Here is a 65,696-nt window from a genome sequence, read left to right on the forward strand (position 1 = left end):
AAAATAGATATGGAAGAGGAAGTGAAGAATCGAAGGAATGATCCACACATGGTCGTTCCCAAGCCTTGGGAATCCCTTCCGCAGCTCCTAGAGGCGCCCCTGCGTGAATGAGGGAGAAAGCCCTCGAAATTTTCCATTTATACGAGCTTGGGGAGTCAGATTAGGGTTGCCCCGCCCGGCGCACAACACTTCGCGCCCGGCGCAGGTTTTCCCTGATGCTCAATTTTCTCGTGGCCTCTCAATTGTGCCTGGCGCAATTCCTTCTGCGCCTGGCGCGTTGTTATCCAGAGTGTGAGATGCCTCTGTTTTATGCCTGCCCGGCGCGTTTAACACTGCGCCCGGCGCGGTTGCCTTCTCTGCTCCTTAATTCTTTGATTTTCCACTCCTATGACCCTTTTATCCTTAATTCTCTATTTGAATACCTGCATATACAAATTAAAACAAATAGAGAACAATTATAATGCAATGGTACCAAGAATGGAAGAAATTAATTATTAAATCTTGTATGAAAACAAGTATAATTAAGGCTTAACAAATACCCGAGTTCGTGGACTACCAGGTCGAATACTCGAGCCCACCGACCACTCACAAACTGAACAGAACGTGTCGGTGTGCTCGGCCAAGTCACGAATTTACGCCAGGATAATTATGGAGAGGTTAATTTATGTAATGCACCGGATTAGCCCCCTAATTTCCCGGGGCCCAGTCCTCAATTGCGGCCTAATAAGAATCACTATAAATAGGACCCCAGCGAGGTACGTAACTAACTTTCACTTACCGCATTTACTACGCCGAGCACTTACTTGAGCGTTGGAGTGTCTTTGCAGGCACACCCCCTCACTTCGGACTACCCGGATAGGAACGAGAAGACCGAGACCCAGGACCAGACCCGCTACAACAAAGATAATTGAAGTGTGTATCCTAGCACTTGAACATTTGGCGCCCACCGTGGAGCCGAACCGACGTTTTCAGCCCCATTGAACTCTACGACTGAGACTGAGACATGGTAGTAACACGCAAAGGACCATCAACATCGACTCAACCGATCCCTAACCCCGAGAACAATCTCGTCATGAGCGGCCAAGAATGATACCCATATGGAATGCCTCAAACACAACCAAAGCCTGTGATACAAGAGGTTCGACCGAACGCCGATGGAGCCCAGCCTGACCTCCACGATGACTTGTGCGCATTGCGTGAGGAAATGGTAGCCATCCGAAGATAGAGAGAAGTCGATGCCAAGGAGTTGGCCGAACTGCGTCGGCAAAACACCGAGCTCCGAAGTCTGAACCAAACCTATGTGCCGTCAACTCCCACACTCCCAGAGGAGTCGGCCTATCATGCCCCCACCGACCATGTAACCCGAACACCGGTTAGTTCTTTGATTGGTGGCAAGATCGACACCACCACCCACTGGTTGAGACACCCCTTCTCCCGAAGGATAATGGTGACAACCCTGTTAGACCATTGGAAGAGCATGCCGATCGGGAACTATGACGGGTCCACCGACCCCGAGGAGCACTCGAACATTTTCCTAACACAAGCGACCCTCTCTACTTAAGATGACTCGGCCTTGTGCCGGATATTCCCCACATCGTTGAAAGGGAGGGCTCTAAGCTGGTTCACGCGATTACCGAGCGCTTCCATTGACTCATTTAGCGAGCTGTCATCCGAATTCGCTCTTCAGTTTGCAACGAGCAAACTGTATAGGACGACCTCACTAGCACTGGCGGGGGTTCATCAAGAGAAGAAAGAAAGTTTGAGAAGCTTCATGGACCAATTCAACAAGATTGCCATGGAGATCGACGACCTTAACCCAGCCATGGTAATGGATCGGCTGAGCACTGCCCTCAAGCCGGGGCCATTTGTGAATAGCTTGTGTAAGAAACCGCCCGGTGATATGAACGATTTCTGACGCCGAGCCAAGAAGTACATGCAAATAGAAGAATTGGCGGAGACTAGAAATCAGGCTAGAGCCGAGGAGGGATATGGACGAAAAGAACCGGGTCGAGACCTGAAGAGAAAGGTGAATGTCGAGCCCTCGAATGCTCGTCCCCTGAGAGGACCACGTTACACAATGTACACAAGACATTTTTAAATATTTGTCATGTCGTTCCTTATTTTACTATATATATACGTTTAGGTCGCGCTCATGCAGGTCCAATCTCGAATAACGCACACGTTGACACCGAGCAATCCTCGGCTGATCACTCAAAAAGTGCGCTCGAGCACGACAGGTTTCCCTCCCGAGTAACCTCCTCGGCTAAGGATGTACCTAGGCCGAGCATTACGCACATACGCCGCCGCCAAGCAATCCTCGGTTGATCCCTCAAAAAGTGAACTCGAGCCCGACAGGTTTCCCTCCCGAGTACCCTCCTCGACTAAGGATGTACCTAGGCCGAGCAGTACGCACATATGCCGATGCCGAGCAATACTCCGTCGATCACTCAAAAAGTGCGCTCGAGCCAGACAGGTTTCCTTCCCGAGTACCCTCCTCGGCTAAGGATGTACCTAGGCCGAGCACTACGCATGAACATGCGCTGACGCCGAGCAATCCTCGGCCGATCACTCAAAACGTACATTCGAGCTCGACAGGTTTCCCTCCCGAGTGAGGATGTACCTAGGCCGAGCACTACGACACGCGCCAACGCCGAGAACCCTCAGCCGACCATTCAATCTACACTCGCGCCACACAGGTTTCCCTCCCGAGTACCCTCCTCGGCTAAGGATGTACCTATGCCGAGCACTACGAAACGCGCCGATGCCGAGAACCCTTAACCGACCACTCAAACTGCACTCGCACCACACAAGTTTCCCTCCTGAGTACCCTCCTCGGCTAAGGATGTACCTAGGCCGAGCACTATGCACGAACATGCGTTGACGCTGAGCAATCCTCGGCCGATCACTCAACGTACATTCGAGCCCGATAGGTTTCCCTCCCAAGTACCCTCCTCGGTTAAGGATGTACTTAGGTCGAGCACTACGACATGCGCTGACGTTGAGAACCCTCGGCCGACTACTCAAACCGCACTCGCGCAACACAGTTTCCCTCCCGAGTGCCCTCCTCGGCTAAGGATGTACCTAGGCCGAGCACTACGCATGAACATGCGCTGACGCTGAGCAATCCTTGGCCGATCACTCAAAACGTACATTCGAGCCCGACAAGTTTCCCTCCAAAGTAAGGATGTACCTAGGCCGAGCACTACGACACGCGCCAACGCCGAGAACCCTCGGCCGACCACTCAATCTTCACTCGCGCCACAGGTTTCCCTCCCGAGTACCCTCCTCGGCTAAGGATGTACCTAGGCCGAGCACTACAACACGCTCCAACGCTGAGAACCCTCGGTCGACTACTCAAACTGCACTCGCGCCACAGATTTCCTTCCCGAGTACCCTCCTCGGCTAAGGATGTACCTAGGCCGAGCACTACAACACGCGCCGAGACTGAGCACGCTTAGACCAAATACTCTTAAGTCGAGCACTCTCGCGTGCTCTAACACATTTCACGCATCAAATTGCGTGACCCAATATTTCGAGACCGACCACACTTCGGCCGAACACTCTCGAGCCGAGCACTCTCGCGTGCTCCAACACACTTCGTGCATCAAATCTCGTGATCCAACATTCCGGGGCCGATCACGCTTTGGCCGAACATGCTCAAGCCGAGCACTCTCGCATGCTCCAACACACTTCGCGCATCAAATCGCATGACCCAACATTCTGAGGCCGAGCACACTTCGACTGAACACTCTCAAGCCGAGCACTCTCATGTGCTCTAACATACTTCGCGCATCAAATTGCGTGACCCAACATTCCGGGGCCGACCACGCTTCGGCCGAACACTCCCATGTCGAGCACTCTCGCGTGCTCCAACTCACTTGGCGCATCAAATCGCGTGATCCGACTTCGAGGCCAAGCACGCTTCGGTCGAACCCGAGCACTCTCGCGTGCTCCAACACACTTCGTGCATCAAATTGCGTGACCCAACATTCCAGGGCCGATCACCTCTCGGCCGAACACTCTCAAGCCAAGCACTCTCACGTGCTCTAACATACTTCGTGCATCAAATTGCGTGACCCAACATTCCGGGGGCCGATCACGCTTTGGCCGAACACTCCCATGCCGAGCACTCTCGCGTGCTCCAACTCACTTGGCGCATCAAATAGCGTGATCCGACTTTGAGGCCGAGCACGCTTCGGCCGAACACTCTCAAGCCGAGCACTCTTGCATGCTCCAACACGTGCATCAAATCGCGTGACCCAACATTCCAAGGCGATCACGTTTCGGCCGAACACGCTCAAGCCGAGCACTCTCGCATGCTCCAACATTCTTCGCGCATCAAATCGCATGACCCAACATTCCGAGGTCGAGCACACTTCGGCTGAGCACTCTCAAGCCAAGCACTCTCGCGTGCTCTAACGCTTCACGCATCAAATTGCGTGACCTAACATTCCGGGGTCGACCACGCTTTGGCCGAACACTCCCATGCCGAGCACTCTCGCGTGCTCCAACTCACTTGGCTCATCAAATCTAGTGATCCGACTCCGAGGCCGAGCACACTTCGGCCGAACACTCTCAAGCCGAGCACTCTCGCGTGCTCCAATACACTTCGTGCATCAAATTGCGTGACCCAACATTCCGGGGCTGATCACGCTTCGGCCGAACAAGCTCAAGCCGAGCACTCTCGCATGCTCCAACACACTTCGCGCATCAAATCGCATGACCCAACATTCCGAGGCCGAGCACACTTTGGCTGAACACTCTCAAGCCGAGCACTCTCGCGTGCTCTAACATACTTTGCGCATCAAATTGCGTAACCCAACATTTCAGGGCCGACCACGCTTCGGTCGAACACAATCAAGTCAAGCACGGTCGCGTGCTCCAGCAAACTTCGCGCATCAAATTGCATGACCCCACATCCCGAGGCCGAGCACACTTCGACCGAGTACTCTCAAGCCGAGCACTCTCGCGTGCTCCAACCCTAACCTACTACCACCAGAGTCAACCTCTTACACTGCGGTCGAGTCCTCCGGATTCCCATCGCCGACACCCCGAAACAGTAACCGTTCGATATAGACCATCCAACGGTCCAGATTTAATAGCCATGGGGCTTTTAACCGCCAAGGCCAACGTGGCAGGCTACGCCCACTGAGGTCTCGGCATAGGCTTCATCCGTTTAAGTAGTAGTCAGTAGATACTAATCCTAGACATCGGAACCGACGATCCTCCTCTTGTCAAGGGATCAACTTTACCGACTTAGCCTTACACTTTAGGGCTCGGCCACTATTACCATTCCTACCTGAGGACCTTATTATCAGCTAGTGGTCGGCAATGCACGATAGTCGACGACCATAAATATGTAACACGTCCAGTACAACCACCGAGGTTAGCAAAATCGACTACACTAGGAACATGCACACTACTACTAGCGGTCAGAAGCAACATCTGCCATTCCACGCTGAGAACCACAACCCTATACAATTAAATCGTCTTCGTCTTTCCCATCCTCGACGTTGCGGGGGTTGTATACCGTATGGTAGCTGACTAGGCCGAATACCCGAGTTTGTGGCCGACTAGGCCGAATACCCGAGTTCGTGGCCGACTAGGTTGAATACCCAAGTTCGTGGCCGACTGGGCTGAATACCCGAGTTCGTGGCCGACTAGGCCGAATACCCGAGTTCGTGGCCGACTAGTTCGAATGCCCGAGTTCGTGGACGACCAGGTCGAATACCCGAGCCCACCGACCACTCACAAACTGAACGGAACGTGTCGGTGTGCTCGGCCAAGTCACGAATTTACGCCAGGATAATTATGGAGAGGTTAATTTATGTAATGCACCGGATTAGCCCCCTAATTTCCCGAGGCCCAGTCCTCAATCGCGGCCCAATAAGAATCACTATAAATAGGACCCCAGCGAGGTACGTAACTAACTTTCACTTACCGCATTTACTACGCCGAGCACTTTCTTGAGCGTTGGAGTGTCTTTGCAGGCACACCCCCTCACTTCGGACTACCCGGATAGGAACGAGAAGACCGAGACCCTGGACCAGACCCGCTACAACAAAGATAATTGAAGTGTGTATACTAGTACAGGAACAGTTTGGATTTGTAATCTGTGTTTCATCGACTGCTGGCAAGGCATTTAAATCATTGCTTCAAGATATTTGGTTGTCCTCAAAGGGGTAATGAATCTAACTGCCTTGTCCTTGTTGTAGCAACATGATTGAAATAAGGAATCATAGTTTCTGAATGGCACCAAGTGCTACCGTACTCTACTTCACTCATAAACCAGCATAAAATAACATCGATGTTGTTCAGGGAAAAGTTTATTCTATGAACCTGCTGCTTTATATGGCACCTATAGCTATGATGGTCTTACTTCCTGCAACACTGTTGATGGAGAGAAACGTGATTCGAATCACAATAGGCCAATAGCTCTTGCAAGAAAGGATATCAGAAATTTTTGGTATTTGCTTCTAAGTTCTTCTCGCATATTTTGTGAACCTGACTAATTTTTTGGTAACCAAACATACAAGTGCACTTACCCTTCAGGTATGTCCTAATACCATAGAACCAATTCTTGTTTAATAAGGCATACCACATACATTTGTCATTTTTCTTTTTCATATGGCCATGTGGGAATAACTTGACAGAATAAGGACTCATTTTAACAAATTTCCTTCATTTCCCATACTAAATTCTAAGGGGAGCAAACTTAAATGAAGATAACAACACTTGTTGAGCATTCACAAACCCCATTTCAATGATAGGAATGCTTGGCTATGCACTCACTGTTATTGGAGTTATATTATACAGTGAAACCAAAAAGAGGTATATATAGCAGAAATTAGAAAAATTATTATCTAGATTACCAATCAGGGCAGAGTGTGATTTACCACAAGCGAGAGGACCAACAAGTTATTCATATAAAATTATGAGCTTGCAGCAACAACTTTGTTACACGTGAACAGTGAACACGAATATTTTTTCCCCTCCTTTTTCATTCATTGCAATTTGCAAGCGGTGTGGAAGTAGTCACACTTTCATGCTCATTCACTTTTTTCAGTCATTTTTAATTGCTTTGCTGTTCCTTCAATCACTGCAACTTCTTTTTCATAGCATTTAAAAAAGAACTCCAATAATTTAGTGAGAGGACCTGTCACGTACATGATAATGCAAGTTTTGTTTTATATTTATCCTTTTTAAATTTTAGGAAAATGCGAATTAGTAGTATCTATCCTAAGAGCATTCAATAAGAAATAAAAGATGAAAAGTATTTTATAAAGTTTGTTAATGTACTCTATCGTAATTTTTAATAAAGAAAATATTTATTAATTCTTTAACCGATAGTTATTTTTTTTATAAGATCTCACTTGTTTAATACCAATCACGAAATAGGTAAAAAGCTTGCACAGAACCTTATCATTCGAAATTTGGACACGGTAGTTTTCAGTTTCAACACCATTAGAACATGTCGCAGAGTTATTTGTGAAAATCCATCTATTCATAGAACATCATCATTTTCCAAAAGCATATATAGAAGATTATCTTCTGAAAAAATCATATACATCTAGTTAGCAAATACAGCTGAACAAAAAGTGTTACACTTTTTTTTCTTCTGTTTTTTTTTTTTTTAAAAAGAGTTGTTACACTTGGACTGTTTTGTAAAAGTTGGTAAAAGACTGGCTGAAAGCTGAAAAGTTAATTGGCAGTTAAATATATCATTGGTAATTGAAAGCTGTTAAGTTAGTTTATTGAACTATAAGATTTTATTTTTTACCTCTCTGAAAATTAAAACAAACTAATTAAGAACACTATCAATGGGAGTGTTTATTGTGTTGCTTACTTATAAAAAATTTCCATTAGAATGTTTAATTTTTTTAAATTTTGGTTTCTAAATTTTTTTATTATTAATTTTTGTTTTAAATTTTTGCTGACTTTTACTTATAGTGTTTAAATTTTTTCTTCCATTAACATTTTGATTCGTAGTATTAAAACATGAAAAAAAAACTTTAATGATTAAAGCTAAATAAAATTTGTTTAAAAATTAAAAACAAAATTTGACAAAATTTTAAATATTAAAATCATATTTTATTTTATTTTAATTGAAACAAGCTCTCATGACCTTTTATGTGAGACTCATCGAGAATTATTAACTGTTAACATAATTATCATTTTGACTATAAAATTTCATGTGTTATGTTTTATTATATGGGACTTTTTGCTTTTATTTTATTTTAAAAAATAAAAATAAATTACAAATAACATAAAATTAGTTGTTGGACTGATAATTTGACACTTAACTAAATAAAAAAAGTCCTATACGAGTAATATATTTTGAAAGGCCCCATTTATATATATATATATATATATATATATATATATATATATATATAAATTGTCTGGGCATAACAATACACGATGTTGAACTCTAATTAGATGTTGATTTATGAAGTACTAATACTTGCACACTGGTCATATAATTCTAATTAGACGTTGATTTACGATGTATCAATGCTTGTAATTTTATTAGACGCAAATTAGGAGAATAAATATTATTATATTTTAATTTATGCAAATTAGACTATTTTTATTGTAATTAAATTTATATTGTTATGATTTTATTAGTGCGTATTTAATTTTGTTGTAATTTTTGGTAATTCTTTTTTATTATGTAATTTTTTTTATTATTATAATTTTTTTATTATATAATTTCTTTTGTTTGTTATTCATATTTATATATTATTCATAATAATTAATTTTATAAAAATTTATCATAAAGTGTAGTGTAAGATGTCAAAAAGTATAGTATGAATTGTAAAAAAGTAGGGATGTTTATAAGTAATTTTCATTAGAACAAAAATTATAAAAATATAATATAAGTTACTTATGAATGACGTGACACAGTGAAACTCATTTAAAATGGTTGATAATTATTTATAAGATACTCTAAGAAATAAAACAGCTATATCAACGAACAAAGTTTGACACAGAGGAAGAAGACAAGAGTCAAAGATGATAACCAAAGTTGATTCCTAACAACAAACTAAGTCAACTAATCAGCACACCCATTATCTTCACGAAGGTATGCTGAAATGTGATATTGAGCTATGAGAGTTTGGTAAAATATATGTTGAAATAGCTTAAAAATACAAAACAATAGAAACGAATATGTATATATAATATTTTATATCAATATTAATTTATTTTATTGATACAATATATTTTAGATAGTTAATATTTTATTTTTTAATTAATTTTATATTAGTGCAATTTTTATTATAGATTAATTATTTTAATTATATTTTTATTTTTAATTATTATAACTTTTTGAGATCGTATATTTTTTATAATCATATTATTAGTATAAAATATTTATTAATTTCGTTAATATTATGGTTTTTTATATATTATGTATTCTACTATTAGTTATAATATTTTCAAACAAGTTTAAAAGTAAAATAAAACATTCAATTTAGTAAAAATTATTTTTTTCATTATGTTAACTATTAGTCTTATATTGAGTCTTCAAATATTTTCAAATAAATCTAAAAGTAAAATCAAATGTTTAATGAAGTAAAATTTACTCTTTCATTATTTTAACTAAAGTGATTGAGATATTTCGTAACTCTAATAATTATATAAATAATATATTAAATAGTTGTGGATGATTATTTAGAAAAGACGATAAATTATCTTTTTTTAACATTTGAAGAGTATTATAATTCACTTAAAAGTGAAAACAAAATGATTATATACCATGTTACACTACAACAAAATTTGTTATTAACGACAATTGTTTAATGATAATAATTTAATTGCCGCTATTTAATTATATAATAAAAATATTAAAGGCTAATATATAATAGCCACTAAAAGTGTATTTATATTACACTAAAGTTTACTATTAGCGACAATTATTTATTAAAAAAACTAGTCTCACATCGATTAGAGATAAGATAATTAAATAGTATATAAGTGAGTAATAACTATCACCTTATAAGTTGATTTATATGGTTGAGTTAGACTTTTAATTCACTATAATAAATTAGTATCAAATCACCCACTATTACTAAGTTTAATAGTGCTATAAAATAATTAGAGAGCAACTTTCACCTTATAAGTTATGAATAAAAAAAGTTATAGAAATAAATTATTTAAAGTTTTACTAGCAAAAGATAAAAGTCACTAAATGGATGGAAAGGAGACAATTGAAAAAATAATCTTTAATAGCCTTTAAAATGGCTACTAGAATTGCCACTAAAAAGAAGTTTTCCAGACAATTTAGTAGGTCTTTACCAGCATTTTATATAAATGTCGGTAATAGTATTAGCGACACTGGATACACCAGCCATTATTTAAATGCTGGTAAAAAAAATAATGACCATTTATATGGTCGTTAAAGAATAAATTAATTGCCACAAAAACCTAATTTTGGTGTAGTGTTTTCTTTATCTATTTTAATCCATAACTGTTAAAGAAACTGTCATAAATATTTTTTTTTAGGTAAAAATAGAAAAAAAATTATAAAAATGATCACAATAAAAATTAAACCCTTTCTCATTTAATCATTAAGCTAAAAAAAAGGGTCATAAATATAAAATCAACTAAAACTATGATAAAAATTTATAATTAGATATTTCATTTTCTGTATTTTCTTCGCCTATTTTAAGACTATAACTACTAAAGAAACTGTCATAAATATAAAAATAATTAAAATTATGATAAAAAAAATATTATTTCTTTATCTTTTACAGAGGTAAGTAATGTTTTTCTTCTTCTTGTTATTATGTATAAAGTGAGCAAGAATTTACTATTCAATATTTTCTTTTTATCTCTCCATAGTCGATATTAAAGAGTCACATAAGAAATGTGAGGAGAGTTTTTTTTTTTAATAAAGAGATATAATATTTTTTTATCCTGTTGAAATAAAATGATATCTTTAATTATAATTTTATATTTAAGCTATTAATTGAATTTAATTTCAATTGCAATTTTATATTTAAACTAAAAAATGAATTCAAATTCTTAGTTAAAGAGTACAAGTGTTCATCTTTAAAATAAAATTTTAATATATGTTTAGAATTTTGTTAATAATTAATTTATTGAATTTTTATTTTAATATTTGTAATGTACATATTAAATATTTATTTTATACAAGAAAAAATTATATAAAATAAATATCCTATTTAAATTTTATAATAAATATATGCATTATGTTTTAAATTTATAAAAAATATTTTATATTTTTATACTTTTTTTAATTATTGATAATTTATAAAATATTTAAATCTAATTTAGAAATAACATGAATATGAAAAATTAAAACAGATAAAAAATAAAAATTTTAAAAAAATATTTTCATTATTTTTTTAAAATATTATTGGTAAAGAAATTTTTCTAAAGATATTCTCATATAATATAATTAGTTTAATTTATACACACAGAGAGAGTGAAATGATTAATACATATTTTAAAGTAAAAGTGTAAACAATATTTACACTAAAAATATAATTTTTTTTGCCATATATATTTTTTTGTAACAAAGGAAAATTAAAAGGTTTATCACATCGTTTAGTCACAAATTTAATATGTATAATAAATTAATCAATTTTATAATAAGCACTTTAAAATTATATTTATGTACTTTTAATTAATTATTCCAAACAAATAATACGTAGAAATTAAACTCAAAGGAAATAATTTAATTATATAGATTTTATTTATATTGTGATGGATGGTCTTCTCAAAATTCCAACTCATCCCTGACTCAGCCTCGTGAGTTGTATTGTAAAACATAAACATTTTGCAGGTTTTTTGACCAAAGTGGGGTTGTTTTAAAAGTTTATCACGTAAATGGGGTTGTTTTGAAACTATTTACGCCTTTGGGGCTGTTTATAACGGTGTCGCTATGAGCCATAGCGATACCGGTGACACGTGGCATTTATTTTTTACATTTTAATTTATTAATCTAAATAAATGAAAAACTAATTTATTTTTTATATTTTAATTTATTTTTTACATTTGAATTTATTTTTTTTAAGCCGTTTGGTGGCGTTATGGGATATAGCGACTTTATTTAAGCCGTTTAGTGGCGCTATGGGCTGTAGTGACTTTATCTATATGGCTTTCATGGCTTTCCTGAAGTGAAATAAATGCCACGTGTCACCGGTGTCGTTATGGACCATAGCGACACCGTTATAAACAATCCCAAAGGCATAAATAGTTTCAAAACAACCCATCTGTAATAAACTTTTAAAACAACCCCCACTTTAGTCAGAATGCCCATTTTGTAACATGCGCGCATTTTAATGTCCCAACTCCCAAGTGGACGGTGCCAGCTTAAGGAAATACTGCATTTTGCAAGACAATAAATATTAATTCAGAAACCAAACTCCAAAATCCAAAACACACTTCCAAATTCCAGACACAGGAACTGAGCTTCAGCCTTTCAAAACACCATGGTGGCAGATTCTAAGTCTAAATCCGACCTCTCCTTCTCCAAAACCTTTGCTAGCAGTGCTTTCTCTGCATGTTTCGCTGAGGTACTCTATCTGGGTCGTCTTCTTTTTCATTTTTCCTTTCTGGGGTTTCTCTCTTTTTTCATGATCTTACGAAAGACCCATCTTTTATGTTGATCTGATTTCCGCTCTCACTTTGCTGGCTTTCATTGTTCTCGGTGTCTTTTCCTTTGTTGTGTAACATTAACAAACCGTAGTTGGTGCTAGTGTACTAATTTGAGACACAAAGTTGATCCGGTGCTCCTATGTTTGATTTCTGCAGTGTTAAAATAATGTATGCAAAAGTCATGTTCTAGAAACACAAATTAGTATTTGATCATCAATCAGCTTTTGGATATTGCAATTATTATCTCTATAGACAAAAAAGGAGTTCTAACTTGGATGATCAAGTCAATGTTTTTGTGGGACTCAGAGTTCAGTTGAATGTGTCTGAGTATGGTCTAACTGAGTTTAGTGATATATAATTTTCGAATGGGTGATGGTTTTCAATTTTCAATTTGTGTCTACTCGCATTTGGGTGATATAGTTTGCTAGCATTGTTTTGGATTTTGTAAAATTGATTTTTGGTTAAGAGTAAGTTTGAAGTGATTTATGTTTTCGAAATTTTCATCGCAGAATAAGTTTGTGTTATTAACTCAATGCAGAATTTGTGCTTTGGTGAGAATCTCGTTAGACATCACCAGATGTGGATTTAAATGTCTCCCTCCACTGCTCAGCCGAACACAGGATCAGTCTTTGTTAGATGTATAGGGATCTTTTGCTTATGTGATATGATTTTGTTGTTTTGTCTAAAAAGAGCTTATAAAATAAGTGATCTTCGTAAAATTCAGAGATGTGCTGAACAAACAAAAAAATAATTTCTTTCTTTGCGTTTGAGTTTATCTCTTTCTGTTAATAATAGTCTTTGTTAGTCAATGGCGGTCACAGTGGATTTTGACTGCTCTGACATGATGAAAAGTATGCATTGCAAGCTGTTTGTTTTTCAAGGATCACCATTTGATGACTTGTATATGCCCTGACAAAATGTTTGACTTGGTAATGGTAATAAACTCTGGATGTTTTGTTATTAATCTAACTGAATGGAACAAACAAGTGGGAATGGACAGAAAAGAGAAGGAAACGAATGAAACAAAGCTATTGTTCCCCACAGGTTTGATGATTAGTAAGCAAATGCTATCGAACGCCATTACCCCTCAAGTTTCCACCATTCCACCTCTTGAATTTGTTTCTTTCATTTTATTTTAAACTCCCAGGGAAGAAATATTTTTGTGTTTCCCTTGTTCCCATCTGTCATCCTAACCAGTCATCCGAATACAGTGTATAGATGTAGCTGTTATGTATTTAATCTTAGGTAGCACAACACAGTTACATACTTTAAAAATTGAATAATCCTCTAAATTATCTCGTAAGTGTGAAGCATCATTTGCATTATCTGAGGTTTACATGGCAACAGTATTCTTGACATATGTTGATTTTCGTCCTGACCCGACTTCCTATTATTGGAGATTGATGTGTCTTGTTAATGTTATATATTTGTGACTGATTTTTTGGTGTGTTTCTTGTATCCTGCTTACTTGTTAGTCATCATACTGATTTTTGAAGTACTCATCTGCGGCTATTTACTCAGATTAGTCATTAAGTTCTTGCATTTGTAATAGGTGTGTACTATTCCTTTGGACACTGCCAAAGTTAGGCTTAAACTTCAAAAACAAGCTGTAGCTGGTGATGTAGTCTCGTTACCTAAATATAAGGGTATGCTGGGAACAGTGGCAACCATTGCCAGAGAAGAAGGTCTTTCAGCTCTCTGGAAGGGCATTGTGCCAGGGTTACATCATCAATGTTTGTATGCAGGTTTATGAATTGGGTTATATGAGCCACTGGGTTTTGAATATTGTTGCTGAATATAGTTCATTTATTTTAGTTTATATACTGTTTGATTGTGTTATCTTATGTTGTACATCACATGTGTTGTTAACAGGTAAGACTTTATATGTGGGAAAGGACCGTGTTGGAGATGTTCCATTGTCAAAGAAAATTGCTGCATTTACAACTGGTAAAGCCCAATGCTGGAAATATTGGGAATAATTTGTATATTTGTTATTATATGAATTTATTTTCTAATCTATGAATATTTACTTTTCTTGGTAGGAACTTGTGTTATTCCTATCTAAATACTCATCGCAATTACTCAATTATGAACTCCTTAAATTTGTATTGTCAACAGGTGCTGTGGTAATTGCAGTGGCAAATCCAACTGATCTGGTCAAAGTTAGACTTCAAGCAGAAGGGAAATTAACTCATGGTGTTCCCAGACGCTACTCTGGATCTTTAAATGCTTATTCAACAATTGTGAGACAGATCTGTGGCTGTGCAACCCAATATAGTTTATTGAAGAGAAAAATATATTTGGTTCATTTTTGTTGTAATTATTTTTATTCTAACCTGCATCTAACACACAGGAAGGAGTTCAGGCTCTTTGGACCGGGCTTGGCCCCAATATAGCAAGAAATGCTATCATCAATGCTGCTGAATTAGCCAGCTGTGATCAAGTGAAGCAGGTAATTTAAAAGTGTCTTGAGGCCTAGCACTGTGGATCAAACTTTTCTCATTTATATCTGTAAATAACTATGTTGTTTTATGCAGACTATTTTGAAAATTCCAGGATTCACTGACAATGTTGTTACTCATCTCCTTGCTGGTCTTGGAGCGGGGTTTTTTGCTGTTTGTATTGGCTCCCCAGTTGATATGGTAATATTTTAGCATTTACTAAAGAATAATCATTGTTGATTTGACTTTTTTTTATTGCCTCAGTGTTTTATATGTAGTGTGTTAATAGTTGTTTCAATTTGAAATGAATTTTGCACTTGATATTCCCTTTTCCACCATGATGAATTTAAGAATCCCGGGATGATTAGAAAATCATAAAAAGTGGTAAACTTTTAAAGCTTATTAAGAATTTTTTGTTGACATCTGATCTTGTTAAGGTCCATTGCAGTAAATGTGTATAATTTCTTACCGCATTTTTATTTGGTTGCAAGGCGATCAAGTGAGCTTTCCACTAATTTTGTTGTTCTATCTTCATTCTAGTGTATATGCAAGTTAAATCGAGAATGATGGGGGATTCTAGTTACAAAAGCACTCTTGATTGTTTTATCAAAACATTAAAGAATGATGTAAGTTACTTTACGTTGTTATCGTTTTGTTCTTGTAAGATCATATACCATGATTTTGCTTTAGCCACAAGTTACAATCATTAACTATTTGGATCCTTTGTCATTTCATAGCTATGGTGAATAAAATTCTTTGCAGCATTTGATCACGTCTAAGTAGTTGTAAGCAGTGGGTATAATCCGCAAAAGTGGCAGGCTGAACAAACCTACTTTTGTCCCTCCCTTCTAGTTATTTGACATATATTTATACATTCTCATTTCTTACCCCAGCTTATATATATGCACTCAAATCAAATTGACTTGCTTTATGTGTAACATAATCGTCCTTTTTTTTTTTTTTTTTTTTTTTTTTTTTTTCTTTCTTTCTATCTTTTCCTTTTCTTTTGCTTCATTATATTTGTCTGTGTAAGGACATATGTACACCGATACCAAAACTAATTTGTTAATGTTTTATATATTTTTTTCAGGGACCCTTTGCCTTTTATAAAGGGTTCCTCCCAAACTTTGGACAGCTGGGATCTTGGAATGTGATCATGTTTCTAACCTTAGAACAGGTATAATTTGAATATACTGCTATATGTATTCTTTTTTTGCTTGCACTCCCAAAAACTCATTTAACTTCTAATTGTTGAATTTGTGGTTACTTGCTCACTTGTATATTTTTTTATGACAGACTAAAAAGTTCGTCAAAAGTTTAGAGTCGACCTAAGTTCAGTTTCCTTGAGATTTTTTAAGGGGATTGGTTGCAACTGCAAATGCAGTGGAAGTTGAGGAAAATAAAGGTTCGTATCTCTCTTCATTTTGCTAACCTGGATGGAGTCAACCACTTTTTTAGAGAGAAGAAAATGAAAGTAAACCGAGAATGTTATTCAAATATACTAGCTTTTAGCAATTACCAAATCTTCTGTAGGATTGAATGCTGTTTCCCTGCAATTCTCTTCAAATTTTATATGAACCGAGCTTGGACATGCGATTCTTTTCAAATTTAGAGGGATTCAAGCCTCAAACCAATCATTATAAATTTAAACACAACTTAGCCCTTGATCAAGACCACATGTGTTATAATGGTGGCTATTGTAGTTGTATCAAAGTTCACGCAATTTGTGCATGAACCTTTGTTGATTGTTTGCAGGCAAAAACTTAATTAAAATCTGTTTATCTAATGGAAATTGATTAGTGTCTTTGAATAAGCTTCTTTATAAATAATTATAAGAGAATACATGAAGGAAAAATGAAAGAAGTTTTCTTTATAAACCAAAATTAGTTTATGCATAAACTAATTTATAGAAATTTTTGCATACTAATTTTTAGGTTTTGCATAAGTTAATTATAACTAATGAAAAAAATAATTTCATTCTTCTTTAATATTTTTTCTTCTGTAAGTGTTTGAAAAAAGTTTATCTAAACATGCTCATTTTAAAAACATGCCATTTGAAAATGAATACAATTTCTACTCTCAACTATAAGTGGTCAATAGCAAGTGCACGGGAACATATTTGTCCCGGCATGACCAGATGTTAGTCAATACTCTATCACATTTACATATTAAAAAACATCATATTCATATTTGTTATCTGTCATTGTTTCATGAATGTTGACAATGATAGTTGCTTTCAAATCAACCCTTGGCTCTTCTTGAAAACGATTCCACTAAAACAAGTAATGTCTCAAAAATAGGTTTGATATTGATAATATTATTATTTTTACTTTAATTATTATAAATTAGGAAAAAAAATTATTTTAATGAATATTGTATAAATAGCGATTATTTTGTCATTTAGAAATATTACACGCAGCATTCCAAATCAGGTATAAACCTTTCTAAAGTGGATAAGCATCTACTATGTGTTTTCATTTTAAACAAAGACCACTAGTCCAACTTAAAATACCACACTAACAAGGAATAAACACGAAAAAATGCGAAAGAATACTTCTAATTTAATTTTGAAATTTATATCATGATTATCATAAATTGTACCACTCACTAAAATATGAAAATTGAAACCTTATTTATAAGCGCAAATAGTATGCGTGCTTACTAATCAATGATAAATTTGTTAACTTTTATCATAATTATATTAAAAAAAGAAATTACTATGGTACCTTTCTAAATTAAGATGATTTTGTAGTCATTTTTTAAAACCAATAAAAATAATTTAAAGTGTATTTTTTTTTGTTCTTTTCACTTTAACTTCTTTTTTTCCCTATACTGTGATGTATTATTGCAACATATTCAACTATGAGAGCATTGTTCAGTATATTAATGCATTCCTCAGTTCAAGTGGGATGGACACATTCCGTATATAAGAGATTCGGTCTCCATTCTGCGAACACAAACAAAATATGTAGAAACTTTTATATCTGTTTTAGGAATCAGTGGTAATCTACGGATATTTGTCAAGACATAAATCAAAACATTGTATAATATATGCTTACTTTTTTGCTACCATAAAATTGTATAATGTTTGTCTAGCTGGTTAAAAGTTGTGTCTCCTAAAAAGGGGAGAAAAAAAGAAGAAAGAAATATAAGCAGAATATGGCATTTGAATAGCATGAAAAGAAAAATTCATGATCATGAATTAATTATACTTGGGCTGTTGTAGTGGAGTTTCACCCCTGGAATGTATTTGATTTCCATAATATTTGTGGTTTAATAGTTCAATTAAAATTGTAAAGATCAAAGACCATACCCATCAACCATCATGCATCCCTCAAACTTCTTGAGTTCTTGTTTCTAATCAAAATAACTTGTTGGACTAACAAATAATATATTATGTCTGTATTACTTATATTGGTTACTAAATCCATCTATTGTCAACATAAATGCAAGACTTCTTGTCAAGCTTGTTTCCACGGATAAAGTTGACAACCTCAGGTGAAGCCAGCCTGTCAAAAACAACATCAATGAAGGCAGAGAGGAACGCACCACCTATGACTGCTGCAGCCATGATCTCAAGAACAAGTGATATTAAGAGTTGAATGAGAAAGGTAAGAAATTGGTTGCAATTAATTCGATTGGTTCTTTATAGATGTAATGATAGTTGACTTCACTAAACTCTCATTACTTTTACTCGCTCAGCTTCAAGACAAAGTGTAGTGATGGTTGGTATCACATCACACCCTATGCAGTTGGATTGGATGCTTTTCCAAAGACTCTTTCCTTTTGCACCACACAAGTAAGATGCTTTCTTGATATTCATATGTTTGAATTTATCTACTGTTAATTTAAAGTAGGTTATATTTATCAAATGCTTTAATTAGTGTTAATATTTTGTTTACAAACTGTGCAAGGGGTAAATGGGTTTTGATATTTTCTATTCAGTTATTGCCAAGAAAGTGGAATATTTTTTCCCGTGTGATATGTGTATCATGCTGTATAGTGAGGGGACATAATTGACTTCTGGTGCTAACACGGTTTGTGGGACAAGTTATAGTGACTGCTGATACTAACAATTATTTTCTTCAACTCAAATTATTTTCTTATCACCAATTATATTCTTCAACCCAGCCAGAAACCTGTCAGAACAATATATATTTCCTCAGTTTACTAACAACCTTCTATCAACTTAAGGCATATCTAGAATTTCAACTATCGCTTAGAACTAATAAATCTTGAATAGTTCGATTTAAAACTTCATCTCTTCTTTGTTTTGTTCATACTGACCAAAGGTTTTTACATTTCATGTTACATTCACAAAACCACAAAAGAAAGGCCATATGTGTATGGAACGTTTGTCCTGGCATGACTATAAGTTTAAAACACTACTATCATATATATATAAAATAAAAAATAATATAATAAAATAAAATAAGAACTATCATAATATTTATATTTGTTATCTATCGATGTTTGTGAATAATAATAGTGTCTTCTCATCTCATCCTTGGTGTACCTCTTCTCATAAGCGATTCAATTTAACTAGTAATGTCTCAAAAACGAATTGATATTTATACCAATATTTTTTTTCCTTCTGATCATTATAAATTAGGAGAAAAATCAATATATTATTTTGGCATATAGGAATTACATGCGGCATTCCAAATCATACAGCATCTACTGTGTGTTTTCGTTCTGTTAGTGTTGACAATCTTTAAATTGTACGTATAAAAAGAACCTTCACAATTGAAGGTTATAACCAATTGGGAGCTAACGAATCACAACACTACTCCCACTAATGTAATGTGTAAAACATTTTCAATTGAGTACTGTATTAATAAGCTTTTCAATTTAGGGTTTATGAAAATAAAAATATTTAATGAAACACCTGTATTTTAAAGCATTAAAAATATGATTGGATAAAAATGTTTAGCTGAAACTAAATTCAAATTTAAAAATTAAAAACAACATTTATTTTAAAAAATTAATAAAAACATATATTATTTTTTAAAAGAGAATATTATTTGTTTTACAGGTAAAAGAGTAATTTATTCCCAAATAATTACATTATATTCAAATACATTCATAGTGTGAATTAATAGATTTTATTTTAATTTTGATTTTAAAAATTTTAATTAATATTTGTGATGATAATTGTTAATTATTGACTTATCTTGTTAATTGTCCTCATAGTTTGAAAAAAAGTAAACTTCCACGTTCCAATCCCTATAAAGGTAAAGAAACTAAAGCAAAGGCAAAGTCACCACACATCATAATTCTTGTCCTTATTCTTTGTTATTGTTTACAATGAGGAGACTACTCAATGCCAGAAAGTTCGAGTCTTTAAAGGAAGTTTTTAAGGTTCAATCTATTAAGGAAACATTTAAACACACAACTTAATTGTTGAACATCATAAATGATATAGAGTAAATGTTAGTCTATGGGACAATATGTTTCATCTGGTTGAACAACATCTTATTATGACTAGCGCCTACACTTCCTCTAATAAAAAAAAATACATTTTCTTTTAAAAAACTTTCTATTTGTTATTAAAATATTAAAGCTTGAACGATTCAAAATTGTCTTTTAATTTAACAAAAGTTATAGATATTAAAAGATATAAGGAAAGAAAATTAGAGAAGATAAAAGAAATTCCTTTTCTGAATTCATTCATTATTTGAGAAATATTACTAAATATACCTATAGTAATTGTGATTACCAAAATTAGTTTATATTGAACATTTAGAGCTTTATAATCAATGCAGCAACACCAACTGTCATCCTTTTTCTTCACAAGGAGGACAGGAGAAGAAAATAGACTCTAGCTTAGTTGAATCATGTCAAATTCAAGCATGGTGGTGACCTATTTCTCTAATTCAATTATTTTTTTAAAGACACACATTAACAGGGGTCCTGTTTGGAAGGAGGTGTATATGGTGGGCAATGTTACGGTGGGGTGGAAGTTGGGAAAGTTCATGGAAGAGGGTGTCGAATTGGGTACGCAGGGATTCAAGGGTTGGGTGTGGTAGAGTCGTGGTAGAAATGGAAGGGTTGGGGAGATGAGGTTTTGGGTCAGGTAAAATGGCTAAGTGAAATAGGGTTGAGGCAACATGTGTCTAGAAAAGTCATTTGGTTTGTTGGGTTGAGGCGAGTTCCGATTGGAGAGGTACATCAGCATGCAACACCAAAGGGTGGGCATGCGCTTAAACTGTATGGTAAAAGAAGTGTAATCTATAGTAACTAGTCCATGATCCTTAAGCCATTGGACGACATCCTCAAGACGATCGATTGTGATTTTTCTGGTATTGTGTCTAGTCATGGTGAAAGGGCAGGTTGCACCGGTTGGTAGGATACTAATAGCTAGTCTAATGCTAAAGAAGGAATAGTTTTTTTTTGGTAGTAAAAAAAGGAATAGTTTGCTAATTCTCTACCATTTTCATTCATTTCTGCATTATTTATACAAAATGTTGTTGGCAATCCTTGGCTCAACGCAATTTAGGGAAAAGGAATCTAGTATAATGAAAATAATGCATGTGACAATTACAACCAAATAATATCGTAATAGTATCTTATCCTCCTGAGGGACTATAACCAATTACACAAATTGAGGAAGGTATGTGGGCCTCTTGATTCTCCTCTTGGACCTAGTAACTTGGTATGGATTGTTATCAGAATCCTACATCTGTTATGTTAGATTTAACTTCTTTCCACAATTCTAGCTTCTTGCAAGTCGATCTTATCACCATGTCCCTATCATTCTAGGAATTAAGTTTTGTCCCTTTTTTCACTTCTTAAAGTGCTTTGAGATTTGTTGTCTGTCATAGACCTTTGATTGCATGGAGCTTTTAAAATTAGTTATCTAAAGTCATTTTCTTTATATGATGTTTCTTCATTATCCTCATAATCACCATCTTCTTGTTTCCTAATTGTTTCATTCTAGTCCTTTTCTTGGTCTCGCATTTCTTTTTCAAGTCTTATTGGATCCAACTGTCTAGTTTCCCAAATCTAAGGAGCTTGTACAATAATTGTTGTTCTCCGATAAAATTTAGAACTATTAATGGCAATAAAAACATATGTGATCTGTATAGAGGATAAATAGTTTGTTGTCCCCATCAAAGGATAAAGGATAATGATACAACATTATCACAATGTATTTGGAAAGGGAGACATATCTCTAGAAAATTAGAGATAGGTGGAAAAAGATATTTTAATTCAGAAAGAGATTAAAAAAAAAAAAAGTTGTGCAGAGAAAAACATATTCTAGAAGGAGGGTGAATAGTGTCTATAAAAAATTTACACTTTTTTGTAATAGTGACGTAATAAAACAAACCACAAATAGTGCTTTACGAGGAGTCAAAAGGTTGAACTCATAAAAATTATATACTAGTTCATAGAAGTAGCAAGTTTATGAGCTTTTAAGGTTTGATCTACAAGGGAAACATTTAAACACGCAACTTCATTGTTAAAAATCATAAATGAAGTTGAACGACATCTTATCACAGCTAATGCCTTGGATGGAGAATTTAAATTAGTGTGTTTGGATAGAGAATTTAAATAGAGTAATTCATTTGTTTGAAAAATTTTAAATTCTTTGAGGCGAAATACCTTGTTTGGATGAAGAATTTATAAAGAATTTGAAATTCAAGCATTTGTGAAATTTCTTGAAATAGTAGAATTTCAAATTCTCCCAAAAAAAATAAGAATTTAAAATTTCTCATATTTCTTTTTCTTATTTCACTTATATATTTTATCTTATCTCTTATCTCTTGATGTTTTTAACTATTGAATATTCAAAAATAATTTTAAAATTATTAAACATTATCTAATATTATTTTTTTAAATATTAAATTTTTAAAAATTAGCTAATATTTATTTTTATAAAATTTAATTTAAAAATTTCAACATATAAATATATTTTGAAAATCAATTTTATCAAGGTAGAATCAAATTACATTTTCTCTTAAAAAAATTTCTGTTATCATTAAAATATGAAAGTTTAAGGGATTGGCGATTGTCTTTTAAATTTAACAAAAGTTATAGAAATTGAAAGATAAAAGGGAAGAAAACTAGAGAAGATAAGAGAATAAATGAATTTAGTTGATCCGGGAAGAGAAGAAAAAAGAAGGTATAGAAAAAAGGAAGATCAATTCACTTGCCATTAAAAAGTTTTCTTTGGAAAATAAAAAAGAAAGTTAATAGAGTGATTTTTCAAGTCTTTGAACAACTAGAAAATCATTCATCACAGTTTTATAATTAAGTTAATTTAAAATTTTAACCTTAATCGATAACATTTATTTTTCTGAATTCATTCATTATTTGAAGAATATTATTGACTATACTTATAATAATTGTGATTGTCAAAATTAGTTTATGAAAATAAAAATATTTAATTAAACAAGTATAACTGGATAATAGAACATATATTATCTCTTAAAAAATATTATCTTTTACAGGTAAAAGAGTAATCTATCCCAAATAAATACACTACATTCAAATACATTCACAGGGTGAATTATTAGATTTTATTTTAATTTTGATTTTGAAAATTTTAATTAATATTTGTGGCGGTAATTTTAAATTATTGACTTATCTTGTTAATGATGTTGAAAGTTTAGAAAAGAAATAAACTCCCGCCTTTGGATCCCTATAAAAGTAAGAAGGTGAAGGCAAGGCAAAGTCACCATACATCATAATTCTTGTCCTTATTCTTTCTTACTCTTCACAATGAAGTCATTGCAAAAAAGAAAGATCAGCCTCAATCTACTCTCTATCATCGTTGATCGTTTTCTCTTCGATAACAACTTTTCTCTCACATGCTCCACTTTTCGTAACGAGGCTTCCTCTCTTATTGCCAACCAAGAGGTATGCTCCAATGATTTTGTCATTCTAATTCTTATCAATCAATAAAAAAGAGCTATCAGCAATGTTCAAATTTCAATTTCAATTTTATTATTTTTTTAGGTGTCAAAGAGTTTGCTGAGTTTGGAAAATATGCTGGATGAGTATATATGCTTGAAGGAAGAGAAGGCGTCGCTGCATCAAGAAAGGGTTACGCTGATGCAAGAGAAAATCAGGATTCAGATGCTGTTGCGAGACATGCAAAATGCTGTCAACACATTCAATACTTTTTAGGGGCTACCCCCACCCAATGTTGCAAAGATGAACGCAAATCCTGTGATGGTTCCTCAATCCAGAGTTCTCCTTCAGGTACATGTTTTTCCTCTTATGCTTGAAAAATTGGTCGTTGCTGGCTTTTTTATTTTAAATTTTAGATGTGGGATGGGATTCGTTTCAATGTGGTAGGCAGCCTTATTTGCTGATTTTGATTATTAAAACTGCAACAGCTATTTAAAACTTTTCAAGTTGTGGTACGATTAATTCAAATTGAGTTGTGGTATTAGTTTGTGGATGCATTGTCATCATTTAAGTCGGTGATAATTGCATGAAAGGGTTCCTGCCATGTAGTTGTAGTTTCAAACCGGAATTTAAAACATTTACAAGTTTGATGAAAAAATAAATGTCTTGCATATTTTAAGAACAAAGATTAGGTGCGATATGGGGTTTTTGTTATGTGTTATTCGTAAATGATAAGTCAAAACTCATACTAGGATGAGGAGGTTGAGGTTTATTTGGGTATCACTTACAAATTTTTTATCCCTAATGCAACCATTGACTGTATATGTTATTTTTGTCATATATTCATGTGATATTCGTTTAAAATTTCTGTATTGCAATGGAGTAATGTTAAGCTTCTTTATCATGAGTAAGTGATCAAATAAATTATCACATAGACTTTGTTAATCACTCATCAGCTCTTGAAAGCCAAAAGAGTTAAAAGGATGACTTAAAAATTGGGCAATTGCATAATATGATATCAGAGTTGTTGCAAGAATTTAGTCTCTCTTAGTTGAAAGCTCTGCGAGATCATGAACAACGTCTAAAATGGAAATCAAGGAATAACTATTACCAATAATCTCCACTAAAACATGATTCACTTTTGAAACGGTGAAACCTGCAAGAACCTCCAACTATATATTTTAAATTTTTTACCTCTGATATGTACTTGATAGCAAGATGACACTCATGGCAAACCTGCAATTTTTCCATCACCCTTATTGGCACTCTCTCTGGGGTGCTCTTTAAAGTGAAAGCAATTGCCCATTTCTCAATATGGTGCCTCACTCTGTTCTTTTTCCTCATTGTGTCTGTCATGCAAAATAAAGCTAGTATCACGTATATATAGCCTCTCTGCATTTATACCCAACTTACAACTAATCTGAGACCTGCCATTTTTATCATATAGTATTAATCCACAACTCCCTCAATGTACCCTTTTTGAGCTTTTCCTACCATAATTGATTGTATTCAAAGCAATGACATTAAAATTTGGCATCCAATTGATAATTTTTTTCCATATACATAACCCTGCTTCCCATATTGATTAGTGGTGAGGTGAACAATCCTCACCTTACAAGTATTGCTAATGTAAAAAAGTAGAGAGCAATCTCCCCTTCAAGTTTTGTAAGGTGACGATTGTTCACCTTACATTATTTTGATTAGTTGATTTGGAATTTTCAATACTAAGTGAAAAGAGTTGGATGCTTCATGTTTGAAATCTGTATTAGTTAGATATAATCTATGTTTCTAGTGTTGATTTTTGGGTAGTTTCAATAAATCAGTCTTTGCCTAATATTCTGTTTTGCTAATAGAATTGAATGACTCACTTGAATGTTTGAATTTTCCCAAGAGAAGTCCTATATTTGGGAATTCTGATTGATAAAGTTAGGAGTGTAATCGTTAAATTGTGTTTCCTTAGTCACTGTTTACTTTTGTATTTTTTGGATGTGTTAGCTAAGTTTATCAATTAACGGTGGAGTTAATCCTAATGTATTTAAGTCACAATTTGGAATTAAGTTTTTCAGTTAAATTGAATGGTGTACAACTTTTTAGGTTGTCTTAATGATGTGTTGAGATTGCTTTGCTTTCTTAGGTGTTGCTCCTGTTATTACTACTCCTCTACCTCCGCAAAACATGTCTCATATACAGTCACTGCCTATGCGTATGAATACCAATGTGGAAGCAGGAAAGTTCTCTGCACCCATGATTAGTGCATCTGACAGAAAGAGAAGAGATAGTCAAGCAATGGATGTTCCTACAATTTCAAAGAAGCATCGTGGTAGACCACCTGGTAGAAAAAATAATGTTCAAGGTATTTTTGTCCCCTAGCCGATAAATCTATCAAGTATATGCTAAGCTTTCATAATGCCATTAATTACATTTTTACTCTATCTATTCTCAGGTCAAAACATACTGCCATCATCAAATAATACAGTCAATAACCAAGTAATTTCTACACCTTGTTCTGCAACTCAATCATCGGCTTGGAACTGTGCACTTGGTGGATCACAGGTTCAAGGATCTAATGCAGTCAATAACCAAGTAGTTTTTACGCCTTGTTCTGCAACTCAATCATCGGCTGAGAACTGTGCACTTGGTGGATCACAAGTTCAAAGATCTAGAGTTGTTAAAAGCTTATTCAGTCCTCCTTCATTTCCTATTCCAACCAATTCTCCAGTTTGAAATACACCTTGCAAAACAAATCCCTCTCACAATGATACATGTGTATCCCCTCTCGAGATTTCTCCGATTACGACATGCAATGGGAAGACTGCAGAACAATTGTCTTGTTTAGGGAGAAGTCAATGCATTTCTCCAATCAATGTTGATTTGGACAAGACAAGTGAGAAGGATCTCGTAAGTAGCAGGTTGGATGCTTCTGATATGCATGAGAGCTTAGACAAATCATTGCCTAATGATGATGATGATGCTGCATACAACTTTGACATGGAAGACATATCATCACACAATTCTTCGGATTCGGATATGGAAAAGTTTGACAAGGAAGACTTATCTGAATTCTGCGAATTCGAATGTGGAGCCTTCATTTCATGATGACAGTGTCTGAACTCTGAAATGGAAACATGGATTCTTCTATATTTTTTTTTTTAATATTTTTTTAGCTTTGTATTCATTATTCAGTGATAAAAATAAAACCCACAAAGGAATTTGGAAATGATGCTGCGAGTGCAACGTTGGCTATATCTTATTTGATCTTATATCACCTTATTGTTTAGTTTGGTCTAGTGAAAAACTTGGGCCGTAGTGTATGGGATGGCAAGTTGAGGTTGATTTTATATCGATATAATAAACAATATATATATATATATATATATATATATATATTAATTTCACAAAGAGATTATAATATGATTTTATTTTATAAGAGCTTATAACGTGGTTTAATTTCATGAAAGTTTAACACAATCAACTAATTATGAATTATAATTTGTATGACTTTTAAAATATTTATTGTAAAAGTCAACAAATTTATTATTTAGTATCACATTTTCAACATCCACATCAATAATTAATTAATGCATTACTAGACATATTAATTAAGGAGGTCTTCTATCAAATCACAAGATTAGACCAATTATAGCCAAGTAAGGTATAAACAACTTTAGGCTTACAGAGAAACTATTTAACAACTTAATTTGATTTTTCATATTTTGTCACTTAAACTAGAAAGTCTAGTACTACTTGAGGTTGAGCCTAGAAAGACTTATGTTGTACATCACATGTGTTGTTAACAGGTTAAGACTTTCTATGTGGGAAGGGACCATGTTCGAGATGTTTCATTTTCAAAGAAAATTCTTGCTGCATTTACAACTGGTAAAGCCCAATGCTGGAATTATTGGGAATAATTTGTATATTTGTTATTAGATGAATTTATTTTCTAATCTATGAATATTTACTTTTTCTTGGTAGGAACTTTTGTTATTCCTATCTATAAATACTCATCGCAATTACTCAATTATGTACTCCTTCAATTTGTATTGTCAACAGGTGCTGTGGCAAATCCAATTGTTCTGGTCAAAGTTAGACTTCAAGCAGAAAGGAAATTAACGCTACTCTTGATCTTTAAATGCTTATTCAAAAATTGTGAGACAGCTTTGTGCAACCCAATTTAGTTTATTGAAGAGAAAAATGTGTTTGGTTCATTTTGGTTGTGATTATTTTTATTCTAGCCTACATCTAACACACAGGAAGGAGTTCGGGCTCTTTAGACTGGACATGGCCCCAATATAGCCAGAAATATTATAATCAATGCTGCTGAATTAGCCAGCTACGATCAAGTGAAGCAGGTAATTTAAAAGTGACTTGAGGCCTAGCAGTGTGGATCAAACTTTTCTCCTTCTTTATATTTGTAAATAACTATGTTGTTTTATGCAGACTATTTTGAAAATTCCGGGATTCACTGACAATGTTGTTACTCATCTCCTTGCTAGTCTTTGGGGCAGGGTTTATTGCTGTTTGTATTGGCTCCCCAGTTGATGTGGTAATGTTTTAGCATTTACCAAAGAATAACCCTTGTTGATTTGACTTTTTATTTTTTATTGCCCCATCGTTTTATATGTAGTGTGTTAATAGTTGTTTCAATTTGAAATGAATTTTGAATTTGATATTCCCTGTTCCACCAAGACGAATTTAAGAATCCCAGGATGATTAGAAAATGGTAGAATTAGTAAACTTTTAAAGCTTATTAAGAATTTGTTGTTGACATCTGATCTTGTTAAGGTCCATTGCAGTGAATGTGTATAATTTCTTACCCAAATCTTATTTGGATGCAAGGTGATCACGTGACCTTTCCACTAATTTTTGTTGTTCTATCTTCATTGGTGTATTGCAGGTTAAATCGAGAATGCTGGGAGATTCTAGTTACAAAAGCACTCTTGCTTGTTTTATCAAAACATTAAAGAATGATGTAAGTTACTTCCCACTGATACCGTTTTGTTCTCGTAAGATTATATACCATCATTTTGCTTTAGCCACAAGTTACTATCATTAACTGTGTGGATCCTTTGTCATTTCATAGCTATCATGAATAAAATTCTTTGCAGCATTTGATCACATATAAGTAGTTGTAAGCAGTGGGTATAATCCGCAAAAGTGGCAGGCTGAACAAACCTACTTTTGTCACTTATAGTTATTTGACATACATACATATATATATATATATATATATATATAATATTCTCATTTCTTACCCTAGCTTATATGCACTTAAATCAAATTGACTTGCTTTATTATAGTGTGCAACATAATCTTCCTTTTTCTTCCATCTTTTCCTTTTCTTTTGCTTCATTATATTTGTCTGTGTAAGGACACATTACACCTATACCAAAACTGATTTGTTAATGTTTTATATTTTTTTTCAGGGACCCTTTGCCTTTTATAAAGGGTTCCTCCCAAACTTTGGAAGGCTGGGATCTTGGAACGTGATCGTGTTTCAAACCTTAGAACAGGTATAATTTGAATACACTGCTACATGTATTCTTTTCTTGCCTGCACTCCCAAAAACTCATTTAACTTCTAATTCTTGAATTTGTGGTTACTTTCTCACTTGTATCCTTTTTTATGACAGACTAAAAAGTTCGTCAAAAGTTTAGAGTCGTCCTGAATTCAGTTTCCTTGAGATTTTTTAAGGGGATTGGATGCAAATGCAAATGCAGTGGAAGTTGTGGAAAATAAAGGTCCCTATCTCTCTTCATTCTGCTTACCTGGATGGAGTCAAAAACTTTTTTAGGGAGAAGAAAATGAAAGTAAACTGAAAATGTTACTCAAATATACTAGCTTTCAGCAATTACCAAATCTTCTGTAGGATTGAATGTTGTATCCATGCAATTCTCTTCAAATTTTATATGAGCCGAGCTTGGACATGCGATTCTTTTCAAATTTAGAGGGATTCATGCTTCAAACCAATCATTATAAATTTAAACACAACTTAGCCCTTGATCAAGACCAAATGTGTTATAATGGTAGTTATTGTAGTTGTATCAAAGTTCACGCAATTGATGCATGAACCTTTGTTGATTGTTTGCAAGTCAAAAAATTAAAATCTGTTTGTCTAATGGAAATTGGTTAATATCTTTGAATAAACTTCTTTATAAATAATTATAAGAGAATACATGAAAGGAAAAATGAAAGATGCTTTTTCACAAACCAAAATTAGTTTTTACATAAATTAATTTATAAAAAAAAATTCATACTAATTTTTAAACTTTGCATAAGTTAATTATAACTAATGAAAAAAGAATTTCATTCTTCTTTAATATCTTTTCTTCTATAAGTGTTTGAAAAAGTTTATCAAAAGATGCTCATTTTAAAAATATGCCATTTGAAAATGAATACAATTTCTACTCTCAACTACAAGTGGCCAATAACAAGTGTACGGGAACATATTTGTCCGGGCATGACTAAATGTTTGTGAATATTCTATCACATTTACATATTAAAAAGCATCATATTCATATTTGTTATCTGTCATTGTTTCATGAATGTTCACAATAATAGTTTCTCTCAAATCAACCCTTGGCTCTTCTTGAAAAATGATTCCACTAAAACAGGAATGTCGTAATGTCTCATAACAGGATTGATATTGATAATATAATTTTTTTCAATTATTATAAATTACAAAAAAAATTATTTTATAATAAATATTATATAAATAGCGATTATTTTGTCATTTAGAAAAGGTATAAACCTTTCTAAAGTGGATAAACATCTGCTGTGTGTTTTCATTCTATTAGCAATCTTTAAATTGTATTGTGTATAAGCGATAAGTAGTAATTTGCTTGAATCTTTAAACAAAGACCGCTAGTCCAACTTAAAATACCATACTAACAAGGAACAAAAACCAAAAAAATGAAAAGGAATACTTCTAATTTAATTTTGAAATTTATATCATGATTATCATAAACTGTACCACTCACTAAAATATAAACTTTGAAATTTGATACCTTATTTATAAGCGAAACCTTATTTATAAGCGCAAATAGTGTGCGTGCTTACCGTAATATTTTACATCATTTAATCAACGATAAATTTGTTAATTTTTATCATAATTATATTAAAAAAGGAGTTATTATAAGATGTTTTGGTACAGTCAATTTTTAAAACCAATAAAAATAACAAAATTATCTTTTTTTTCTTTTCACTTTCACTTCTTTTTTCCCCTTACACTAAGTAATGTGTTATTGCAACATATTCAACTATAAAAATATTGTTCAGTACATTAATGCATTTATCAATTGAAGTGGGATGGACACATTCCATACATAAGAGATTCGGTCTCCATTCTGCGAAGAACACAAACAAAATATGTAGAAACTTTTATATCTGTTTTGGGAATCAGTGGTAAACTACGAATATTTGTCAAGACATAAATAAGAACATTGCTTAATATATACTTACTTTTTTGCTACCATAAAATTGTATAATGTTTGTCTAGCTGGTTAGAAGTTGTGTCTCCTGAGAAGAAAAAAAAAGAGAAATATAAGTAGAATATAGCATGTGAATAGAATGAAAAGAAAAATTCATGATCATGAATTAATTAAACTTCGGGCTGCTGTAGTGGAGTTTCATCCCTGGAGTCTTAAAAATTCATTTTAAGACTATTTTATCATATTTGTAAGAGTTTAATTTATATTGTGCAATGAGATCTATCCTAAGATAATCTTTACCTGGTATTCACCATAATACTAAGCAAAATCTCGGCTCTTACTATGCAAACAAACTGCAAAATAGAAAAAGACCATTAGTTATTTCTGCAATACGTTTTAATTAAACTCGAATATTCATTGAAAAGAAACAATATACAAATGAATTTTCTATCGTTACACTTGCAGAACGAATCATATTTCAAACTAAACAAGTAACCCATGACTTGTTGAATGCAATAACTAAGTTAAACATAAAGAAAAGGACAAAGCAGGAGAATTACCTGGTGATCATCCTTCGTCACTAAATCCATCTATCGTCAACTTTAATGCCAGGGATATGAGAAATTTTAGGCCAAATTTGACGGTGCTTCACGCGTCTTTGCAGCAAAGGACATGAAATAATTTCTAATTTTATTAGAGAGAGAGGCAATCTTTCACCTGCCATATTCTCCAACTTATGACAACGAGCAATTCGTAAGCTTTGGAGGGATGTGAGATGGAGAAGCCCCTTGCAGTCCAACATCTCTAGACTTGAGAAGTTTTGTAGAGAGAGATACGTAAGGGAGAGAGGCAACAAACCCTCCTTTGGGAAGGACTTTATGCCATCACACGGACCATAGATGATGAGATTGGTAACCATGTCCATCGATGGCCATGCTAGGCTGCTCACTAGTTTCTCACAGTTGAAAATATGAATCGTACTCAAGTTAGGTGGCATACCCCCTTCAAGAAATGACTCAATTTCCTGGCAGTTGCTTATTTCAAGATGTTGTAATTTTGGAAGAAGAGCACTCATCTGAGTAGGCAACGACTTCAACTTGTCGCAAAATCCAACTCTCAAAGTAGTCAAATTGGGCACAGGAAATCCTTCTCTTGGGAATGAAACAAAGTTAGGGCATTGGCGAATCTCAAAACAACTTAGATTCTTAGGTGAATCTGACACTAAAACCAAGAGAGATTCCATATTTTCACACCTATCGATTCTGAGACTTTTGAGATTTGGAAAGGAAATCAATGGAAGAGATGTGAGCGAGTCACAACTGTTGTATACGGTCAGATTTTCTAGCAACTCGTGTTTCTGTTGGGACGGGAATTCCAATTTCTTAATATCATGGATTCTCAGAGTGTTGAGCGATGCAGGTAAACGACCACCTGGAAATGATATGGCTGAGGAACTATCACTTAATGATAAAGAATGGAGAGAAGTTGGTTGGACGTTAGTGATGGCCTCCATCATGGACTCCACCATTGGGCTTCCTTTTACTCTGATAATTTCCACCGAAGGAGGAAACACATCCAACGCTACTTTATTGCTTTCAAAAATCTCTAAATCTCGCAGGACGGGAGCCCTTGGAAAAGTAGAGACAAGCTGCTCGCAATTAGAAATCTCAAGGCATTCCAGAACAGGAAGGTGATTTGGCAAATCTCCCCGTAGTTTAGGACAACCCCAAATAACAAGCCTCCTAAGTGAAGGAAAAGCATCTGACTCAAAGGAACTCCACACTTCCCAACAAGGCATGTTATTAATTTCTAGATATTTAAGGCAGGGAAAGGATTTCACAGAACAAGAATTTCCATTCTTGTAAAAACCTGCATCAATAGTCTTCACCGAATTCAATCTTGAAATATAAAGGCTCACAAGAGATGGTAGTTGCCCTAGCGAAGGAAGAATATAACAGTTCTTACAATTATCTAACTGTAGATCTGCTATACAGTGGAATAAACAATTTCCCACCCAATCCGAAAATCTAGTTCCTTGATAACCACGTATTGATAGAGATTTCAGCTCTTGGTGAGGTTGTAACTTGCAGAATACATCTGTTTCAATTTGGAACTGGCTACTATTGTTGTTACATTCAGACCACTCCAAGTATAATCTGTCAATGTACATCTTATCCATTATCTTAGCCTCCAATGCTTCATCACTTGAGGTAACATTCTCCAAATTTCTAATCGTAAGCGAACCATGAAGGTTTGAAAGTCCTCCCAATTCTTTGATCCCATTCTCTATATTCTTGCCCACAATAAAAAAATCTAATTCTTGTAAGTGGTTTAATTTTCCCATTCCTCTAGGCATCTCTTTTAAAGGAACACCATATATATCAAGATGACGCAAGTTTACAAGATTCTGCATGCCAGTGGGCAGCTTAGTCAACTTGGTGCAATTATACAACTTCAAGGTTTCTAGATTGTATAAATTACACAATGATTCTGGCAATGTAGAAACACTTGTATGAGACAGATTTAAATAACGCAAATGGATCAATTTACCTATTGAATTAGGCAAAGCATCCAAACTTTGGAAGTCACGGAATGATAAAACTCTCAAGTACAAAAGTTTTGAGATTATAATACATGGTGCCTTCTCATTATAGAATGGAGCAACTTCAAAATGGATGATAGACAAGAAAGTTCTAAAAAAATTTATTCCATCAAAGTTGTCCAAGACAGCATGACTGAATTTGGTAAATGACAAATGACGAATCTTGACATCGATCTTGGTTTCTTTTCCCAATTCCTCTAATCTCAAATAAAATTCTTGTCCAAGGGATGTTGCTAGATCATGCAGGAGGTCATGCATCACAAATTTACTTACCCTAGATGAATGTTGAAAAAATGACCTTGAAACTAAATAATCAAAATACTCACAACCAACTTCTTCTAATGATTTTCCTTTTTTTCCCGGCTTTAAAAGATCTTCAGCCATCCACAATAAGATTAATTCATTTTTCTGAAATTCATAATCCTTAGGATACAATGAACAATAAACAAAACATCTTTTTAATTGTGGAGGGAGATAATGATAACTGATTCTTAGTGCTGGAATAATGTTACACTCAAGTTCCCAAATGTCACTGTTCCGTATATCATTCCAATCCCTAGCGGCATGCTTTCTTCTCAACATACCTCCAAGTGATTGTACTGCTAAAGGCAATCCCTTACACTTTTTAACAATGTCCCTTCCAATTTTTTCTAGAGTCATTGAATTCTCACTAGGTTCTGGAGTAAAACATGCATGGTTTGCAAACACTAACCAGCAATCCTCATTCGACAACTGATTTAGATGATAAGGTTGAACAGTACGGACTACAGTTGCTACACTTTCATTGCGGGTTGTAACAAGAATTTTACTTCCCTTAATTCCACGTTGAAGTGGTTTCTTAAGAAGACTCCAATTAACATAATCTTGAATCCAAACATCATCCAAAACAATCAAGAACTTTTTATCTTTCAGTTTGTCCATCAAATCAAGGTGAAGTAAGTTTAGATCATTGATTTTACAAGGTTGTGCAGTAACTGCCTCTAATATAATTTTTGTGACGTTTAGAATATCAAATTCTTCAGAAACACAAACCCATGCTTTAAAATCAAATATCTCCTTCAAACTGTCGTCATTGTACACCAATTGTGCCAAAGTAGTTTTTCCAACTCCACCCATGCCCACAATAGGGATGACAGACACTTCTTCACCATCACTACTATTCTCCAACAACAATTTGATTATGGCCTCCTTGTCATTATCCCTACCATATATGTGAGATCCATCTTCGAGAGATGTTGATGGAACTTTCCATGGTACACTGTTCTCCACTGCAATCTCTTTCAGATCAAGACTCTCCTTAAGTCTTAAAACATTCTCTAATCTGACAACTATGTCTTCCAACTTAGTAATTATCTTACTATTGGAAAAACGAGAAAAGAAGTTTCTTACCTTCTTTTGGGTGGCAGCTTTGGTAGAAACATGATCGAGCAAGTCATCAGCCTGGTAGACAAGATCTTTGAGAGTAGTGAGCCAATGGTTGATATTGGAGTCTGTGATTTGTTTCTTCTCAGCATCATCAAGCACAGCTCTAACCACTCTCAGAATGGTCTCCAACTGTTGAAGCAACTTGCTGTCAAGCTTGTTTCCACGGATAAAGTTGACAACCTCAGGTGAAGCCAGCCTGTCAAAAACAACATCAAGGAAGGCAGAGAGGAACGCACCACCTACGACTGCTGTAGCCATGATCTCAAGAACAAGTGATGTTAAGAGTTAAATGAGAAAGGTAAGAAATTGGTTGCAATAAACTGGATTGGTTCTTTATAGATGCAATGATAGTTGACTTGACTAAATTCTCATTACTTTTACTCGCTCAACTCCAAGACAAAGTGTAGTGGTGGTTGGTATCACATCACACCCTATGCAGTTGGATTGGATGCTTTTTCAAAGACTCTTTCCTTTTGCACCACACAAGTAAGATGCTTTCTTGATATTCATATGTTTGAATTTATCTACTGTTAATTTAAAGTGGGTTATATTTATCAAATGCTTTAATTAGTGTTAATATTTTGTTTACAAACTGTGCAAGGGGTAAATGGGTTTTGATATTTTCTATTCAGTTATTGCCACGAAAGTGGGATATATTTTCCTGTGTGATATAATTGACTTCCGGTGCTAACACAGTTTGTGGGGCAAGTTATAGTGACTGCTGGTACTAACTACTAACAATTATTTTCTTCAACTCAAATTATTTTCTTATCACCAATTATATTCTTCAACCCACCCAGAAACCTGTCAGCACAATATATATTTCCTCATTTACTAACAACCTTCCATCAACTTAAGGCATATCTAGAATTTCAACTATCGCTTAGAACTAATAAATCTTGAATAGTTCAATATAAAACTTCATCTCTTCTTTGTTTTGTCCATCCTGACCAAAGGTTTTTACATCCTGGCATGACTATAAGTTTAAAACAATACTATCATATATAAAATAAAAAATAATATAATAAAATAAAATAAGAACTATCATAATATTTATATTTGTTATCTGTTGATGATTGTGACAATAATAATAATGTCTTCTCATGTCATCCTTGGTGTACCTCTTCTCACATAAGCGATTCAACTTAACTAGTAATGTCTCAAACAGGAATTGATATTTATACCAATATTTTTTTTTTTTTCCTTTTGATCATTATAAATTAGGAGAAAAATCAATATATTATTTTGGCATATAGGAATTACATGCGGCATTCCAAATCATACAGCATCTGCAGTGTGTTTTCGTTCTGTTAGTGTTGGCAATCTTTAAATCGTGCGTATCAAAAGAACCTTCACAATTGAAGGTTATAACCAATTGGGAGCTAACAAATGACAACACTACTCCCACTAATGTAATGTGTAAAACATTTTCAATTGAGTATTGTATTAATAAGCTTTTTAATTTAGGGTTTATGAAAATAAAAATATTTAATGAAACACCCGTATTTTAAAGCATGAAAAATATAATTGGATAAAAATGTTTAGCTGAAACTAAATTCAAATTTAAAAATTAAAAATTAAAAACAATATTTATTTTAAAAAATTATAAAAGCATATATTATTTTTAAAAGAGAATATTATTTTTTTACAGGTAAAAGAGTAATTTATTCCCAAATAAAATACATTATATTCAAATACATTCATAGTGTGAATTAATAGATTTTATTTTAATTTTGATTGTAAAAATTTTAATTAATATTTGTGACGATAATTACTAATTATTGACTTATCTTGTTAATGATCTTCATAGTTTGAAAGAAAGTAGATTCCCACCTTCTAATCCCTATAAAAGTAAGAAACTGAAACAAAGGCAAAGTCACCACACATCATAATTCTTGTCATTATTCTTTGTTATTGTTCACAGTGAGGAGGCTAATCAATGCCAAAAAGTTTGAGTCTTTAAAGGAAGTATTTAAAGTTCAATCTATTAAAGAAACATTCAAATAAACAACTTCATTGTTAAACATATATATGCTAGTCCATGAGATAATATGTTTCGTTTGGTTGAACAACGTTTGATTATGGTTAGTGCCTTACACTTTCTCTAATTAAAAAAAGTATATATTTTCTTAAAAATCTTTTTATTTATTATCATTAAAATATGAAAGTTTGAACAATTCAAGATTATCTTTTAATTTAACAAAAAGTTAAAGAAATTAAAAGATATAAAGAAAGAAAATTAGAGAAGATAAAAGAAATTTCTTTTATGAATTCATTCATTATTTGAGAAATATTACTGACTATACCTATAATAATTGTGATTACCAAAATTAGTTTATATTCGACATTTAGAGCTTTATAATCAACGCAGTAACACCAACTGCCATCCTTTTTCTTCTCAAGGAGGACGAGGGAAGAAAATAGACTCTAGCTTAGTTGAATCATGTCAAATTCAAGCATGGTGGTTGTTAGATAATCTTAAATTTTAGAGATATCCAAGTTAGTTATTTTGAACTATTTGTTTAGTCTGTTGAGTTATTTGTTTCATTTTAGATAAGATAGTTTTTGATAAGATTTGTTTTGATAAGATATTTTGTTATCGTCTTGTTAATTCGGTACGATTGTACAATGGCTATTTAAAGGTCATCTATTATTCAATAAAAAGCACAGTGAGTTGCTACGTTCACACAATATTAGTATTACTCGTCTCTTATTATTCTACAAATTGGTATCAGAGCTTTATGCTCTGAGTGCCGAGTGTGAGAGGAAAATAGTGTGCGCTTGTGTGTGTGTTAAAAAAAAGGGAAAGAGTAATGACGAAAGTTGTTAATGGAATGACCGTACCACAACTGTCAAAGAAAACCAATTATGATAATTGGTGTATACAGATGAAGACCCTGTTAGGTTCCCAAAGTCTATGGGACATAGTGGAGAAGGGGTTCCAAGAACCCGAGGAGGACGAAGACCAATCTGTGGCTCAGATTGTCGCATTGGAAAAGACACGAGTAAAGGACAAATCGTCTTTGTATTTTCTGTACAATGCTGTGGATGAATCAGGTTTCGAGAAGATTGCAAATGCTGCGTCTTCAAAGGAAGCATGGAAGATCTTGGAGGTTGCGCACAGAGGTAACCACCGTGTTAGACAGATCCGACTTCAAAATCTTCGAGGAGAGTTTGAGTGTTTGAAGATGGAGGATAAGGAACGAGTATCCGAGTACATAACTCGGGTGGAGAAGTTGGCTAATCAACTCAGAAGGAATGGGGAGCCAATGCCAGTAAGTAGAATTGTAGAGAAAATCTTGAAATCATTAACAGATGATTTTGAGAGTATTGCATGCGTAATTGAGGAGTCAAAGGACTTGTCAGTTCTCTCAGTGGAAGAGCTCGCTGGGTCACTCGAAGCCCACGAACAAAGGAGGAGGAAGATGAAGAATACTCTTGATCAAGCATTACAGGCGCAACTTGATTTGAATGAAACTCGGAACACCCAAGGCCGAAGATTAAGTGGTCAAGGACGAGGTAGAGGACGAGGTGATCATGAAGGTGGACAAGGACGAGGTGATCGTAGCCAAGGAAGTCAGCCAAGGTTGGAGGTGGAATGTTATAAGTGTGGCAAACACGGCCACTACGCAAAGGAATGTGGACAAGGACGAGGTGATCGTAGCCAAGAAAGTCAGCCAAGGTCGGAGGTAGAATGTTATAAGTGTGGCAAACACGGCCACTACGCAAAGGAATGCAAATCGGCAAAATTGCTACAACTGTGGCAAATACGGTCACATAGCAAAGTATTGCCGAGCTAAAAGCCGAAGTGAAAAGAAAGAGAAGAATCTTCTCACAGAAGAAGAGGACGAGGAAGCAGGAATTTTGATGATGACGCAGAGCTCGGAGACCAAGCTTCGTCCGAGTTGTGCCTCCGAGGTTGAGCTAAACTTGAGTTGCGTGGAGAGATCAACAGTTGAGCTTCCAAGCTCAGATGAGAAGTCAGAGGCCGAGCTTGATTCGGGTTGCTTAAACAACTCGGTCTGGTATTTGGACACTGGAGCGAGCAATCATATGTGTGGAGAAGAAAGTTTTTTCAACGAACTCGTCAAGGTGAAGGCTGGATTCGTGTCATTTAGGGATGATTCCAAGGTGGCGGTAAAAGGGCGTGGAACCATCAGGCTTATGTAGAAGGATGGACGAGTTGGAGAAATAAGGAACGTCTACTACGTTCCCGAGCTTAAGAATAACATCTTAAGCATGGGGCAGATGATGGAGAAAGGCAACTCAGTTCTGATGAAGGATCGAGTGCTTTATTTGAAGGACAAACATGATCGTTTAGTAGCCCGAGTAGAGATAAAAAAGAATCGAATGTATAAACTGCAGCTGAACATCATTCAAAATAAGTGCTTGAAGCTGGACGTGAAGGATGAAGCCATGATGTGGCATTTTCATTTTGGGCATTTAAACTTTGGAGGCTTGGCCGAGCTATCAAGGAAGGAGTTGGTGCTCGGACTATGTGGTGTTGAGTTTGACAAGAAGTTCTGTGAAGCGTGTGTGCTCGAAAAACATTCAAGAACAAGTTTTCCGAGCTTATCCGAATACAAAGCAAAGGAGCAACTTGGCCTGATACACACTGACTTGTGTGGACCAATCTCTCTTGCATCCTTCAGTGGTAAGAAATATTTCATTTCTTTCATAGATGACTTCTCTCGAAAGACCTGGGTATATTTTTTGCAAGAAAAATCAAAGGCGTTTGAAGCTTTTAAAAAGTTTAAAGTCATGGTGGAGAAAGAGACTAACAAGCAAATTAAAGCCTTGAGGTCGAACAGAGGTGGAGAATTCACATCGGCAGAGTTTATGGAGTACTGTGAAGAGCAAGGTATAAGACATTTTTTCACAGCTCCATATTCACCACAACAAAATGGAGTAGCTGAAAGAAAGAATCGGACTATTCTTGATATGGTCCGAGCTATGCTTAAAGGGAAGAATATGCCTGAGAATTTTTGGGCAGAGGCAGTGCAGTGTGCCATATATATACAGAACAGGTGCCCACATTCAAAATTGGATGATGTGACACCTCAAGAAGCATGGAGTGGACAAAAACCGAGTATACATCACTTCAAGATCTTCGGAAGCCTTGCTTACGGTCATGTTCCAGCTCAGCTCAGAACGAAGCTCGATGATAGGAGCAAGAAGTATATTTTGATCGGGTATGATGAAAAGGCAAAAGCCTACAAATTGTACAACCCTGTTACAGGAAAAATTCTGGTAAGTCGAGATGTCCAAGTAGATGAGGAAAGTGAGTGGAGCTGGAGTAACTCTGAAAAGACTTCGGGGAGCTCGAACTCTGAGAGGGAGAGCTCGGAGATGATAGGGAGAAGCTCGGATAGGACCAATGAGCATTCCAAGGAAGATGATGAACCTGAGCAGCCTAGAACTCGGAGCTTGCAAGACATCTACAACTCTATTGACGAACTACATGTAGTATGTCTATTGACAGGAACAGAAGATATAAAATTTGAAGAGGTCGTACTTGATGAGAAATGGAAGAAAGCAATGGATGAGGAGATCGAATCAATTGAGAAGAGTGAGACGTGGAAGCTGACAGATTTACCCACAAGAGCTCAGCCAATTGGTTTGAAGCGGGTATACAAAAGGAAGACAAATGCAAATGGCGAAGTGGAGCGTTACAAAGCTCGTCTTATGGTGAATATGGATGATGTGGCGAGAAATAAAGATGTCCACGTGGGATTCTGGTCACGATGGTTGCACAAGCATGTAGAAGACACGCAATTGGTCTATGTCGACATTGGACAAGAGTTGAGGCTAAGTAGCAAGGAGTTCTCATATCTCAGCATTCAAAGAAATTTAAGCTTATGGGGAAGTTTTGTTAGATAATCTTAAATTTTAGAGATATCCGAGTTAGTTATTTTGAACTGTTTGTTTAGTCTGTTGAGTTATTTGTTTCATTTTAGATAAGATAGTTTTTGATAAGATTTGTTTTGATAAGATATTTTGTTATCGTCTTGTTAATTCGGTACGATTGTACAATGGCTATTTAAAGGTCATCTCTTATTCAATAAAAAGTACAGTGAGTTGCTACGTTCACACAATATTAGTATTACTCGTCTCTTATTATTCTACAGTGGTGACCTATTTCTCTAATTCAATTATTTTTTTAAAGACACACATTAACAGGGGTAGTGTTTGGAAGGAGGTGTATATGGTGGGCAATGTTACAGTGGGGTGGAAGTTGGGAAAGTTCATGCAAGAGGGTGTCGAATTGGGTACGCAGGGGTTCAAGGGTTGGGTGTGGTAGAGTCGTGGTAGAAATGGAAGGGTTGGGGAGAAGAGGTTTTGGGTCAGGTAAAATGGCTAAGTGAAATAGGGTTGGTTGAGGCAACATGTGTCTAGAAAAGTCATTTGGTTTGTTGGGTTGAGGCGAGTTCCAATTGGAGAGCTACATCAGCATGTAACACCATAGGGTGGCATGCACATAAATTGTATGGTAAAAGAAGTGTAATCTATAGTAACTAGACCAAGATCCTTAAGCCATTTTTCTGGTATTGTGTCTAGTCATGGTGAAAGGGCAGGTCGCACTGGTTGGTAGGATACTAATGGCTAGTCTACTGCTAAAGAAGGAATAGTTTGCTAATTCTCTGCCATTTTCATTCATTTCTGCATTATTTATACAAAATGTTGTTGGTAATCCTTCGCTCAATGCAATTTAGGGAAAAGGAATATAGTAGAATGAAAATAATGCATGTGACAATTACAACCAAATAATATGATAATAGTATCTTATCCTTCCTGAGTGACTATAGCCAATTACACAAAGTGAGGAAGGTATGTGGGTCTCTTGATTCTCCTCTTCGGCCTAGTAACTTGGTATGGATTGTTGTCAGAATCCTACATTTAATATACTAGATTTAACTTCTTTCCACAATTCTACTTTCTTGCAAGTATGTCTTATCACCATGTCCCTATCATTTTAGGAATTAAGTTTTGTCGCTTTTTCTATAATGAAATTAGAAATCTGCTTCTTAAAGTGTTTTGAAATTTGTTGTCTGTCATGGACCCTTAACTGCATGGATCTTTTAAAATTAGTTCTCTAAAGTCATTTTCTTTATATGATGTTTCTTCATTGTCCTCGTAATCACCATCTTCTTGCTCTTTAATTGTTTCATTATAGTCTTTTTCTTGGTCTCACATTCGTTTTTCAAGTTTTATTGGATCCAACTCTCTAGTTTCCCAAATCTAAGGAGCTTGTACAATAATTGTTGTTCTCCGATAAAATTTAGAGGTATTAATGGCAATAAAAATATATGTGATTTGTATAGAGGATAAATTATTTATTGTCCCCATAATAGGACAAAGAATAATGATACAATATTATCATAATGTATTTGGAAAGGGAGACATATCTTAAGAAAATTAGAGATAGGTGGAGAAATATATTTTAATTCAAAAAAGAGATAAAAATAAATAAATAAATAAACAATTTCTATTTGTTATCATTAAAATATAAAAGTTTGAGGGATTTGAGATTGTATTTTAAATTTAACAAAAGTTATAGTACCTAAAAGATATAAAGCAAGAAAATTAGAGAAGATAAGAGAAAAGATGAATTTGGTTGATCCCAAAAAAGAAGAAAAAAGAAGACATAGAAAAACGGAAGATTACACAATACAAAGAAAGATCAATTCACTTGCCATTGGAAAAGTTTTATTTGAAAAATAAAATAAAGTTAATAGTGATTTTTCAAGTCTTTGAACTACTAGAAAATCATTCATCACAATTTTATAATTAAGTTAATTTAAAATTTTATTCTTAATCGATAAAATTTATTTTTTTTGAATTCATTCATTATTTGAATAATATTATTGACTATACTTATAATCATTGTGATTACCAAAATTAGTTTATGAAAATAAAAATACTTAATTAAACACTTGTATTTTAAAACAAAAAATATATCTGGATGAAAATGTTTAGCTGAAACGAAATTCAAATTTAAAATTTTAAAACTAAAAACAAAACCCTTTATTTTAAAAAAGTTAATAAAACATTTATTATTTCTTAAAAAAATATTGTTTTTTACAGATAAAAGAGAAATCTATTCCCAAATAAATATACTGTGAATTAATAGATTTTATTTTGATTTTGATTTTAAAAATTTTAATTAATATTTGTGGCAGTAATTACTAATTATTGATAGCTCGAAAAGAAATAAATTCCTATGTTTGAATCCCTATAAATGTAAGAAGGTGAAGAAGGCAAAGTCACCACAGTGTCTCTATTCTTTGCTATTGTTCAGGATGAAGACACTACTGAATGCCGGAAAGCAACCAGAATCATTGCAAAAGAGAAAGATGAGCCTCAATCTAGTCTCTATGATCGTTGATCGTTTTCTCCTCGATAACAACTTTTCCCTCACGCATCATGATTCATATGCATTTATGTGACGAGGTATGATATAGAGTATATAGTTAGGGGAAACCCTCCAAGTTTGAAACATCTTGGAGGAATCCTAGGGGATAGTGTGATTTGGAAGGCCCAGTTCTACCCGTTTGTGTGCATGGGACGTATCTTGCACGACTTTGCTATCCCGATGAGATCCTAGCAATACATCTTTCTAGTTGAGAGTGCACGATTGAGCCAGCATGTACTGCTAGACTACTCTAGGTATGTTGCTTTGGTAACATACCACATGATATGTGATTATGAGACATGTGACTGTCGTCAAATGCATGCATTTATGAGTCAAGTCCATAACATCATTGCATACTACAAGAAAAAGTTAAATTTCTGACGGATAATTTCCCATAGACAAAAATCCGTCAGAAATTTCCCACGCATTTAGATCCGTCAGAAATTTCTGACAGAATTTCCGATGGAATTCTAACTGATGGAATTTATGACAAAATTTTTGACGGATTTAAATCCGTCTGAAATTTTCGACAGAATTTCTGACAGATTTAAAGCCATATGAAATTTCTGACGGAATTTTTCACAGATTTAAATTCGTCTAAAATTTTCGACGGAATTTCCCACGGATTTAAATCTGTCTAAAATTTTTGACGGATTTAAATCCGTATGAAATTATTAAATAAAATATAAGTCAATTATTTTTCAAATACAAGCAATCCTGATCCCATCGATACACACAACAATGCACTATATAATATTTTCATTATTATATGGGTGTTTTCAAAATATAAATATATTGTAATCAATAAGATAAATATAAATCAGAGTGAGTGAGGTATGGCTTACCTATATATAATTATATGTTTAGGTTATTATAACTTATAAACTAATTAGCGTAAATGTGTTTTTTTTACTTATCTTGAAAAATACCAACACATGACGTCCAAATTTAAGAATAACATATCTTTTCTTTAATTTTTAAAAATTACTCATCTCTTTGAAAATAACGTTATTAATTAAATAAGGGGAAAAAAGTTAAATTATGTTCTGCAAATCATATATATGTATCTATCATTTATTTCTAAATTACATCCAATACTATGTCATTTTGATGAAAACTTTCATTGATCTTCAATTTTGAAAATAAGATTTTTTTCAATTCATTTTTAAAATTATTACTTAAATTTAATATATTTTTTAAATCACAGTGTGCATGATATTTAAAATAAATTTCAAAAAAGTTGAAATAATGAAATAAGAGATCAAATCTCATTTAATTATTGATATTTGTATTAATAAATTATTTTCTCTTAAAAGTATATAAATAGTATTATCTTATATAAGTAGTTGGATGTGCCACTTAAATAAATAAATAAGAAAATTAATACTCACTTAAAAATTTGAGAAGAGATATACGTATGACGATATTGAGAAAAACTTCAAGTAGGGTTAATGAAATTTTTTCTAGATTAAATCTTCTTTATTTAAAACTTAAAACATTAAAGTTAAAATAATTACACTAAATAATTAGTTTTGTTCCTAATAACTGATTGATTTAAAAATATCTCTTCAAGTTGTAGTAATTTCTTAAATTTACATTTTATTGATTTCTGAATTTTATATTTTAGTAAATCAGTAAAATACAAACGAGTATAAATATGAGTATTTAAAACTTCAATGAATATATATATAGAAAGTAGAGATAAAGACAGAGAAAATGAATGGAAGAAAAATAGTTAAATATATAGTTGTTTGATTATCTATAGTAATAGATAAAAGGAAATATGCGTCATCTTGTAACTGATTTTGTCTAAAAAATAATAGATAATCATACCCTTAATTCTTAAGAAATAAATAAATAATTTTTAATTATTTTACTTTTAAAAAGATTTAAAGACACAAAGTGTCTATTTCCTCTTTTAATTCTCCTAGTACATATATATAATGGTACGTGATAAACTAATTTAATATATATATTGTGTAGACTTAAGGGAGACCAACCAGATCTTGTGTAGGTTCAGCTTCTACATATCAAGGTACGGGAGAAAAGGGGATTATTTATATGTAGAGTTACATGAGGGAATTGGGTAGAGGAAGAGCCCTTAGGATTATGAGTAATTTTATAATTATTTCTGTTTGGAGAATTATTGATCTTATGTGATTCTGATTGTATTTAGGACTATGAATATATGATTTATTTGTAAAAATGATGCTCTGGGAGAGAGAACGAAATTATAGAAAAGTGCTTATAAGTTAGGTTTTGGAAAAATTGGATTATTTCTGTTTGAGGAATTAATGATACTATTATATTCTGTATGTGTTGAGGATTAGAAATATATATTTAATTTGTAAGAATGATGATCTAGGAGAGAAAACGAAATTATAGAAAAGTGTCTGTGAGCTAGGTTTTGGAACAATTGGGGGTTTTACTATTTATGTTAAGATTGTATTAAATTGCTAATTTTATTGATTATTATATTAATTTATGAATGTTATTGTTATATTATTTGATAAAATTGATGATCTAGACGAGGATTCATGGTGAATTACTTGAGGGGTATGTGAACCTCCATTTTATGTGGATTGTGTATGTATTGTGGAATTGATATGTGGATATGGATGTGGATGTGGATGTGGATGTGGATGTGGATGTGAATGAGAATGTGATTGTGGTTCCTCACACTTGTGACCAGGGGTGGCATGACCTTAGGCAAGAAATGTTACAGGTGTGACCTTGGCATAGTATGGGATGGGTGATTCCTCATGCTTATGTCGGGGGTGGCACGACCTCGAGCAAGAGATGTTGCAGGCGTGACCTTGGCACAGTGTAGGATGTGTGATTTCTCATGCTTATGTCGGGGGTGGCACGACCTTAGGCAAGAGATGCTACAAGCGTGACCTTGGCATAAGGTGGGATGTGTGAGGCAATTAATGCTTATGTCAGGGGTGACACGACCTCGAGAAAGAGATGCTACAAGTGTGACCTTGGCATAGGGTTAATTGTAAGATTTTTCATGGATTGGTGTGATTGTAATTGTGATTGTGACGTGATTGTGGTTCCTCATACTGACGACCAGGGGTGAGCACGACCCTAGACTGTCAAAAGGGTAGCGTGACCTTGGCACAGTATTATGTCAGGGGTGAGCACGGCCCTAGGCTACTAAAAGGGTAGCGTGACCTTTACACAGTGTGATGTCAAGGGTGAGCACGACCCTAGGCTGAAGGGTAGCGTGACCTTGACATAGTAAGATTTGTGATGATTGTGATTGCAAGATTTGTGAAGATTGGTGTGATTGCGAATTGTGACGTGATGATGATGCATGATTGATATAGTTATGATATATTGAAATGTTTATGAATATTTTATAATGAGATGATATGTTGCGTTTTTCCTTGTGTGCTTTACATATAAATGTTTTCTTTTCTCACTGTATAATTTGTGGATGTTTTAGGTGAGGAAGATCCGGCTATGAGTGGCATCTAGAATGCCAACAGTTGAGTTGTGGGTATGCTCTGATATTGTGACATCGGGGCAGAGGACTTCTAGGACATGAACCTTATTTGTAAATGGAGCTGTACTTATTATTTTGAAAACATTTTGTAACCTCTTATTTTTATTTTCCAAGTTTCTTTTTCAAAATATTTTGGATATCAAAGAATGTTTCTAAAGGTTTTTACATGAACCCTTTTCCCGACGTTGAAAAATTTATTTCTTTAGTTTATTTATACACTATATGAGTTAGGGTAGTAAGGGTGTCACACGTGACAAGTAAAGTGATGAGTCCATGAGTTTGTGAATGTGTGACATGCATCATGATTTATATGCATTTATATGACGAGGTATGATATGGAGTACATCGTTAGGGAAAACCCTCCAAGTGTGAAACATCTTGGAGGAGTTTTAGGGGAGGGGATAGTGTGGTTTGGAAGGCCCAATTCTGCCCATTTGTGTGTATGGGACGTATCTTGCGCGGCTTTGCTATCCCCGATGAGACCCTAGCAGTACATCCTTCTAGTTAAGAGTGCACGATTGAGCCGACATGTACTCCTAGACTACTCTAGGTATGTTGCTTTGGTAGCATACCATGTGATATGTGATTATGAGACACGTGACTGTCGCCACATGCATGCATTTATGAGTCGAGTCCATGATATCATTGCATGATGAATGACCTTGCATGATGAATGACCGTGCATGTGTTACCGTTTATGTATAATTTGAATTTTACACCTGATTAATGTGTAGCTATGGATGTGCTTGTTATGATTTGTGTGTGTTGCTTAACTGTTATTTGTACACCTAAAATCGAGTGAGATGTTTCTCAATCCCTTGTTCTTTGTATGTGTTTAAATTGTGTTGCAAGTGATCATCAGCATGAGGATGTTGGTGATGAGACTTAGGTTTTAGTTGGGCATGCTCTAATAAGATACGTGACATTGGGGCATAGCTAAGCTTAGTTTAGGATTTTATTATTGTTATTTTGTTTTAGAAAAAAACTTATGTTTCATTTTTCTATAAATTCCGCATTTGACCATGTTTTAAGTTTACGAATGTGAATTTTCTACTCTTATGTTAATGGAACCATTGTTTTAATTCTAAAGATTTTATTTAACCCAAGAATCACTACAAGAAAATTCGGTATTTCAGACGGCAAAAATCCGTGGGAAATGCCCAAAATTCGTGGGTAATGAGGCATTTCCGACGGATTACCGACGGACACTAATCCGTCGGTAAATTGGTCGTCTAAAATTTACCCACGAATTTTTATCCGTGGGTAGCTTTCCCACGGATTTATCCGTGGGTAATTTCCCACGGATAAATCCGTGGGAAATTACCAGAAAATTATAATTTTTTTTTAATTTTAATAAATTTATTAATGTAACAACTCTCATATTTGGTCTCTCAAGGATTCTATTTCACGATATTTCATTGTTTAGTGTGTTTTATCTTTACTTGTGCAATTTCTGGAAAACTTCCCAAAAGGTCACCCATCCCTGTACTATTCCAGGTCAAACACGCTTAATTGTGAAGTTCTTATGAGTAAGCTACCGAAATGTATATGTATATTGTCAGTATAACTTGTACAAATTAATTCATTTAAGTCATCCTCAAATATACAATCTCATATTTGTACTATAATAATAATGTATAATAATTTTATATTACAAATAATAATAATTAATAATAATAATAATATATTTAATTATTATTTATTTATATGTACTTACTTTTATAATTAACGTCTACTTATTTTTATTTAAAATTATAATTTAAATTATTTAATTTTATAATTTATAATGATAATATAATTTAAAAAATTATAAATATTTATTTAATACATACTTATAAATTAAATTTTAATATTTTAAATAAATTATTAATTAATTTAATATATTTATTTACCTTAAATCAAACATATAAAATTCAAAAAATGTATTTATCCTTGTTGTTTTTTTTTTCTAATTATCAACTATTAATAAAATACTAACTTAAAATCTTATCTAATTATATATAATATTCTCATATCAAATTTAAAATCAGATATTAGTTATACAAAAATATTAAGATCATATAGTAAACCAGATATTAATTATACAAAAATATTAAGATCATATAGTAAATTGTCAATAAGATTTTAGTTAAATAATTTAAAATAATTAATGTTTCAATTATATTGTTAATTCAAAAATAATTTATTCCAAAACTAATTAATTTTTTATATTAATTATTAGTAAAATTTAGTAACTTTTAATTTAACAATTAATTAGATCGATAAAATTCAACACACGCCATGAGTTACTGAGCGGAATAACTTTACCAAAGAGTTATTTTATAAGTTATCTTAAATCAAACATATAAAATTCAAAAAATGTATTTATCCTTGTTTTATTTTTTAATTATTAACTATTAATAAAATACTAACTTAAAATCTTATCTAATAATATCATAATATTTTCATATCAAATTTAAAACTAGTTCTTACATTTTCAACAAATATAAATTTGTCTGAAATATTTCATCAATAATATAGCTTTTCCTACAAAAATTTTCTCATCGAAAATATAAATTTTTCAACAGATTTAATTTTGTTTTATAAGAAATCATCTTCGATTAATATAACATTTTGTATATATGATTTAAGAGTAAAATATTTTTAATTTAACGGTTGAATTTACAAAATTCACATTTAATATAAAGTTATACGTCATCTTGTAACTGATTTTCTCTAAAAAATAATAGATAATCATACCCTTAACTGATTTTTAATTTATATATTCTAATTTTATTTGTAATAATATGATTATATATTTAAATAATTTATTTTTAATAATTTTTTAAGTATATTTTTGTCTTTTCACTTAAAATATTTGAATTTCCATATTTTAATTTGAATTATTTTTTAAGTATATTTTTGTCTTTTTGTCTTAAATTTTTGAATTTCTATATTGTAATTTAAATAATTTTTTATTTCTATTATTTATTAATTCTTTTCTTTTTTAATGTTTTATAACATTATTAAAATTTTATAATTTTAATCTCTCTAATTTTATCTTACTTTTTATTTTATAAATATAATTTGGATTATTCATTTTATAATTAAATTAATTTTTTTAAATTTTTTATGAGTTTACATTCTAAGAATGTATTGAAACTCCTCAATTTTGAATTTAAAAAATAATAATTTTTCACATAATTTCCCACGGATTTATCCGTTGATAATTTCCCACGGACTAATCCGTGGGTAATGTCCCACGGATTTGTCCGTGGATAATTTCCCACAGACTAATCCGTGGGTAGTTTCTCATGGAAAATTCTGTGAAAAATTATTTTTTTAAATTCAAAATTTTATTAAATAATTATCCTATTTAAAGATATTAAATCAATCATAATTATGTAAATCAAAACAAGTTCATTCATACAAAATAAAATGTCATACATAACAAATAAAGTTTAGGAGTTCAAATTTAAAAATAACATATAGTACGATCAGTAGTAGAATTATAACATAATGTCTAATAATCAGAATATCCATGTTGTTGCTATCTAATAATCAAATATTGAGAAATTTCAATACATTTTTAGAATGTAAACTCATAAAAATTTAAAAAATTTAATTTAATTATAAAATGAATAATCCAAATTATATTTATAAAATAAAAAGTAAGATAAAATTAGAGAGATTAAAATTATAAAATTTTATTAATGTTATAAAATATTTAAAATGAAAAGAATTAATAAATAATAAAAATACAAAATTATTAAAATTAAAATATAGAAATTCAAAATTTTAAGACAAAAAGACAAAAATATACTTAAAAATAATTCAAATTAAAATATAGAAATTCAAATATTTTAAGTGAAAAGACATAAATATACTTAAAAAATTATTAAAATTAAACTATTTAAATATATAATCATATTATTTCAAATAAAATTAGAATATATAAAATAAAAATTACTTAAGGGTATGATTATCTATTATTTTTTAGACAAAATCAGTTACAAGATGACGTATATTTCCCTTTATCTAATACTATATATAATCAAACAACTATATATTTAACTATTTTTTTTCTATTCATTTTCTCTGTCTTTATCTCTACTTTCTATATATAGATTTATTGAAGTTTTGAATACTCATATTTATACTCGTTACTTTGTATTTTACTGATTTACTTAAATATAAAATTCAGAAATTAATAAAATGTAAATTTAAGAAATTACTACAACTTAAAGAGAGATTTTTAAATCAATCAGTTATTAGGAACAAAAATAATTATTTAGTGTAATTATTTTAACTTTAATGTTTTAAGTTTTAAATAAAGAAGATTTAATCTAGAAAAAATTGCATTAACCCCTACTTGAAGTTTTTCTCAATAACGTCATACATTTATCTCTTCTCAAATTTTTAAGTGAGTATTAATTTTCTTATTTATTTATTTAAGTGGCACATATAACAACTTATATAAGATAATACTGTTTATATACTATTAAGAGAAAATAATTTATTAATACAAATATCAATAATTAAATGAGATTTGATCTCTTATTTCATTATTTCAACTTTTTTGAAATTTATTTTAAATATCATGCACACTGTGATTTAAAAAAATATATTAAATTTAAGTAATAATTTTAAAAATGAATTGAAAAAATCTTATTTTCAAAATTGAAGATCAATGAAAGTTTTCATCAAAATGACATAGTATTGGATGTAATTTAGAAATAAATGATAGATACATATATATGATTTGCAGAACATAATTTAACTTTTTCCCCCTAATTTAATTAATAACGTTATTTTCAAAGAGATGAGTGATTTTTAAAAATTAAAGAAAAGATGTGTTATTCTTAAATTTGAACGTCATGTGTTGGTATTTTTCAAGATAAGTAACAAAAAACACATTTACGCTAGTTAGTTTATAATTTATAATAACCTAAACATATAATTATATATAGGTAATATAAGTCATACCTCACACACTTTGATTTATATTTATCTTATTTATATTTTGAAAACACCCATATAATAATGAAAATATTATATAGTGCATTGTTGTGTGTATTGATGCGATTAGGATTGGTTGCATTTGAAAAATAATTGGCTTAAATTTTATTTAATAATTTCAGACGTGGGAAACTCCGTCAGAAATTTCAGACGGATTTTAATCCGTGGGAAACTTCGTCAAAAATTTTAAAAGGATTTAAATCTGTGGGAAATTCCTTCGAAAATTTCAAACCGATATAAATCCGTGAAAAATTCCGTCAGAAATTTTCCACGGATTTAAATCTGTGGGAAATTTCGTCGGAAATTTCCCACAGATTTAAATCCGTCGGAAATTCCATCGGAAATTCCTTCATGTAAAAATCCGTGGGAAATTTCCGACGAATTTTGGTCCGTGGGAAATAATCCGTGGAAAATTTGACTTTTTCTTGTAGTGAATATATTTTTATAATTATTGTATATCTATGTTGGGATAGAAAGTGTCACACGATCCCAGAAGAAAAGAAAAAAGAAGGTGTAGAAAAACGGAAAATTATACGATACAAAAGAAGATCAATTAACTTACCATTGAAAAGTTTTCTTTGAAAAATAAAAAATAAAGTTAATAGAGTGATTTTTCAAGTCTTTGAACAACTAGAAAATCATTCATCACAATTTTATAATTAAGTTAATTTAAAATTTTATTATTTTTCTGAATTCATTCATTATTTGAAAAATATTATTGATTATACTTATAATAATTGTGATTACTAAAATTAGTTTATGAAAATAAAAATATTTAATTAAACACCTGTATTTTAAAGCATAAAAAATATATCTGAATAAAACTGTTTTGCTGAAACGAAATTCAAATTTAAAAATTAAAAATTAAAAACAAAACCCTTTATTTAAAAAAAAAATTAGTAAAACATTCATTATTTCTTAAAAAAATATTATTTTTTACAGATAAAAGAGTAATCTATTCCCAAGTAAATATACTGTGAATTAATAGATTTTATTTTGATTTTGATTTTAAACATTTTAATTAATATTTGTGGCGGTAATTATAAATTAATACATTTTATTTTGATTTTGATTTTAAAAATTTTAATTAGTATTTGTGGCGGTATTTACTAATTATGGATAGGTCGAAAAGAAAAAAATTCCCGCGTTCGAATTATAAACGTAAGAAGGTGAAGAAGGCAAAGTCACCACACTGTCTCTATTCTTTGCTATTGTTCAAGATGAAGACACTAATGAATGGCGGAAAGCAACTGGAGTCATTGCAAAAGAGAAAGATGAGCCTTCCTTGATGGCTACAGCAGTCGTAGGTGGTGCGTTCCTCTCTGCCTTCCTTGATGTTCTTTTTGACAGGCTGGCTTCACCTGAGGTTGTCCACTTTATCCGTGGAAACAAGCTTGACAACAAGTTGCTTCAACAGTTGGAGACCACTCTGAGAGTGGTTAGAGCTGTGCTTGATGATGCTGAGAAGAAACAAATCACAGACTCCAATGTCAACCACTGGCTCACTACTCTCAAAGATCTTGTCTACCAGGCTGATGACTTGCTCGATCATGTTTCTACCAAAGCTTCCACCCAAAAGAAGGTAAGAAACCTCTTTTCTCGTTTTTCTAATAGGAAGATAATTACTAAGTTGGAAGACATAGTTGTCAGATTAGAGAATGTTTTAAGACTCAAGGAGTGTCTAGATCTGAAAGAGATTGCAGTGGGGAACAGTGTACCATGGAAAGTTCCATCAACATCTCTCGAAGATGGATCTCACATATATGGTAGGGATAATGACAAGGAGGCCATAATCAAGTTGTTGTTGGAGAATAGTAGTGATGGTGAAGAAGTGTCTGTCATCCCTATTGTGGGCATGGGTGGAGTTGGAAAACCTACTTTGGCACAATTGGTGTACAATGACGACAGTTTGAAGGAGATATTTGATTTTAAAGCATGGGTTTGTGTTTCTGAAGAATTTGATATTCTAAACGTCACAAAAATTATATCAGAGGCAGTTACTGCACAACCTTGTAAAATCAATGATCTAAACTTACTTCACCTTGATTTGATGAACAAACTGAAAGATAAAAAGTTCTTGATTGTTTTGGATGATGTTTGGATTCAAGATTATGTTAATTGGAGTCTTCTTAAGAAACCACTTCAACGTGGAACTAAGGGAAGTAAAATTCTTGTTACAACCCGCAATGAAAGTGTAGCAACTGTAGTCCGTACTATTCAAGCTTATCATCTAAATCAATTGTCGGATGAGGATTGTTGGTTAGTGTTTGCAAAGCATGCATGTTTTTGTTAGGATCTCTCCTTAATTGGAGAGGTTCTAGAAAATTCTAGAGCTTTCTAGAGAAGTATAGAATTTTCTAGAACATTCTAGAGAATCCTAGAGAATTGTAGAATTCTCTAGAAGCTTGTGGAATAGTGTGGAACCCTCTGGAACATTCTAGAGATGTGTGGAGCCTTCCGGAACCTTATGGAAGAATATAGAAGAATATAGAAGGGAGTAGAGATTCTTGAAATGTGTGGAGCATTCTAGAGAACCAATCTCAACCCTTGATCCCCACCATTCATTTTTGAAGGTGGAGTAGTATAAATAGGGGTAGGAGGCTTCATTTCTATCCATCCAAGCCAAGAGTGAATCCACTTCTTAAAGTGAGAAAGTGAGAAAGCCTCTTTGTGAGAGAAGAGAGATAGTCTCAAGTTTGAGTGTGCCACCATAGAGTGAGTCAATTTTGTAATTACATTCTTGTAATCCTACTATTCCTTTGTATAGTGGAAGAATCTCCATATTAGAGAATTTAACTTGTGTGCTCCCATTACTACCTTTAATTTCTAAGTGCCTATCTTAACTTCACGAAGCGGGAAAGTCCGAGTTTTCCCAACAGTTTTACTCTAGAATCTAGTGAGAATTCGATGACTCTAGAAAAAGTTGGAAGGGACATTGTTAAAAAGTGTAAGGGATTGCCTTTAGCAGTACAATCACTTGGAGGTATGTTGAGAAGAAAGCATGACGCTAGGGATTGGAATGATATACTAAATAGTGACATTTGGGAACTTGAGTGTAACATTATTCCAGCATTGAGAATTAGTTATCATTATCTCCCTCCATAATTAAAATGATGTTTTGTTTATTGTTCTTTGTATCCTAAGGATTATGAATTTCAGAAAAAATGAATTAATCTTACTGTGGATGGCTGAAGATCTTTTAAAGCTAGGAAAAATAGGAAAATCATTAGAAGAAGTTGATTGCGAGTATTTTGATTATCTAGTTTCATGATCATTTTTTCAACATTCAAGAAATTGGACATGGAAAAATGATTTTGTGATGTATGCATGACCTGGCAACATCCCTTGGATGAGAATTCTATTTGAGATCAGAAGATATGGGAAAAGAAACCAAGATTGATGTCAAGATTTGTCATTTGTCATTTACCAAATTCAGTCATGCTGTCTTGGACGACTTTGATGGAGTAAAATTTTTGAGAACTTTCTTGTCTATCATCCATTTTGAAGGTGCTCCATTCCATAATGAGAAGCACCATGTATTATAATGTCAAAACTTTTGTACTTGAGAGTTTTATCATTTTGTGACTTCCAAAGTTTGGATGCTTTGCCTGATTCAATAGGTAAATTGATCCATTTGCGTTATTTAAATCTATCTCATACAAGTGTTTCTACATTGCTAGAATCATTGTGTAATTTGTACAATCTAGAAACCTTGAAGTTGTTTAAATGCACCAAGTTGACTAAGCTAACGACTGGTATGCATAATCTTGTAAACTTGCGTCATCTTGATATATATGGTGTTCCATTAAAAGAGATGCCTAGAGGAATGGGAAAATTAAACCACTTACAACAATTAGATTTTTTTATTGTGGGCAAGAATATAGAGAATGGGATCAAAGAATTGGGAGGACTTTCAAACCTTCATGGTTCGCTTATGATTAGAAATTTGGAGAATGTTACCTCAAGTGATGAAGCATTGGAGGCTAAAATAATGGATAAGAAGTACATTGACGAATTATCCTTGGAGTGGTCTGAATGTAACGACAACAGTAGCCAGTTCCAAATTGAAACAGATGTACTCTACAAGTTACAACCTCACCAAGAGCTGAAATCTCTATCAATAAGTGGTTATCAAGGAACTAGATTTCCGGATTGGGTGGGAAATTGTTTGTTCCATTGTATGATAGATCTACAGTTAAATGATTGTAAGAATTGTTGTATGCTTCCTTCGCTTGGGCAACTACCATCTCTCAAGTTCCTCCGTATTTCAAGATTGAATTCAGTGAAGACTATTGATGCAGGTTTTTACAATAACGGAAATTCTTGTTCTGTGAAATCCTTTCCCTTCCTTGAAGTACTTCTAGAAATTTATAGCATGCCTTGTTGGGAAGTGTGGAGTTCCTTTGAGTTAGATGATTTTTCTTCACTCAGGAGGCTTGTTATTAGTCATTGACCTGCCTTGTTGGGAGATGTGGTGTTCTTTTGAGTCGTGTGCTTTTCCTCTCCTTAAGAATCTCAATATATCTGATTGTCCCAAACTAAGGGGAGATTTGCCAAATCACCTTCCTGCTCTGGAATGGCTTGAGATTTGTAATTGCGAGCAGCTTGTGTCTACTCTTCCAAGGGCTCCCGTCCTGCAAACTTTAAACATTTATAAAAGCAATAAAGTAGCCCTGGATGTGTTTCCTCCTTCGGTGGAAATTATAAGAGTAAAAGGAAGCCCAATGGTGGAGTCCATGATCGAGGCCATCATTAATGTCAAACCAACTTCTCTCCGAACTTTAACATTAAGTGATAGTTCCTCAGCCATATCATTTCCAGGTGGTCGTTTACCTGCGTCGCTCAACACTCTTTATATCAATGATATTAAGAAATTAGAATTCCCGTCCCAACACAAACACGAGTTGCTAGAATCACTAAATGTATACAACAGTTGTGACTCGCTCACATCTCTTCCATTGATTACCTTTCCAAATCTCAAAAGTCTCAGAATCGATAGGTGTGAAAATATGGAATCTCTCTTGGTTTCAGTGTCAGAGTCACCTAAGAATCTGTGTGATTTTGAGATTCGCCATTGCCCTAACTTTGTTTCATTCCCAAAAGAAGGATTTCCTGCGCCCAATTTGACTTAGTTCACAGTTGGGTTTTGCGACAAGTTGAAGTCGTTGCCTACTCAGATGAGTGCTCTTCTCCCAAAATTAAAATCTCTTGAAATAAGCAAATGCCCGGAAATTGAGTCATTTCCTGAAGGGGGTATGCCACCTAACTTGAGTAGGATTGAGATTTCCAATTGTAAGAAACTAGTGAGCGGCCTAGCATGGCCATCGATGGACATGCTTACCGATCTCATCATCAATGGTCCGTGTGATGGCATAAAGTCGTTCCCAAAGGAGGGTTTGTTGCCTCTCTCCCTTACGTCTCTCTTTCTATTTGACTTGTCAAGTCTGGAGACGTTGGACTGCAAGGGGCTTCTCCATCTCACATCCCTCCAAAGCTTACAAATTGGTCTTTGTCATAAGTTGGAGAATATGGCAGGTGAAAGGTTGCCTCTCTCTCTAATAAAATTAGAAATTATTTCATGTCCTTTGCTGAAAAAACTATGCCTCATGAAGCACCGTCAAATTTGGCCTAAAATTTCCCATATCCCTGGCATTCAAGTTGACGGTAGATGGGTTTAGGGACCAAGGATGATCACCAGGTATTTTTCTTGCTTTTTTTTTTTTATTTATATATATATATATATTTTTTTTAATTTTTTAATTTTTTAATGTTTAACTTATTTATTGCATTCAACAACTCATGGGTTACTTGTTTAGTTGCAAGTGTAACATAGAAAATTCATTTGTATATTATTTCTTTTCAATGAATATTCGTGTAACGTTAATTAAAACGTATTGCAGAAATAACTAATGGTTTTTTTCTATTTTGCAGTTTGTTTGCATAGTAAGAGCTGAGATTTTGCTTAATATTATGATGAATACCAGGTAAAGATTATCTTAGGATAAATCTCATTGCACAATATAAATTAAACTCTTACAAATATGATAAAATAGTCTTAAAATGAATTTTTAAGACTCCAGGGATACCAGGTAATACATTCCAGGGATGAAACTACACTACAGCAGCCCAAGTTTAATTAATTCATGATCATGAATTTTTCTTTTCATTCTATTCAAATGCTATATTCTACTTATATTTTTTTTTTTTCCTTCTCAGGAGACACAACTTCTAACCAGCTAGACAAACATTATACAATTTTATGGTAGGAAAAAAGTAAGTATATATTAAGCAATGTTCTTGTTTATGTCTTGACAAATATCCGTAGTTTACCAGTGATTCCCAAAACAGATATAAAAGTTTCTACATATTTTGTTTGTGTTCTTCGCAGAATGGAGACCGAATCTCTTATGTATGGAATGTGTCCATCCCACTTCAATTGATAAATGCATTAATGTACTGAACAATGTTTTCATAGTTGAATATGTTGCAATAACACATCACTTAGCTTAAGGGGAAAAAAGAAGTAAAAGTGAAAAGAAAAAAAAAAACAAGTTTAAGTTATTTAAAAACAATTTTAAGTTATTTTTATGGGTTTTAAAAATTGACCGTACCAAATCATCTTAATTTACAAAGGTATTGTAGTAACTTTCTTTTTAATATAATTACGATAAAAATTAACAAATTTATCGTTGATTAAATGCCGTAAAATATTACGGTAAGCATGCACACTATTTATGCTTATAAATAAGGTTTCAATTTTCAAAGTTCATATTTGTGAGTGGTACAATTTATGATAATCATGATATAAATTTCAAAATTAAATCAGAAGTATTCTTTCTCATTTTTTTGTGTTTGTTCCTTGTTAGTATGATATTTTAAGTTGGACTAGCGGTCTTTGTTTAAAGACTCAAGCAAATTACTACTTATCTGTTTACACATAATACAATTTAAAGATTGCTAATAGAATGAAAACACACAGCAGATGTTTATCCACTTTAGAAAGGTTTATACTTTTTCTAAATGACAAAATAATCGCTATTTATATAATATTCATTATAAAATAATTTTTTTTTGTAATTTATAATAATTGAAAAAATTAAATATTATCAATATCAATCCTGTTTTGAGACATTACGACATTCCTTGTTTTAGTGGAGTCGTTTTCGAAGAAGAGCCAAGGGTTGATTTGAAAGCAACTATTATTGCCAACATTCATGAAACAATGACAAATAACAAATATGAATATGATGCTTTTTAATATGTAAATGTGATAGAATATTCACAAACATTTAGTCTTACCCCCGGACAAATATGTTCCCGTACACTTGTTATTGGCCACTTGTAGTTGAGAGTAGAAATTGTATTCATTTTCAAATGGCATGTTTTTAAAATCCGCATCTTTAGATAAACTTTTTCAAACACTCATAGAAGAAAAAATATAAAAGAAGAATGAAATTATTTTTTTTTTCATTAGTTATAATTAACTTATGCAAAGTTTAAAAATTAGTATGAAAAAATTTCTATAAATTAATTTATGCAAAAACTAATTTTGGTTTGTGAAAAAGCATCTTTCATTTTTCGAAGTTTATTCAAAGATATTAACCAATTTCCATTAGACAAACAAATTTTAATTTTTTGACTTGCAAACATTCAACAAAGGTTCATGCATATTGTGTGAACTTTGATACAACTACAATAACCACCATTATAATACATTTGGTCTTAATCAAGGGCTAAGTTGTGTTTAAATTTATAATGATTGGTTTGAGGCGTGAATCCCTCTAAATTTTATAAGAATTACATGTCCAAGCTCGGTTCATATGAAATTTGAAGAGAATTGCATGGATACAACAATCAATCCTACAGAAGATTTGGTAATTGCTGAAAGTTAGTATATTTGAGTAACATTCTCAGTTTACTTTCATTTTCTTCTCCCTAAAAAAGTGTTTGACTCCATCTAGGTAAGCAGAATGAAGAGAGATAGGGACCTTTATTTTCCACAACTTTCACTGCATTTGCAGTTGCAACCAATCCCCTTAAAAGATCTCAAGGAAACTGAATTCAGGACGACTTTAAACTTTTGACGAATTTTTTAGTCTGTCATAAAAAAGGATACAAGTGAGCAAGTAACTGCAAATTCAAGAATTAGAAGTTACATGAGTTTTTGGGAGTTCAGGCAAGAAAATAATACATGTAGCAGTGTATTCAAATTATACATGTTCTAAGGTTAGAAACATGATCACATTCCAAGATCCCAGCCTTCCAAAGTTTGGGAGGAACCCTTTATAAAAGGCCTAGGGTCCCTGAAAAAAAAATATAAAACATTAACAAATCAATTTTGGTATAGGTGTACATATGTCCTTACACAGACAAATATAATGAAGCAAAAGAAAAAGAAAAGATGGAAGAAAAAGGAAGATTATGTTACACACTATAATAAAGCAAGACAATTTGATTTAAGTGCATATAAGCTAGGGTAACAAATGAGAATATATATATATATATATGTCAAATAACTATAAGTGACCATAGCTATGAAATGACAAAGGATCCACACAATTAATGATTGTAACATGTGGCAAAAGCAAAATGATGGTATATGATTTTACGAGAACAAAACAGTATCAGTGGGAAGAAACTTACATCATTCTTTAATGTTTTGATAAAACAAGCAAGAGTGCTTTTGTAACTAGAATCTCCCAGCATTCTCGATTTAACCTGCATATACACCAGAATGAAGATAGAACAGCAAAAATTAGTGGAAAGGTCACTTGGTTGTTATTTTTGTGTAGTTTGATTAAGTTTTGTAGTGTGTTTTTTCTTAGTCCCACATTGCTTAGTATTGTGAGATGGTGTTCCTCACTATGTTAGTCCCACATTGCTTAGTATTGTGAGATGGTGTGCCTCACTTTTGTTATATAAGGAAGCTTATGTAAGGTTTACAAATGCACCAAAACAAATACTTCTTAGTATTGTTTATTTCTCTCTTCTCTCCTTTATTGCCATTGTTCCTAACAATTGGTATCAAGAGCCTATTTCTTAGTATGCTCTGTGGTTGCAGTTGTGTCTGATCTTCCACATCAGAAAAGATTTTTTTTTCTCTTGTTCTTGGGATCTCAGTTCAGAGAACTAGTGGGGGAGCTTTTCTTCAAAAGCAGTAGGAGTGATGGCAATGGACGAAGGCAAGATGAAGATTGAAAGGTTCGATGGTGCAGACTTCGGCTTTTGGAAGATGCAAATAGAGGACTATTTGTATCAGAAAGGCTTGCACGAACCTCTCACGGGCAAAAAACCAGAAGCTATGAAGGAAGATGAGTGGAGCTTTCTAGACAGAAAAGCTCTCGGAGCCATCCGTTTGACGTTATCCCGTAATGTTGCATTCAACATTGCAAAAGAAAAGACTACAGCTAGTCTTATGGCGGCCCTTTCCAGCATGTACGAAAAGCCGTCAGCCGCAAACAAAGTTCACTTGATAAGGCGGTTGTTCAACCTACGGATGACAGAAGGTGCATCAACAGCGCAACATATAAACGAACTCAACACAATTACAATTCAGTTGAGTTCAGTTGGAATCAATTTCGATGAAGAAGTACGAGCTTTAATACTTCTTTCTTCCCTACCAGAAAGTTGGAATGCTACTGTCACAGCTGTGAGTAGCTCCTTAGGAAGTAACAAGTTAAAGTTTGATGATGTTCGTGACTTGGTCCTCAGTGAAGAAGTCCGCCGAAGAGAGACGGGTGAATCCACAACCTCTTCAGTATTGCATACAGAGTCAAGAGGTAGAAGTTCAACCAGAGGAACCGGACGTGGCAAATCAAAGGAGAGATCCAAATCCAGAAATCATCAAAGCTCTAACAAATCAAAAACTATCGAATGTTGGAATTGTGGGAAGACTGGTCACTACAAAAATCAATGTAGGAGTGCCTCGAAGAAACAGGAGGTGAAAGATGAAGCAAACGTTGCTACGACCTCAGGAGGAGATGATGCGCTGATATGTTCTTTGGAAAACAAGGAAGAGTCTTGGGTGATAGACTCTGGAGCATCTTTCCATGCAACCTCACAGAAAGAACTCTTCGAGAATTATGTCTCTGGAAATCTCGGTAAAGTTTACCTTGGAAATGAACAATCCTGCGAGATCGTGGGAAAAGGTGTAGTGAAGATCAAGTTGAATGGATCTGTTTGGGAATTGAAGAATGTTAGACACATTCCCGACCTAACGAAAAACTTAATCTCAGTAGGTCAGTTGGCCAGTGACGGCTACACAACAATCTTCCAAGGAGAACAATGGAAGATTTCAAAGGGCGCAATGACAATAGCTCGTGGCAAGAAGAGTGGTACTCTTTACAAGACAACAGAAGCATGTCATCTGATCACAGTTGCTGCAAATGACAATCCCAATCTATGGCACCAGAGACTTGGCCATATGAGTGAGAAAGGGATGAAGATCATGCACTCGAAGGGAAAATTACCAGGTCTTCAGTCAATGGAAATTGAAATGTGTGAAGACTGTATATTTGGAAAGCAGAAGAGAGTTAGCTTTCAAAAGGGTGGAAGAACCCCAAAGAAGGAGAGGCTCGAGCTTGTTCACTCAGATGTGTGGGGTCCAACGACTGTTTCATCCATCAGTGGGAAGCAATACTTTGTGACGTTTATTGATGATCACTCCAGGAAGGTATGGGTATACTTCCTGAAACACAAGTCTGAAGTATTTGAAGCTTTCAAGATGTGGAAAGCTATGGTAGAAAATGAGACAGGGTTGAAGATCAAAAAGCTCAGAACTGACAATGGAGGTGAATATGAAGACACCAGATTCAAAAGGTTTTGCTATGAGCACGGGATCAGAATGGAGAGAACTGTGCCAGGAACGCCTCAACAAAATGGTGTAGCTGAGCGTATGAACCGAACATTGACTGAAAGAGCCAGAAGCATGCGTATGCAATCAGGCCTACCGAAGCAATTCTGGGCTGAAACAGTAAATACAGCAGCTTACTTGATCAACCGAGGTCCATCGGTACCATTGGAGCATAAAATACCAGAAGAGGTATGGAGCGGAAAAGAAGTAAAACTCTCACATCTTAGAGTTTTCGGTTGTGTAGCATATGTGCACATCAGTGATCAAGGCAGAAATAAGCTTGATCCCAAATCGAAGAAGTGCACTTTCATCGGTTATGGTGAAGATGAGTTTGGCTACCGTCTTTGGGATGATGAAAACAAAAAGATGATCCGTAGTAGAGACGTGATCTTCAACGAAGGAGTTATGTACAAAGACAAACAAAACACAAGTGCCAGCAACTCAAAACCGATTGAGCCTACTTATGTAGAGGTAGACGATGCTCTTGAAAGTCCTCCAGTTGAGAGTTCTCAGTCAGTGGAATCAATTGAACCAGACAGAGGGCAACAATGTGTTCCAGAACCTGAATTAAGAAGGTCTTCTCGAGTTCCTGTGCCTAACAGGAGATACATGAACTACATGTTGTTAACAGATGGAGGAGAACCTGAAGACTATTTAGAGGCATGTCAAACCAGAGATGCGAGCAAGTGGGAGCTTGCAATGAAAGAAGAAATGAAGTCTTTGATCTCAAACCAAACATGGGAACTAGCAAAGTTACCTATGGGGAAGAAGGCACTTCACAACAAATGGGTGTATCGAGTAAAAGAGGAGCATGATGGCTCCAAAAGATACAAAGCTCGATTAGTCGTCAAAGGATTCCAGCAAAAGGAAGGAGTTGACTACACAGAGATTTTTTCTCCAGTTGTGAAGCTCAATACAATCAGAACAGTGTTGAGTATTGTTGCTAGTGAAGAGCTCTATCTAGAGCAGTTGGATGTGAAGACCGCATTTCTTCATGGAGATCTAGATGAGGAGATATACATGCACCAACCAGAAGGATTCTCAGAAAAAGGAAAAGAGAATATGGTGTGCAGGTTGAAGAAGAGCTTGTATGGTCTGAAACAAGCTCCAAGACAGTGGTATAGGAAGTTTGAGAGCTTCATGCACAAGGAAGGTTTTAAGAAGTGCAATGCTGACCATTGTTGTTTCTTCAAGAGGTATAACTCCAGTTATATCATTTTGCTACTTTATGTCGATGATATGTTAGTAGCAGGTTCAAATATGATTGAGATCAGAAATTTGAAGAAGCAGTTGTCAAAAGAATTTGACATGAAAGATCTAGGACCAGCAAAGAAGATCCTCGGAATGCAAATTACGAGAGATAAGCAAAAGGGAACTTTGCAGTTATCTCAAGCGGAGTACATAAACCGTGTCCTACAAAGATTCAACATGAGCAATGCTAAACCAGTTAGCACACCTTTGGCTAGTCATTTTCGCCTATCAACAGACCAATCTCCTAAGACAGAGGAAGAAAAGGAATTAATGGCTAAAACTCCGTATGCTTCAGCCATTGGAAGTCTGATGTACGCGATGGTATGCACAAGGCCAGACATTGGCTATGCAGTGGGAGTTGTAAGCAGGTTTATGTCAAATCCAGGTAAAGCTCACTGGGAAGCTGTGAAATGGATTTTGAGATATTTACGAGCCACTAAGGAGAAGTGTTTGTGCTTTAGTAAAGGTGAACTAAAAGTACAAGGCTACGTGGATGCAGACTTTGCTGGAGAAATTGATCACCGAAGAAGTACCACTGGCTACATATTTACGGTTGGAACTACAGCTGTTAGTTGGATGTCACAAATACAAAAGATCGTTGCTCTATCCACTACAGAGGCTGAATATGTAGCAGTAACAGAAGCTAGCAAAGAATTGATATGGCTTCAAGGATTGTTGACAGAGTTGGGATTCATCCAGGAAAGGAGTGTTTTGCATAGTGACAGTCAAAGTGCAATACATCTGGCTAAGAATTCAACATTTCACTCCAGAACGAAGCATATTGATCTCCGTTATCACTTTATCAGATCTCTGCTTGAGGATGAAGTACTAACGTTGAGGAAGATACTAGGAAGTAAGAACCCAGCGGATATGTTGACAAAGGTTGTCACAACAGAAAAATTGAGGCTTTGCAGTACCTCAATTGGCCTTCAAGAATAACTGATGATGAAGGCAATTACACTATGTGGTAATCAAACTCCAAGTGGGAGAATTGTTATTTTTGTGTAGTTTGATTAAGTTTTGTAGTGTGTTTTTTCTTAGTCCCACATTGCTTAGTATTGTGAGATGGTGTTCCTCACTATGTTAGTCCCACATTGCTTAGTATTGTGAGATGGTGTGCCTCACTTTTGTTATATAAGGAAGCTTATGTAAGGTTTACAAATGCACCAAAACAAATACTTCTTAGTATTGTTTATTTCTCCACTTGTAGGGCCCGCTAGTCCACCCGTTCCTCCACCATAGTATGATATTGTCCGCTTTGGGCCCAAGCCCGCACGGTTTTTGTTTTTGGGC

At 33.7% G+C, this 65,696-nt stretch overlaps 4 protein-coding genes and 1 pseudogene across 8 annotated transcripts; 4 read left to right on the plus strand and 1 right to left on the minus strand.

Annotated features, from left to right (window-relative positions):
* The first annotated feature begins 12,285 nt into the window (after positions 1-12,285).
* LOC109799373 (mitochondrial uncoupling protein 1) lies at positions 12,286-16,245 on the plus strand. 3 transcript variants are annotated; one of them, XM_083070409.1, is made up of 9 exons: positions 12,287-12,545; positions 13,166-13,265; positions 14,180-14,372; positions 14,500-14,574; positions 14,746-14,870; positions 14,981-15,079; positions 15,165-15,269; positions 15,609-15,694; positions 16,159-16,245. In XM_083070409.1, exons 3-8 carry the CDS (start codon positions 14,276-14,278, stop codon positions 15,633-15,635), a joined length of 528 nt encoding a protein of 175 aa, XP_082926535.1. In that variant the 5' UTR covers positions 12,287-12,545; positions 13,166-13,265; positions 14,180-14,275; the 3' UTR covers positions 15,636-15,694; positions 16,159-16,245. The 3 variants fall into 3 exon arrangements, with proteins under 3 accessions (XP_020215500.1, XP_082926535.1, XP_020215499.1); XM_020359911.3 differs by lacking the exon at positions 13,166-13,265 and having other exon boundaries at positions 12,286-12,545; positions 14,180-14,360; XM_020359910.3 differs by lacking the exon at positions 13,166-13,265 and having other exon boundaries at positions 12,290-12,545.
* A 2,279-nt stretch (positions 16,246-18,524) lies between these two features.
* Positions 18,525-27,169, plus strand: LOC109799374 (uncharacterized). Of its 3 annotated transcripts, none has more exons than XM_020359913.3 (6): positions 18,525-18,679; positions 18,771-18,867; positions 23,679-23,930; positions 24,030-24,275; positions 26,059-26,277; positions 26,368-27,169. In XM_020359913.3, exons 4-6 carry the CDS (start codon positions 24,077-24,079, stop codon positions 26,646-26,648), a joined length of 699 nt encoding a protein of 232 aa, XP_020215502.2. In that variant the 5' UTR covers positions 18,525-18,679; positions 18,771-18,867; positions 23,679-23,930; positions 24,030-24,076; the 3' UTR covers positions 26,649-27,169. The 3 variants fall into 3 exon arrangements, with proteins under 3 accessions (XP_020215502.2, XP_020215501.2, XP_020215503.2); XM_020359912.3 differs by having other exon boundaries at positions 23,684-23,930; XM_020359914.3 differs by lacking the exons at positions 18,525-18,679; positions 18,771-18,867 and having other exon boundaries at positions 18,882-23,930.
* LOC109799719 (mitochondrial uncoupling protein 1) lies at positions 26,850-29,864 on the plus strand. The gene is given in 10 exon segments (XM_083071610.1): positions 26,850-27,000; positions 27,108-27,196; positions 27,722-27,800; positions 27,897-28,006; positions 28,196-28,273; positions 28,362-28,421; positions 28,423-28,467; positions 28,819-28,893; positions 29,348-29,434; positions 29,554-29,864. Coding segments are annotated over 10 exon segments (810 nt in total). The 3' UTR covers positions 29,590-29,864.
* Positions 29,865-31,097: 1,233 nt separating this feature from the next.
* On the minus strand, positions 31,098-35,800 carry LOC109799718 (putative disease resistance RPP13-like protein 1). The gene is made up of 4 exons (XM_020360334.3): positions 31,912-35,800; positions 31,652-31,704; positions 31,383-31,439; positions 31,098-31,267 (listed from the first exon to the last, which is right to left on the minus strand). Exon 1 carries the CDS (start codon positions 35,634-35,636, stop codon positions 31,932-31,934), a length of 3,705 nt encoding a protein of 1,234 aa, XP_020215923.2. The 5' UTR covers positions 35,637-35,800; the 3' UTR covers positions 31,098-31,267; positions 31,383-31,439; positions 31,652-31,704; positions 31,912-31,931.
* Positions 35,801-50,530: 14,730 nt separating this feature from the next.
* Positions 50,531-58,207, plus strand: LOC109799514 (putative disease resistance RPP13-like protein 1; annotated as a pseudogene).
* The last annotated feature ends 7,489 nt before the right edge of the window (positions 58,208-65,696 follow it).

The sequence above is a fragment of the Cajanus cajan genome, chromosome 3 (genome assembly GCF_000230855.2).
Source record: "Cajanus cajan strain Asha chromosome 3, NIPB_CcT2T_4, whole genome shotgun sequence".
Taxonomy (NCBI): Eukaryota; Viridiplantae; Streptophyta; class Magnoliopsida; order Fabales; family Fabaceae; genus Cajanus; species Cajanus cajan.

Bases quoted from the DNA above. Each gene is read 5' to 3' on its own strand.
- LOC109799374 (XM_020359913.3), top strand. From the start codon at position 24,077: ATGCTTGAAGGAAGAGAAGGCGTCGCTGCATCAAGAAAGGGTTACGCT. The intron at 24,276-26,058 runs GTACATGTTTTT...TTGCTTTCTTAG, and splicing joins AATCCAGAGTTCTCCTTCAG to GTGTTGCTCCTGTTATTACT. The intron at 26,278-26,367 runs GTATTTTTGTCC...ATCTATTCTCAG, and splicing joins TAGAAAAAATAATGTTCAAG to GTCAAAACATACTGCCATCA.
- LOC109799373 (XM_020359910.3), top strand. From the start codon at position 12,462: ATGGTGGCAGATTCTAAGTCTAAATCCGACCTCTCCTTCTCCAAAACC. The intron at 14,373-14,499 runs GTTTATGAATTG...TGTTGTTAACAG, and splicing joins TCATCAATGTTTGTATGCAG to GTAAGACTTTATATGTGGGA. The intron at 15,270-15,608 runs GTAATATTTTAG...TCTTCATTCTAG, and splicing joins TTGGCTCCCCAGTTGATATG to TGTATATGCAAGTTAAATCG.
- LOC109799718 (XM_020360334.3), bottom strand. From the start codon at position 35,636: ATGGCTACAGCAGTCGTAGGTGGTGCGTTCCTCTCTGCCTTCCTTGAT.